This window comes from Scyliorhinus torazame, chromosome 24 (assembly GCF_047496885.1).
Source record: "Scyliorhinus torazame isolate Kashiwa2021f chromosome 24, sScyTor2.1, whole genome shotgun sequence".
Lineage (NCBI taxonomy): Eukaryota > Metazoa > Chordata > Chondrichthyes > Carcharhiniformes > Scyliorhinidae > Scyliorhinus > Scyliorhinus torazame.
The window spans coordinates 24,679,060-24,750,395 of record NC_092730.1 but is presented as its reverse complement, the minus strand read 5'-3'; the positions used below and the strand labels follow the sequence as shown (position 1 = coordinate 24,750,395).

The window sequence follows — 71,336 nt, the reverse complement described above, 5'->3', positions numbered from 1 at the left end:
GAGGAAAGAAATTCCTCCTCATCTCAGTCCCAAAATGGCCGAATCCTCCCCCGAGTGAAGAGATTTCAAATCTCAGACCACAAAATGTCCGACTCCTTCCCCGAGTGAAGAAATTCCTCCTCATCTCAGTCCCCAAAATGTCCGACTCCTTCCCCGAGGAAAGAAATTCCTCCTCATCTCAGTCCCAAAATGGCCGACTCCTCCCCCGAGTGAAGAGATTTCAAATCTCAGACCACAAAATGTCCGACTCCTTCCCCAAGTGAAGAAATTCCTCCTTATCTCAGTCCCCAAAATGTCCGACTCCTTCCCCGAGGGAAGAAATTTCTCCTCATCTCAGTCCCAAAATGGCCGACTCCTTCCCCGAGTGAAGAGATTTCTCCTCATGTCAGTCCCCAAAATATCCGACTCCTTCCCCGAGTGAAGAGATTTCACATCTCAGACCACAAAATGTCCGACTCCTTCCCCTGAGTGAAGAGGTTTCTCCTCATCTCAGTCCCCAAAATGTCCGACTCCTTCCCCGAGTGAAGACATTTCTCCTCATCTCAGTTCGAAAATGGCCGACTCCTTCCCCGAGTGAAATATCTGCTCATTTCAGCCCCCAAAATGGCCGACTCCTTCCCCGAGTGAAATATCTGCTCATTTCAGCCCCCAAAATGGCCGACTCCTTCCCCGAGTGAAATATCTGCTCATTTCAGCCCCCAAAATGGCCGACTCCTTCCCCAAGTGAAATATCTGCTCATTTCAGGCCCCAGAATGGCCGACTCCTTCCCTGAGTGAAGAAATTTCTCCTCATCTCAGTCCTAAATGATCAGCCCCCTCATCCTGAGGCCTTAGATTTCCCGACTAGCGGGGAACAATCTCTCAGCGTCGACCCCCTTCAGAATCCTGCAGGTTTTAATGAAATCGTCTTTCATTCTTTTAAACTCCAGAAATATAAACCCGTATTTACTCAGCCTCTCCTCATGGAACAACCTCCCTCACTCCAGGGACCAATCCAATGAACCGTCACTGTACCGCCTCCGATGCAAGTCTATCCTTTCCTTGAATGTGGAGACCAGAACTGCATACAGTCATTTCTGATGATGTCTGACAAAAAGTCTTGTCCTATTGTAGCAAGACTTCATAATTCTTGTACTAATCCCTTTGCATTAAAGACCAACATGCTATTTATCTTCCTGATTGCTTCTTGTATCTGCAAGCAAATGTTTTGTGTTCTAAGTCTCTCTGAAAAGTCCAAAGCCACTAATGCTCACCTCCCAAATTATGATAGTGAAAAACCGGCGAGGCATTTTTTCCCCGTGAATCTTAAACACACGCACTCATGTGCCTGTGCCGTTATTGCATCCACATATGTCCTAGAATCCCTGCAGGGCTGAAGGAGGCCATTCGGCCCATCGAGTCTGCACCGACCCTCTGAAAAAGCACGCTACCAAGACCCACCCCCCTGCCCTATCCCCGTAACCCCACCTAACCTGCACATCCCTGGACACTAAGGAGCAATTTAGCACGGCTAATTCACCTAAACTGCACATCTTTGGACTGTGGAAGTAAACCGGAGCACCCGGAGGAAACCCACGCAGACACGGGGAGAACGTGCAGACTCCGCACAGACAGTCACCCGAGGCCGGGAATCGAACCCGGAACCTGGCGCCGTGACTAATACCGCCGCCTCACAGCGCCAGGGACCCGGGTTCGATTCCCGGCTTGGGTCACTGTCTGTGCGGAGTCTGCACGTTCTCCCCGTGTCTGCGTGGGTTTCCTCTGGGTTCCCGTTTCCTCCCACAGTCCCGAAAGACGTGCTGTTTGATTGATTGGACATTCTGAATTCTCCCTCTGTGTACCCGAACAGGCGCCGGAATGTGGCGACAGGGGGATTTTCACAGTAACTTCATTGCAGTGTTGGTGTAAGCCTACTTGTGACAATAAAGATTATTATTAAGTTACTGTGAAAATCCCTGAGTTGCCACATTCCGGCGCCTGTTCGGGTACACGGAGGGAGAATTCAGAATGTCCAATTCACCTAACAGCATGGGCGGGATTCTCTGATCCTGAGGCTGAGTGTTGACGCCGTCGTAAACTTCGTTGCGTTTCCCGACGGCGTCAACACGGCCTCAGGATCAGCAATTTTGGCCCCTACAGGGGCCGGCGCGGAGGAAAGGAGGGCCCCAGCCAGAGAGGCCGGCCCGCCGATCGGTGGGCCCCGATCGCGGGCCCGGCCACATCGGAGGCCCCCCCCCCCGGGGGAAACCGGAGCACCCGGAGGATACCCACGCAGACACGGGGGAGAACGTGCAGACTCCGCACAGACAGTGACCCAGCGGGGAATCGAACCCGGGAGCTGTGAAGCCACAGTGCTAACCACTGTGCTACCGTGCGGTGCAGACTCAATGGGCCAATTGGCCCCCTTCTGCACTGCACGGATTCTACGTGTTTCAATGAATATGTGGCAATGTTCTTTGAGGGTGGGGAGGGGGGTGGAGGAGTCACCGCTCATTTTGACAGACAATAATGAGCTGGACCCGTGTATAGAGGGCCTAATTCGAAAGTCTGCAGATGACACAAAAGCTGGACATGCAGTGGAGAACGGGGAGGAGGGACAGGTTCCAGGGCGACATCGGCAGACTGCGGGAAATGGGCAGGCACACAGCAGATTAAATTCAACGCAGGGAAGTGTGAAGCCTTGCAGTTTGGCAGGGAGAGTTAGGGGAGGCAATATATCGATAGGCCCCGTGGCCCGTCTTCAAAGGGAATGCAGGAACAAAGGGATCTGGGGGGTGGGGTGTGTTCACACAAATCTTTGGAGGTGACAGGACAAGTTGTGAAATCTGGCTCAAAAGAAAGAAAGTAAACGGCATCTCGGGATTCCAAAAACAGAGGAATTGAAGTGACACCAATCCTAAAATGCAGCAACCCATCCTCCGATTAGGCACGATACAGCTCTCGGGCGCCTCAGCATTGAGTTCAATAACTTCAGAGTGCGATCTCTCTCCTCTATCTTAACCCCTTTTTTATTATATCCCACGCCTTTTTGTCTCTGTCACTCGTTCTTAAGGTTGCTACATCTGTGTCGCAATCTCTCCCAGTGCACGATCCACCATCTTCCCCCTCTCTTTACTTCTGAAGAAGAGCCGGATGGGCTCCGAATGAAAATATATTTATTAAAGTTTTTTAACACAATTTTTCTCCCTTACAAACAGTAACCCCCCCCCGCCACTCCCGAAACAAATAAAACCGAGAAATCGCGCAGAGCAAGATATATACATGGCAAAATGATATATTTACACAGCTTTGTACACTGGCCCTCACCCGTACGTGCCAGTTTCCCCAACCCTTCATGTTACCTCTTGCTCATCCACCCTCCCAGGCAGCCCCCCTCTCCACCCCCCCCAGGACGCCCCCCCCCCGCAAAGGTTGCTGCTGCTGCTGACCGACCTTCCTCTAACGCTCCGCGAGATAGTCTAGGAACGGTTGCCACCGCCTGTGGAACCCCTGCGCAGACCCTCTCAAGGTGAACTTAATCCTCTGCAGCTTTATGAACCCAGCCATATCATTCATCCAGGCCTCCAGGCTGGGGGGCTTCGCCTCCTTCCACATTAGCAAGATCCTTCGCCGGGCTACTAGGGACGCAAAGGCCAGAATGCCGGCCTCTTTCGCCTCCTGCACTCCCGGTTCGTCCACTCCTCCAAATATTGGGAGTGGGCTCGGGACGTTAACCGTTTGCCTCGCGCAGCCAGGCTGGCTGAGATTTTCCAGCGTTCCGTACGCTGCTTCGAAAGCACTGGTTCGGGTTGCGGCTGGAGTCTCGCGTTCGGTTCTGGGCCTGGGGGCTCTCGCAAGCGTTTCAGGGCCCTGGAGGAGGCAGGGGGAGCGGTTTTCCGGGATGGCGCTGTGGGCGTCAGCCAGGCGGGGAGGGCTGAACAAAGCAGGAAAGGCGAAGCGGGAACGTGACAGCGATTGTTCACGATCCCGAGAAGGGGTTTTGCGCGGGTGAACACGGGTCCTCGGGCAAGAGGGATACTGATTGAGGCAGATGAAACCCAATATTGATAAGTAATGATCATGGCTCTAATGAGAGGGTATGAATGGCTTTCTAGCTCGTTCCCATAATCAGCCACCGAGTTAGTGCAGCACTTATTCACAAGTGATCTTCCCCGCACTCCTGCAGAACCATAAGATGACTGACCATCTTATGCATTGATGCTTGCTCCCACCACAGTCAATCGCCCGACCCAACTCCTCACCTGGAACACATTGTGGTCTTCTGGCTAAGATGAACCTCCAGCAATCAACGCAGAGGCGAGCTTTATAAGAGATCTGATTGTCACTGCCCAGCTCGTTGGCGAAATCACGGATTCCGGGCTGCAGACTGTGCGTGGTTTACACGTCAACAGGCCAATCTCGGACTTGGCTCCTCCCTCTGCAACGGGATTCTCGACTTCCTGACCCAGAGACCACAATCAGTGAGAATAAACAACAACACCTCCTCCACAATAGTCCTCAATACTGGGGCCCCGCAAGGCTGCGTACTTAGCCCCCTACTCTACTCCCTGTACACACACGACTGCGTGGCAAAATGTGGTTCCAACTCCATCTACAAGTTTGCTGACGATACGACCATAGTGGGCCGGATCTCGAACAACGCTGAGTCAGAATACAGGAGGGAGATAGAGAACCTAGTGGAGTGGTGTAGCGACAACAATCTCTCCCTCAATGCCAGCAAAACCAAAGAGCTGGTCATTGACTTCAGGAAGCAAAGTACTGTACACACCCCTGTCAGCATCAACGGGGCCGAGGTGGAGATGGTTAGCAGTTTCAATTCCTAGGGGTGCACATCTCCAAAAATCTGTCCTGGTCCACCCACGTCGACGCTACCACCAAGAAAGCACAACAGCGCCTATACTTCCTCAGGAAACTAAGGAAATTCGGCATGTCCACATTGACTCTTACCAACTTTTACAGATGCACCATAGAAAGCATCCTATCGGGCTGCATCACAGCCTGGTATGGCAACTTCTCAGCCCAGGACCGCAAGAAACTACAGAGAGTCGTGAACACAGCCCAGTCCATTACACAAACCTGCCTCCCATCCATTGACTCCATCTACACCTCCCGCTGCCTGGGGAAAGCGGGCAGCAGAATCAAAGACCCCTCCCACCCGGCTTACTCACTCTTCCAACTTCTTCCATCGGGCGGGAGATACAGAAGTCTGAGAACACGCACGAACAGACTCAAAAACAGCTTCTTCCCCACTGTTACCAGACTCCTAAATGACCCTCTTATGGACTGACCTCATTAACACGACACCCTGTATGCTTCATCCGATGCCGGTGTCTATGTAGTTACATTGTGAACCTTGTGTTGCCCTATTATGTATTTTCTTTTCTTTTCTTCCCATGTACTTAATGATCTGTTGAGCTGCTTGCAGAAAAATACTTTTCACTGTACCTTGGTACACGTGACATTAAACAAATCCTACATTTATATCGTCCCTTTCACAATCGCAACACCTTAAACTATTCCGCAGTGAATGAGCTCTTTTTGATGTGCAGTTTCTGTTCACTATTTACTGGCCGTTGACCAAACGGAGCGCTACATTTGGTGTAAATACCTTCTCGCTTCCTCCCTTCGCCTTCCCACCCATGTTCCAGCTCCACAACTCCCCTTTCGTATCTACGTTTACTTCCTTTCGAATACAGGAGCAGGAGGAGGCCATTCGGCCCCTCGAGCTTGCTCCACCATTCAATAACATCAAGCCGGCTCATGAAGATTATGCAGCCTCGCTTTCGGTCCCTTCCGGAGATGCCGGCGTCACCGGCAGAGACGACGTTTATTGCCTGCCCGAGTAGCTTGCTGCGGTCATTACGGAAGACAGTTGAGGGGTCTGGAGACAGACGTGGACCAGGCCGGCTGGGAACAGCGAATATTCCTCACTGACGGACAGAGCGATCCAGACGGGGGTTTGATTTGACGACAATCGGGAAGCTTCGCGGAAGCTTCCAAGTTGCCGTGGCGACATTTGAACTCATGTCCCCGCGGGAAATTTAACCTCAAAGATAAAGCCGTAACTGCGGCCACAACGCTCGTGTGCCAGCCCGGGACCAAGAGGCATTCCCGGTCCGGATCTGGAACGGTATTCAAAAGGCTCGATAACTCGTCCCAGCTGGATGGGCCTCCGCCCGTTACCGTGGGAACTCGCGCTGCACGGGCCTCACAGGGAGATCAATGAGTGTTCCCTCGTGAGGGTTACCACAATCTCTGCTCTGACTAACCCTCAAACCCACATTCCCGTCCGCCCGGATAACCTCGTTAAACAAGAATCTATCCACCTCGGCCTTATAAATGTTCACGAACTTCGCTTCCTTTCCAGGAAGATTTCCAAAGTCTTCCCTCGTCGCCTAATTTTTAAACTGATTCCCCCACACGAGAGGAAACATCCTCCCCACATCCACCCTGACAATGCCCCTCAGGAGCGCAAAGGTTTTGGTCAAGTCCCTGCTCACTCCACCAAGTCACATAACCTGTCCCCGGCCCTGCGAGGCCCAAATACAGAGCAGCGCCGGCAGTGAGCCGGAGGGTAACTGCGTTCTCGCAGCCCATAGAATCCCTGCAGGGCCGAAGGAGGCCATTCGGCCCATTGAGTCTACACCGAAACTCCGAAAGCGCACTCTGCCCAAACTCACTCCCCCCTCCATCCCGCCCTCTCCCCGTAACGTAACCTGCACATCCCTGGACACTAAGGGACAATTTAGCACGGCGAATCCCCCTAACCTGCACATCTTTGAACACTAAGGGGCAATTTAGCACGGCCAATCCACCTAACCTGCACATCTTTGGACACTAAGGGGCAATTTAGCGCGGCCAATCCACCTAACCTGCACATCTTTGGACACTGAGGGACAATTTAGCACGGCCAATCCACCTAACTTGCACATCTTTGGACACTAAGGGACAATTTAGCACGGCCAATCCGCCTAACCTGCACATCTTTGGACACTGAGGGACAATTTAGCACGGCTAATCCATCTAACCAGCGCATCACAGAGAGTTTAGGACTATGGCTTCATAGCGCCAGGTTCCCGGGTTCGATTCCCGGCTTGGGTCACTGTCTGTGCGGAGTCTGCACGTTCTCCCCGTGTCTGCGTGGGTTTCCTCCGGGTGCTCCGGTTTCCTCTCACAAGTCCCGAAAGACGTGCTGTTAGGTGAATTGGACATTCTGAATTCTCCCTCTGTGTACCCGAACAGGCGCCGGAGTGTGGCGACTAGGGGATTGCCACAGTAAATTCATTGCAATGTTAATGTAAGCCTCCTTGTGACAATGAAGATTGTTATATTATTATTTGGACACCAAGGGACAATTTAGCACGGCCAATCCACCTAACCAGCACACCTTTGGACACTAAGGGGCAATTTAGCACGGCCAATCCACCTAAACTGCACATCTTTGGACTGTGGGAGGAAACCGGAGCACCCGGAGGAAACCCACGCAGACACGGGGAGAACGTGCAGACACGCAGAATCTAACCCGGCTCCCTGGCGCTGTGAGAGAGCGGTGCTAACCACTTTGTGTGAGTAATGGATGGAGTTGATTTGTGGATGGGGACTGAGACAGATCGGAAGTGAAAGGAGCAAAGTGACATTTATCAATGTATTCCAGCCACGGGCGATGAAATAAAAATGAGCCAGATGCAGCAGAATCCACAGATCTGACACAAGGTGCCAGCCCCATGGCCTTCAGCGAGTGAGAATTCAAATGCCTTGGATGATATACTGGAAGCTGGGCTGTCAAAGGTACCTGCCGAGGGACAGGCAATGTGCCTATGTCTGCTGCAGTTCACTGGGGAATGCCCCCACATCCCAGTGCAGCACTGACGGAGGTCCAGTCACTCATACGGGGCGGCCTGGAGGCACAGTGGTCAGCACTGCTGCCTGTCAGCGGCAGGGTCCCGGGTTCGATTCCGACCTCGGGTGACCACCTGTGTGGAGTCTGCACGTTCTTCCCGTGTCTGCGTGGGTTTCCTCCGGGTGCTCCGGTTTCCCCCCAAAGAGTCCAAAGAGTTAGGTGGATTGGCCATGCGAAATTGCCCCTTAGTGTCCAAAGATGTGCAGGTTAGGTGGATTGGCCGTGCTAAATTGTCCCTTAGTGTCCAAAGATGTGCAGGTTAGGTGGATTGGCCATGCGAAATTGCCCCTTAGTGTCCAAAGATGTGCAGGTTAGGTGGATTAGCCGTGCTAAATTGCCCCTTAGTGTCCAAAGATGTGCAGGTTAGGTGGATTGGCCATGCGAAATTGCCCCTTAGTGTCCAAAGATGTGCAGGTTAGGTGGATTGGCCGTGCTAAATTGTCCCTTAGTGTCCAAAGATGTGCAGGTTAGGTGGATTGGCCGTGCTAAATTGTCCCTTAGTGTCCAAAGATGTGCAGGTTAGGTGGATTGGCCGTACTAAATTGTTCCTTAGTGTCCAAAGATGTGCAGGTTAGGTGGATTGGCCGTGCGAAATTGCCCCTTAGTGTCCACAGCTGTGCAGGTTAGGTGGATTGGCCGTACTAAATTGCCCCTTAGTGTCCAAAGATGTGCAGGTTAGGTGGATTGGCCGTGCTAAATTGTCCCTTAGTGTCCAAAGATGTGCAGGTTGGGTGGATTGGCCGTGCTAAATTGCCCCTTAGTGTCCAAAGATGTGCAGGTTAGGTGGATTGGCCGTGCTAAATTGCCCCTTAGTGTCCAAAGATGTGCAGGTTAGGTGGATTGGCCGTGCTAAATCGCCCCTCAGTTTCCAAAGATGTGCAGGTTAGGTGGATTGGCCGTGATAAATACTTTTCACTGGTACCTCGGTACACGTGACAATAAATCAAATCAAAATGAAATTGCCCCTTTGTGTCCAGGGATGTCCAGGTTAAGTGGGGTTACAGGGATAGGGCAGGGGAGTGCGTTTCCTCCGGGTGCTCCGGTTTCCTCCCACAAGTCCCAAAAGACGTGCCTGTTGGGTGAATTGGACATTCTGAATTTTCCCTCTGTGTACCCGAACAGGCGCCGGAATGTGGCGACGAGGGGATTTTCACAGTAACTTCATTGCAGTGTTAATGTAAGCCTACTTGTGACACTAATAAAGATTATTCTTATTATAACAGGAACCCATGGCCGCCATTTTGAGGGGGTGGGGTGGCGAGGGTGGGGAGTGTTTCCCTTGTGTCCTGTGTGGTGATATGCATCACTATAAATGCACAAGGGGTTAATGCAGATACACTAAGACTAAATAAACACTAGAGGGAGCACCAGAGACATCATGACACACAGACATTCAACCAATAGGTCAGTAAGATAGGACACGACCAATGGGCAGTCAAGACACCCAGAGGTGACACTACCACAAGGGGGCTACCCATATAAAAGGACAGGGCACACGAGCTCTTTCCTTTTCCACAGGGGACACTCAGAGAGACACGGGCAGATCAGGAAGCATCACACCCACCGTATGGCTTAGAGCAGACTGGTTAGTTAGACTGAGTTACTATAGCAAGATCAGCAGGAGAGTCAAATTCAAGTCGGAGAATTGTTAACTGTTCAATAAATGTGTTAAACTTATCTCCAAGTCTGAACCTTCCTTTGTCAGAGCAGACAGCAAGGAAGCAGCATATGCTACATGAAGAAGCAGAACACAACATCCTGGTCAAAAGTGTTCCCTCAGTCAACAGCACTGAAAAGCACTACGTGGTCACTGTCGTGTTGTGGGATCCTGCTGTGCACAGAAGCACTAGCCCCGCCCCCGTTTCCGAAATTACAGAAACGACTGGACTTGGAAACATTCTTTCCTGACTGCGGGACATCGTGTTGTCATGAGAGGCGCTGAGCAGAGGCAGGCCTCATTTCGAAACACACTGCAGGAACTCATCTCCAACGATCAGCAGATTTAGCAACTAAACCTTCCTGTGCCAGGTTTAGTGCAGAGAATTAATTTTTACGTTCAGCGCTGTGAACTATAATGGCGAGCCCTGTGACGTTACACAAATGTGTCAGTGGCTATTTGTACGTCAGGGTTTGGATCAAAGCCATCAAACCTCCTCATTGGTAACCGACGACGACGTCGACTTAAGATGGCCACTGACCTCTGCACGATCAGCGAACAGTCACAAAATAGAGTGCGATGAGGCTCCAGACGACAATCTCACCTGACCCACCACAGGGTCCTTGCTTTTTCATTCCTTCAAGGGATATGGGTGTCACTGACCAACATTTATTACCCATCCCTAATTGCCCCTCGAGAAGGCGGCGGGTGAGCCGCCATCTTGAACCCGCTGCAGTCGCGTGTAGTGTAGGTACACCCGCCGTGCTGTTAGGGAGGGCGTTCCCAGGATTTTGACCCCAGCCACAGTGAAGGAGCGGCCGATATATTTCCGAGTCGGGATGGCGAGCGGCTCGGAGGGGGGGGAACACGCAGGCGGGGGTGTTCCCCGTGCGCCTGCTGCTGCCCTCGTCCCGCGAGATGGTAGAGGTGGCGGGTTTGGGAGGTGCTGCCTGAGGAGCCTTGGTGAGTTCCTGCAATGCCTGGTACCTCCTCGATGAGCATTAACTACCCTCTACCCAATTGTAATTGTACAAACCAAGGTTGTACGGTTGGGAGTTACTCACTGGAACATGACCTAAGCACACACAAAGACACACTTAGAAATAGTGGCTTTGTCGAGTTAGCGGCTGATAATTGGTTTGTAGAGTTTGGAGCTCTGGGGCAGGATTCTCCGTTTTTGGGACTATGCCCCCACGCCGTTGTGAAAACTGTTGCCGCGATTCTCTGGACCGGCGCCAAAACGGGAGTGCTTTACTCCGGCGCCGGTTCCGAGACCCGGTTCTCGGGTCCTGGGGGGGGGGGCCAGCATGGCGCTGGAGTGGCCCACGCCACTCCAGCTGCCGGTCCCGGCGCCGCGGGGTCCGTGCATGCGCAGGTGGGCCGCGCCAACTCGCGCATGCGCAGGGGCCTTCTTCCCCGCGCCGGCCCCGACGCCAAATGGCGCAGGGATCCAGGAGCCGGCGCGGAGGAAAGGAGGCCCCCCCGACAGAGAGGCCGGCCCTCCGATCGGTGGGCCCCGATCGAGGGTCAGGCCACTACGGAGGCCTCCCCCCCCCCCCGGGGTCGGACCCCCCCTCCCACCCCACAGGCCGCCCCGGACCCTTCAACCCCGAGGTCCCGCCGGCCCAGAGCATGTGAGAATGGCGCCGCCGGGACTCGGGATTTTTTCGGACGGCCACTGGGCCCACTTGGGCCGGAGGATTGCCGCTCCGGCCGTTTGCGGCCATTCTCCGTGCGGCCCGGCGCCTGTTTTTTTTGCGGGCGGGAGAATGGCGTTGGGGCGGCGTGGCGTGATTCGTGCGCCCCCCCCCCCCCGCCGATTCTCCGGCCCGGCGGGGGGGGGGGTCGGAGAATCGCGCCGTGGTCTTTTCCGCCAGGAAAACTGCCGTCAAAAGGCCACAGATTCCCCGTCTTGCAGGCAGCTGTCGTGGAGATCGCAGCTCCAGCTGCCGATACGGCCCCCCCCCCCACACAACCGGGTCAGAGGGTCATCGGTTCGCATCCGGAACCTCATTATCCCGGCCCACACTGCCGGTGCGGAGGATGGAATGCTACACCGTCGGAGGTGCCGTCAAACCGAGGCCCCGGCGGCCCTTGCCCTCGGCTGGAGGTAAATGGTCCCACGGCTCGACGCGGAGGGCGAATCTGTGCTGAGGTAGGATACACGCTTTGAAGTTGCTACTCAGCACCACCGCCTCCAATTGGGGAAGGGTTGGGGTATCACTGTAAGGATTTATAAACCAGTGCACTCTGGGAGGAACTGGGTGAGAAGCTGACTTCACCTATTTGCCCGACACGCAACTACCGGAAACAGCACCGTCAAAGAATTGTTTCTGAATCCATTCACAAGGGGCGCAATTCTCCCGTCGGGAGTCTAAGCGCCGACGCCGGAGTGAAAACCGGAGTGTTTCACTCCGTCGTCGGAGGCCGCTCCCAGCCCCCTATTCTCCCGCCCCCGGGGGGCTAGGAGCGGCGTCGCGTCATCTACGCGTGGCGGGCCTTGGTGCCGCGTAAAAGCGGCGCCGCGTGACTGACATGGCCGGCGCCGCGTAAATGACGTCACCGGCGCATGCGCGGTTGCCGTCCTCCCCGAGGAACCCGTCGTGTTGGGCAGCCCGCTCGGCACGCCCGGGCCGGAGAATCGGCGCTCGCCCGTTACAAACGGCGAGTGGCGATTCTCCCAGCGGCCAGCCGTGATTCTCGCCGCGCCGGTCTGGGGGGGGGGGGGGGGGGTAGAATCGCGTGCGGGCGTCGGGGCGGGACACGCGCGGCGCCCCGGCGATTCTCCCACCCGGCGTGGGGGGGGCGAGAATTCCGCCCAGGATGTGGCCAGGCCAGCATTGATTGCCCATCGTTATTTGGCTCGTGCTGGGCTGGTTCGGAGGGCGTCTGACAGTCAGGTGGGTTTTGGCAACAATCGACGACGGTTCTCGTTGGATTTTTAATTCCAGAATTTCTTTTTTTTTTTAATTTTTATTTCCAATTAAGGGGCAATTTAGCGTGTCCAATCCCACCTACCCTGCACATCTCTTGGGTTGTGTGCGTGATGGGGGGGGGGGGGGGGTGGAGACCAACGTGGACGCGGTGGAGAATGTGCAAACTCCGCTTGGCATTCGAACCCTGTGCCCCCCGGACGGGTCAGTCTGGGACTCTGGATGTTTTGACGATGCCACCATCGCCCCCCCCCCCCCCCGCGTGCGTGCCACCATTTCACACATCCAAAAACGTTGGCACATCGCTCTTCTCCCAAGTAGTTTCACCCAGGAGCTGTTCTTTGTTGCTGTAATGGGCGATAATTTATAGCAACATGATGGGCGATGTTACACAGGACGTCAGGCAATCTTGTTTCGCTGACACTCGCATCTGGTATTGCTGCATAAATTCTGCTGGGGAATTCGCTTAACACACGCAGGGAGGAAGGAATAGAGGGAACAGATAAATATATCCTCCAACGGCACGGCTGAAGCTGAAATCATTTATAAAACATCTCAACCCAGGATGAGACGCAGCCTTGAAATGTGTGTCTTTTTCTTTGTGTGTGTGTGTGCCTTGACAGATCGTTATGCTATGCACACCACCTATTAAAGCAGCAATAGCTTTCAGAAATGAGCTCCTTGGCAACGGTGCTGTACTCAAAAGAAACCACCGCAGCTGTCAGGCTCGCTGGAGGGACTGGGATCGCGGTGCGAGTGAGTCGCTGGCATCCGCCAGCCACCCTTCCACAAATCACTGCCCCCTCCGTACCGCACCCCCCCCCCCCTCAAACACCAAACCAACATCCCCGTCCCCCCCGCCAATCCCCATGCCACACGTAGAGCGGGCAGCGCCGGTCAATGTTTCTGGAGGGTATTTTCAATTTGGCAGAGAGGGTAAGACCCTCCCCATCTGTTCGTCCTGCCGGCACACAGGACATGTCGCGCTGACCCATGCCTGGGCGACACGAACAAACGCAGGGGAGGCGGCGGCATTGCCCGTGGGTTTCCTGGTGCCCGTGAAGGGGGGTGGGGGGGGGGAGGAGAGGTGAAGTGATCCGCTGACGGTAACGGGAGCTGAGCATCCTTCCCCCGGGGAACAGCCCCCCGCCCCCCCCACACTCCTGCAGCCGATAAACACGCAGCTGGCCGCTCGGAGAATCCTGCCCAATATGTCAGTGGGCTAGTAATCCAGGGGCCCAGACTGCTCGAGGGGGGGGAGAGAGAGAGAGAGAGTGGCTCACACCCACCACAGTAGCCGGTGGATTTAACTACAATTAATAAGTCTGGAGTCTGGAGTGGTCAAGCTAGTCTCAGTAACGGTGAGCGTACAATTTGCAGTGCAAAAGGAGGACATTCGGCCCATCAAGTCTGCGCCGGCCATTGGAAAGAGCACCTTACCCCAAGCCCAGGCCTCCACCCTATTTCCTCGGGTGGATGTAGCTGTTACAAGGGGGCATAACTATAAGGTTCAGGATGGGAGATATAGGAGGGATGTCCGAGGTAGGTTCTTTACTCAGAGAGTGGTTAGGGTGTGGAATGGACTGCCTGCTGTGATAGTGGAGTCGGACACTTTAGGAACTTTCAAGCGGTTATTGGATAGGCACACGGAGCACACCAGAATGACAGGGAGTGGGATAGCTTGATCTTGGTTTCAGACAAAGCTCGGCACAACATCGAGCGCGAAGGGCCTGTTCTGTGCTGTACTGCTCTATGTTCTATCTCCATAACCCAGTAACCCCACCCAACCTTTTTTGGACACTAAGGGGCAATTTAGCATGGCCAATCCACCTAACCTGCACATCTTTGGACACTAAGGGGCAATTTAGCACGGCCAATCCACCTAACCTGCACATCTTTGGACACTAAGGGACAATTTAGCACGACCAATCCACCTAACCTGCACATCTTTGGACACTAAGGGACAATTTAGCACGGCCAATCCACCTAACCTGCACATCTTTGGACACTAAGGGGCAATTTAGCACGGCCAATCCACCTAACCTGCACATCTTTGGACACTAAGGGACAATTTAGCACGGCCAATCCACCGAACATGCACATCTTTGGACACTAAGGGGCAATTTAGCACGGCCAATCCACCCAACCAGCACATCTTTGGACACTAAGGGGCAATTTAGCACGGCCAATCCACCTAACCTGCACATCTTTGGACACTAAGGGGCAATTTAGCACGGCCAATCCACCCAACCAGCACATCTTTAGACACTAAGGGACAATTTAGCACGGCCAATCCACCTAACCTGCACATCTTTGGACACTAAGGGGCAATTTAGCACGGCCAATCCACCCAACCAGCACATCTTTGGACACTAAGGGGCAATTTAGCACGGCCAATCCACCTAACCTGCACATCTTTGGACACTAAGGGGCAATTTAGCACGGCCAATCCACCCAACCAGCACATCTTTAGACACTAAGGGACAATTTAGAACGGCCAATCCACCTAACCTGCACATCTTTGGGCTGTGGGAGCAAACCGGAGGAAACCCACGCAGACACGGGGAGAACGTGCAGACTCCGCACAGACAGTCACCCAGCGGGGTATCGAACCTGGGACCCTGGAGCTGTGAAGCAACTGTGCTACCCACTGTGCTGGAACGTTTCGTCGATTGTCATAAAAACCCGTCTGGTTGGCCAGGGAGAAAATCTGCTGCCTTTACCGACCTGGCCTCCTGACTCCAACAACGTGGAGTTTTACTCTGAACCATCCTGTGAACTGTACAGCCCAGGGCACCAAATGCTGCCTTTGCCAGCTGCAGGCGCCTACATCCATTGAAAGAATGAAGGACAAAAACTCACATTTTCGATCTGGCAAGTTGTTTAGAAAAGGAGAAATGATCCTGGATCCGAAAGAGAAAAGGCCCCTCGGTCCATCGCATCTGCCCTGGTCACGAACAACCCGCTAACTATTCTAATCCCGTTTCCCAGCACGCGGCCCACAGCCTTGTAGGCCCCGACATCGCAGGCGCGCATCTCGATACTTCTGAAATGTTCTGAGGGTCTCTGCCTCCACCACCCTTTCAGGCTGCGAGTTCCAGACTCCCTCCCCCTCTGGGGGAAAAGGTTTTTCCTCACATCCCCTCCAAACCTCCTGCCCCTCACCTTAAATCGCTGCCCCCTGGTCATTGAGCCCTCCACCAAGATATCATAGAATTTACAGTGCAGAAGGAGGCCATTCGGCCCATCGAGTCTGCACCGGCTCTTGGAAAGAGCACCCTACCCAAGGTCAACACCTCCACCCTATCCCCATAACCCAGTAACCCCACCCAACACTCAGGCCAATTTTGGACACTAAGGGCAATTTAGCACGGCCAATCCATCTAACCTGCACGTCTTTGGAAACCGGAGCACCCGGAGGAAACCCACGCACACATGGGGTGCAGACTCCGCACAGACAGTGACCCAAGCCGGGAATCGAACCTGGGACCCTGGAGCTGTGAAGCAACAGTGCTATCCACAATGCTACCGTGCTGCCCTTCCTGTCTACCTGTTCTTCCTGTCTACTCTATCTGTGCCCCTCACCATTTTATACATCTCAATCCCGTCCCCCCTCAGTCTCCTCTGCTCCAAGGAAAACAACCCCAGTCTATCCAATCTCTCTTCATAACTAACACTCTCCAGCCCAGGCAACATCCTGGTAAATCTCCTCTGCCCCCTTTCCAGTGCGATCACATCCCTCCTATAATGTGGATTCCAGAACTGCCCACAATACTCTCGCTGTGGCCTAACCAACGTTTTTTACAGTTCCAGCATAACCTCCCTGCTCTCAAACTCCACGCCTCGGCTAATAAAGGCAAGTGTACCATAGGCCTTCTTAACCACTGTGTCCACCTGCTCTGCTACCTGAAGGGACGGGTGTACATGCACAGCAAGGTCCCTCTGATCCTCAGTGCTTCCCAGGGTCCTGCCGTTTGTCCTGTATTCCCTTGCCTTGTTTGTCCTGCCCAAGAGATGGAATCATGTCATGAGAAAAGTGAGGGATTCATCCAAAACCTTTACAAATCACTGATTAGACACTGGCCGGGGTATTGTGTCCAATTCTGGCCTTGGAGAACGACCCCAGCTTGTCCACATAAATTGAAGTTGCTCATGAAGGACAATCTGGGGTCGTTCTCCATCGAGAAGAAAGGGTTGAGGTGGAGATCGAATCGAGGTGTTTACCATCAGGCCCCATATTCCAGTTCAGGTGGGGCCGAAGGTGGCATCGTACTCAGACCACTGGGTTGATGAGCTAGAGGCCCAGGCAGAGGCTGCAGGGGGCACAGGGTTCAAATCCCACTGACGGGACGAATTTAAATTCAATCAATAAAGATGGCCTCAGTAATAGTGACTGGGAGGCGGCAGTGGAGGATTGAAAATGAAAATCGCTTATTGTCACAAGGAGGCTTCAAGTGAAGTTACTGTGAAAAGCCCCTAGTCGCCACATTCCGGCGCCTGTTCGGGGAGGCTGGTACAGGAATCGAACCGTGCTGCTGGCCTGCTTTCAAAGCCAGCGATTTAGCCCTGTGCTAAACAGGATTGAGGGGGCAGGGGGGAGAATGTGCTGCCCTTACCCGGCCTGGCCTACGTGAGACACCAGAGAGCCTGCGGTGTGGGCGTCTCTTAACCGCCCTCTCTGATAATGGCCGAGCCGGGCGCTGAGTTCAAGGGGGCAATTAGGGACGGGGCTGTTTAGCACACTGGGCTAAATCGCTGGCTTTGAAAGCAGACCAAGGCAGGCCAGCAGCACGGTTCGATTCCCGTTACAGCCTCCCCGAACAGGTGCCGGAATGTGGCGACTAGGGGCTTTTCACAGTAACTTCATTTGAAGCCGACTTGTGACAATAAGCGGTTTTCGTTCATGGACAACAAACGGGTGTTCTTGCCCAGGGGCGCCCGTGAAAGAAGATATGTAAAGAGGGCAGATCTCATTGGGGAAAAAGGTTCATTCTGCCACTCCTGCCTGCTCCTTCTGTCAAATATATTAAAAAAGACCGGAGTCTTTCGGTTTTCCCTGAGCTCCCGGCACGCTGGGTAAATAAAAAGCGAGAGACCTTATGCAACAAGCGCGAGACAGACCAAATATCAGTAACCCAGCCGCAAATCATCACCTGCATTTTACTTTCAATCAGAAGATTATTAAAGAAGCTGTGAAGGAAGGAACTCCGTGTATTAATAGATTGAATATTTAGTGCATGCAGCAGATCTGCAATCATCTCGACACCAGCATCTGCAATTATTGCTCATTCAGTCACTTGCAACCTTGTATTTCAGATCCCGTGCACAGAATTACTCAGCATTTCACCGCCTCCACCACCACTTCAAGGGGATGTGGGGGCGTCGCTGGGCCGGGCCCCGTACTTATCGCCCATCGAACGGAGAATCCCGCACGGCCGCTTCGGAGGGCCAGTTCAGAGACCGCCGCGCCGCTGTGCGCGAGGCCTGGAGTCACGCGCGGGCCCCAGGGGGTAAGGGACGCGGCGCGATTCGGGTGGGCGTTTGAGACAATTGACGGCGGTCACCGTCAGGGTAGATGAGGGTCCAGGTTCCCCCCCCCCCCCCCCCCCCAGACCAGGCCGGATGTTCAACGTTCCCGACTCTGTGAACCCTGACCTTTTGAAATGGCTGCTCGGGGACGGAGCCCTCATTCCGGGTTGGCGGGCTGGGTTAGGAGTTGGGTCCCCAGCCTCCCCCGCCCAGGGGAACGAGTGCAGAAGCTGCCGGGTTCGGAGTTCAGCTGCGTGTCAGGCCCGCCTCTGGACTCCAGCACTCTGACAATCGCAAGTGAATTAAACAATTGACCATAACACATCCCTCCCTCCAGCCCTCAGACACCTCCCCCCCGCACATACTCCCCCTTCCCATCCATGGAAACAAATGCTCCCCCCTCACCCACCTCCCATACCCCTCCATGCCCCCCCAGCCCCTATTCCAATTTAGCGTCCCTCATGCCAACCCATGCCCCTCCCACCATCACCCTTTGCCCTCCCCCCGCCCTTCATGTCGACTCACTCGAGGGTTGACAGTCCCTTCACTGTTAGCTCCAATGAGTCTGTGCACTTGTACGCACATTCATGTTTACTTTTAACAAGTCCTAAGGGTGCCTTACTGCTCCCAAAGGTGTCCCGAAACCCCACACAAGGGGGCACCTTTCTCCAAAGGGCTGTCCAAGTGAATCCAAGCAAGTTCAAGCCTAGCTTGCTTAGTGCGCAGCGAACTCAAGGGTTTCACACTCCTTGCCGAGCAAAATCCCACGTCAGCGGGGGAAGCTGGCGAGTTAAGTGGCCAGCACTTTCGTAAACCACGCGCGTGCGAGGCCCGGCCCGTCTCCAATCTTGCCTGCGCAAAAACAGGAAACGCCACGTTTCGGCCAGGACGGGGGGAGGGCTCTCCGCTGGGGCGAAAAACAGGGCCCAGGTTTTAATTCCGGATTTGATTGGCCCATTGGCGAACGAGGTGGCACCATAGAGACGCCTACTCCTCTCCCACACCCCCGTCCCTCGAACGGGTCACAGAGGTGTAGCCATCTGGGATGGCCACTTACAACGAGGGACAGAGAAACTCGCAAAGCCTAGCGGGTAAAACGGACAAGGCAAGGCTCAGAGCCTGAGATGTATATTTGCAAGTAAGAAGGCCAGACGGTATCTAAACCCCGACCAATTAGCATTTGATGGACCCATTAGCATTTGATGGCCCATCTCCACCAGACAAAGGACTGGTACTTGAGCGACCGGTACCGTCCCAGACATTTCGGCGCCACTCCCTGTTTTAGGGAAGTGTAAGCACCGGGGTCAGTGACCGCTTGGGACACGCCCAGCCATCCAGGCACCCGCCCATTTATTGGTTCGAATCGAACATCGTGATCAGGGATCTCCCAATTAGTGGGGTCCAAACCGAAGGACCGCCCAAAAGAGCCCGAAAATCCCCAAGCATAAGAGAGTCCGCCACGTGTTCGTGATCTTTTGGACCTGGCGCCCCGGCCACGACCATCTCCAATCGCAGCAACACCAGAAGCAAGTCCAAGTTCAACGCCCGCTACCAGACGGATGAGCCGAGCTGAGCAGCAGTTACTCCTACAGACTTGATAGATCCAGGATCGAACAACGGCCACTGTTCCTCTGACCTAAGCCGGGTGCCTGAAGTTAAGTACAGGTTGTCTTAGTCGATAGGTGTAGTTAACTCGTTCTGTTATGTTGCATGATAGCCTATCAGGGGAAAACAGCAGCAGCCAGAGCAGTGGCACCACGGCTGGCTCTGATGTTCAGAAGGGAGGGTCAAAGCGCAGAAGAGTAATAGTAATAGGGGACTCTATAGTCAGGGGCACAGATAGGCGCTTCTGTGGACGTGAGACTCCAGGATGGTATGTTGCCTCCCTGGTGCCAGGGTCCAGGATGTCTCCGAACGGGTAGAGGGAATCCTGAAGGGGGAGGGCAAACAGGCAGAGGTCGTTGTACATATTGGTACTAACGACATAGGCAGGAAGGGGCATGAGGTCCTGCAGCAGGAGTTCAGGGAGCTAGGCAGAAAGTTAAAAGACAGGACCTCGAGGGTTGTAATCTCGGGATTACTCCCTGTGCCACGTGCCAGTGAGGCTAGAAATAGGAAGATAGAGCAGATAAACACGTGGCTAAACAGCTGGTGTAGGAGGGAGGGTTTCCATTATCTGGACCACTGGGAGCTCTTCCGGGGCAGGTGTGACCTGTATAAGAAGGACGGGTTGCATCTAAACCGGAGAGGCATAAATATCCAGGCCGCGAGGTTTGCTAGTGTCACACGGGAGGGTTTAAACTAGTATGGCAGGGGGGTGGGCACGGGAGCAATAGGTCAGAAGGTGAGAGCATTGAGGGAGAACTAGGGAATAGGGACAATGTGGCTCTGAGGCAGAGCAGACGGGGAGAAGTTGCTGAACACAGCGGGTCTGGTGGCCTGAAGTGCATATGTTTTAATGCAAGGAGCATTACGGGTAAGGCAGATGAACTTAGAGCTTGGATTAGTACTTGGAACTATGATGTTGTTGCCATTACAGAGACCTGATTGAGGGAAGGGCAGGATTGGCAGCTAAACGTTCCAGGATTTAGATGTTTCAGGCGGGATAGAGGGGGATGTAAAAGGGGAGGCGGAGTTGCGCTACTTGTTCGGGAGAATATCACAGCTGTACTGCGAGAGGACACCTCAGAGGGCAGTGAGGCTATATGGGTAGAGATCAGGAATAAGAAGGGTGCAGTCACAATGTTGGGGGTATACTACAGGCCTCCCAACAGCCAGCGGGAGATAGAGGAGCAGATAGGTAGACAGATTTTGGAAAAGAGTACAAACAACAGGGTTGTGGTGATGGGAGACTTCAACTTCCCCAATATTGACTGGGACTCACTTAGTGCCAGGGGCTTAGACGGGGCGGAGTTTGTAAGGAGCATCCAGGAGGGCTTCTTGAAACAATATGTAGACAGTCCAACTAGGGAAGGGGCGGTACTGGACCTGGTATTGGGGAATGAGCCCGGCCAGGTGGTAGATGTTTCAGTAGGGGAGCATTTCGGTAACAGTGACCACAATTCAGTAAGTTTTAAAGTACTGGTGGACAAGGATAAGAGTGGTCCGAGGATGAATGTGCTAAATTGGGGGAAGGCTAATTATAACAATATTAGGCGGGAACTGAAGAACATAGATTGGGGGCGGATGTTTGAGGGCAAATCAACATCTGACATGTGGGAGGCTTTCAAGTGTCAGTTGAAAGGAATACAGGACCGGCATGTTCCTGTGAGGAAGAAAGATAAATACGGCAATTTTCGGGAACCTTGGATGACGAGTGATATTGTAGGCCTCGTCAAAAAGAAAAAGGAGGCATTTGTCAGGGCTAAAAGGCTGGGAACAGACGAAGCCTGCGTGGAATATAAGGAAAGTAGGAAGGAACTTAAGCAAGGAGTCAGGAGGGCTAGAAGGGGTCACGAAAAGTCATTGGCAAATAGGGTTAAGGAAAATCCCAAGGCTTTTTACACGTACATAAAAAGCAAGAGGGTAGCCAGGGAAAGGGTTGGCCCACTGAAGGATAGGCAAGGGAATCTATGTGTGGAGCCAGAGGAAATGGGCGAGGTACTAAATGAATACTTTGCATCAGTATTCACCAAAGAGAAAGAATTGGTAGATGTTGAGTCTGGAGAAGGGGGTGTAGATAGCCTGGGTCACATTGTGATCCAAAAAGACGAGGTATTGGGTGTCTTAAAAAATATTAAGGTAGATAAGTCCCCAGGGCCTGATGGGATCTACCCCAGAATACTGAAGGAGGCTGGAGAGGAAATTGCTGAGGCCTTGACAGAAATCTTCGGATCCTCGCTGTCTTCAGGGGATGTCCCGGAGGACTGGAGAATAGCCAATGTTGTTCCTCTGTTTAAGAAGGGTAACAAGGATAATCCCGGGAACTACAGACCGGTGAGCCTTACTTCAGTGGTAGGGAAATTACTGGAGAGAATTCTTCGAGACAGGATCTACTCCCATTTGGAAGCAAATGGACGTATTAGTGAGAGGCAGCACGGTTTTGTGAAGGGGAGGTCGTGTCTCACTAACTTGATAGATTTTTCGAGGAGGTCACTAAGATGATTGATGCAGGTAGGACAGTAGATGTTGTCTATATGGACTTCAGTAAGGCCTTTGACAAGGTCCCTCATGGTAGACTAGTACAAAAGGTGAAGTCACACGGGATCAGGGGTGAGCTGGCAAGGTGGATACAGAACTGGCTAGGCCATAGAAGGCAGAGAGTAGCAATGGAGGGATGCTTTTCTAATTGGAGGGCTGTGACCAGTGGTGTTCCACAGGGATCAGTGCTGGGACCGTTGCTCTTTGTAGTATATATAAATGATTTGGAGGAAAATGTAACTGGTCTGATTAGTAAGTTTGCAGACGACACAAAGGTTGGTGGAATTGCGGATAGCGATGAGGACTGTCGGAGGATACAGCAGGATTTAGATTGTCTGGAGACTTGGGCGGAGAGATGGCAGATGGAGTTTAATCCGGACAAATGTGAGGTAATGCATTTTGGAAGGTCTAATGCAGGTAGGGAATATACAGTGAATGGTAGAACCCTCAAGAGTATTGAAAGTCAAAGAGATCTAGGAGTACAGGTCATTGAAAGGGGCAACACAGGTGGAGAAGGTAGTCAAGAAGGCATACGGCATGCTTGCCTTCATTGGCCGGGGCATTGAGTTTAAGAATTGGCAAGTCATGTTGCAGCTGTATAGAACCTTAGTTAGGCCACACTTGGAGTATACTGTTCAATTCTGGTCGCCACACTACCAGAAGGATGTGGAGGCTTTAGAGAGGGTGCAGAAGAGATTTACCAGAATGTTGCCTGGTATGGAGGGCATTAGCTATGAGGAGCGATTGAATAAACTCAGTTTGTTCTCACTGGAACGAAGGAGGTTGAGGGGAGACCTGATAGAGGTATACAAAATTATGAGGGGCATAGACAGAGTGGATAGTCAGAGGCTTTTCCCCAGGGTAGAGGGGTCAATTACTAGGGGGCATAGGTTTAAGGTGAGAGGGGCAAGGTTTAGAGTAGATGTACGAGGCAAGTTTTTTACGCAGAGGGTAGTGGGTGCCTGGAACTCGCTACCGGAGGAGGTAGTGGAAGCAGGGACGATGGGGACATTTAAGGGGCATCTTGACAAATATATGAATAGGATGGGAATAGAAGGATACGGACCCAGGAAGTGTAGAAGATTATAGTTTAGTCGGGCAGCATGGTCGGCACGGGCTTGGAGGGCCGAAGGGCCTGTTCCTGTGCTGTACATTTCTTTGTTCTTTGTTGTTCTATGACTAATTGTGTGTAAATAAAGTACCCTTGACCTTGAACTAACTAACTGGTGTTTGGCTCTTTGATTGATAGCCGGTTGAACCTTGTGGTGGTATCATTCGATACTTGGCGACTCTGAGCATTAGAATGTAGATATCCAAAGGAACAGGGCAACCTCACCGACTGCCATAATTGGAACAGAGCCACAGAAAAGGCAGAGGAAAAGAAAGCATAACAGAGGATCCCCGATAAACAGCCGTGCAGGAGGGTTTCTGTGCGACTCCAATGACCTGCTTTCGACACGCTGGCGAGGGTAAGCCTGGATTACTAGGCCTCTGTGCCACAATCGCCCCAGTTACAACACACAAATGTGCCTTTTACCCCATCTGGTCTTTGCCAGTGTTTATGCTCCTGGTGAAGTTCCTCCACCTCCCGATTCACTTCCCGGTTCAACGTATTCTTATCTTAGTTCCTCCCTCATGCAATTAATGCTTTTGTTGAATTATTGAGTCCCAACATGGTGAGAGGTAGATTGCAGGTTGGAGAGCACACAATGTTCATTCAGAAATGCACTGTCAGAGGGTCAGTACTGAGGGAGTGCTGCACTGTCAGAGGGTCAGTGCTGAGGGAGTGCCGCACTGTCAGAGGGTCTGTACTGAGGGAGTGCTGCACTGTCAGGGGGTCAGTACTGAGGGAGTGCCGCACTGTCAGAGGGCCAGTACTGAGGGAGTGCCGCACTGTCAGAGGGTTAGTACTGAGGGAGCGCTGCACTGTTAGAGAGTCAGTACTGAGGGTGTGCAGCACTGTTAGAGAGTCAGTACTGAGGGAGTGCTGCACTGTCAGAGGGTCAGTACTGAGGGAGTGCTGCACTGTCAGAGGGTCAGTACTGAGGGAGTGCCGCACTGTCAGAGGGTCAGTACTGAGGGAGTGCGGCACTGTCAGAGGGTCAGTACTGAGGATGTGCTGCACTGTCAGAGGGTCAGTACTGAGGGAGTGCTGCACTGTCAGAGGGTCAGTACTGAGGGAGTGCTGCACTGTCAGAGGGTCAGTACTGAGGGAGTGCTGCACTGTCAGAGGGTCAGTACTGAGGGAGTGCTGCACTGTCAGAGGGTCAGTACTGAGGGAGTGCTGCACTGTCAGAGGGTCAGTACTGAGGGAGTGCTGCACTGTCAGAGGGTCAGTACTGAGGGAGTGCTGCACTGTGAGAGGGTCAGTACTGAGGGAGTGCCGCACTGCCAGAGGGTCAGTACTGAGGGAGTGCCGCACTGTCAGAGGGTCAGTACTGAGGGAGTGCCGCACTGTCAGAGGGTCAGTACTGAGGGAGCGCCGCACTGTCAGAGGGTCAGTACTGAGGGAGTGCTGCACTGTCAGAGGGTCAGTACTGAGGGAGTGCTGCACTGTCAGAGGGTCAGTACTGAGGGAGTGCTGCACAGTCGGCAGGTCAGTACTGAGGGAGTGCCGCACTGTCAGAGGGTCAGTACTGAGGGAGTGCCGAACTGTCAGAGGGTCAGTACTGAGGGAGTGCCGCACTGTCAGAGGGTCAGTACTGAGGGAGTGCCGCACTGTCAGAGGGTCTGTACTGAGGGAGTGCTGCACTGTCGGAGAGTCAGTACTGAGGGAGTGCTGCACTGTCAGAGGGTCAGTACTGAGGGAGTGCTGCACTGTCGGAGAGTCAGTACTGAGGGAGTGCTGCACTGTCAGAGAGGCAGTACTGAGGGAGTGCTGCACTGTCAGAGAGTCAGTACTGAGGGAGTGCTGCACTGTCAGAGGGTCAGTGCTGAGGGAGTGCCGCACTGTCAGAGGGTCAGTACTGAGGGAGTGCTGCACTGTCAGAGGGTCAGTACTGAGGGAGTGCCGCACTGTCAGAGGGTCAGTACTGAGGGAGTGCTGCACTGTCAGAGGGTCAGTACTGAGGGAGTGCTGCACTGTCAGAGGGTCAGTACTGAGGGAGTGCTGCACTGTCAGAGGGTCAGTACTGAGGGAGTGCCGCACTGTCAGAGGGTCAGTACTGAGGGAGTGCTGCACTGTCGGAGGGTCAGTACTGAGGGAGTGCTGCACTGTCAGAGGGTCAGTACTGAGGGAGTGCTGCACTGTCAGAGGGTCAGTACTGAGGGAGTGCCGCACTGTCGGAGGGTCAGTACTGAGGGAGTGCCGCACTGTCAGAATTTCTGATTGCTGGAGTGTTGGCGCAATCGCGAAAAGGCAATTTGAAAACTGTAACGTTTTGTTCCATGTGTTTGAAAAACAGATGCTGGGTTGGCAGAGCGGGATGGGAGGGGCCGACCCTCCTCAGCCTAAGTTGAGTTCATTTTAAAAAAAGGAAACTGGATTTGCCGAAATCGGACGAAATACTGGAGGTCATTTGAACGTCTGTGCCTGTTGGCACTGCGGGGTCGCACCGTCGGAGGTGTCATCTCTCCCATCAGGCGCTACGTCAATGCTCCGGCTGCTGACCAAGGAGGTTCCAAAAAATATTGAGGCGCTACATCAAAGAACGGCGAGAAGGGTCGGGGTCGCGGGGTCGGTAGCCAGTATTCACCGCTCGGCCAGGTTAGTCATTTTCAGGGGCGAAATTCTCCGGTATCGGCGCGATGTCCGCCGACTGGCGCCCAAAACGGCGCAATCGCGGGCCAGGCCACCGTGGGGGACCCCCCCAGGACCAGATAGCCCCCCCCCCCAAGGACCCCGCCCGCGCCGCCTTGTCCCGCCGGTAAGGTAGGTGGTTTAATCTACGCCGGCGGGACAGGCATTTTAGCGGCGGGACTTCGGCCCACCCGGGCCGGAGAATCGAGCGGGGGGGCCCGCCAACTGCGATTCCCGCCCCCGCCGAATATCCGGCCAAAGCACGGCCAATCCACCTAACCTGCACAGGGGCTGGTTTAGCACACTGGGCTAAATCGCTGGCTTTTAAAGCAGACCAAGGCAGGCCAGCAGCACGGTTCAATTCCCGTACCAGCCTCCCCGAACAGGCGGCGGAATGTGGCCACTAGGGGCTTTTCACAGTAACTTCATTTGAAGCCTACTCGTGACAATAAGCGATTTTCATTTCATCCTGGACACTAAGGGACAATTTATCACGGCCAATCCACCTAACCTGCACATCTTTGGACACTAAGGGACAATTTAGCACGGCCAATCCACCTAACCTGCACATCTTTGGACACTAAAGGGCAATTTAGCACGGCCAATCCACCCAACCTGCACATCTTTGGACACTAAGGGACAATTTAGCACGGCCAATCCACCTAACCTGCACATCTTTGGACACTATGGGGCAATTTAGCACGGCCAATCCACCCAACCTGCACATCTTTGGACACTAAGGGGTAATTTAGCACGGCCATTCCACCTAACCTGCACATCTTTGGATACTAAGGGACAATTTAGCATGGCCAATCCACCTAACCCGCACATCTTTGGACACTAAGGGGCAATTTAGCACGGCCAGTCCACCCAACCTGCACATCTTTGGACACTAAGGGACAATTTAGCACGGCCAATCCACCTAACCTGCACATCTTTGGACACTAAGGGACAATGTAGCACGGCCAATCCACCTAACCTGCACATCTTTGGACACTAAGGGGCAATTTAGCACGGCCAATCCACCCAACCTGCACATCTTTGGACACTAAGGGGCAATTTAGCACGGCCATTCCACCTAACCTGCACATCTTTGGATACTAAGGGGCAATTTAGCACGGCCAATCCACCTAACCCGCACATCTTTGGACACTAAGGGGCAAATTAGCACGGCCAGTCCACCTAACCTGCACATCTTTGGACACTAAGGGGCAATTTAGCACAGTCAATCCACCTAACCTGCACATCTTTGGACACTAAGGGGCAATTTAGCACGGCCAATCCACCTAACCTGCACATCTTTGGACACTAAGGGGCAATTTAGCACGGCCAATCCACCTAACCTGCACATCTTTGGACTGTGGGAGGAAACCGGAGCACCCGGAGGAAACCCACGCAGACACGGGGAGAACGTGCAGACTCCGCACAGACAGTGACCCGAGGCTGGGAATCGAACCTGGGACCCTGGAGCTGTGAAACGACAGTGATAACCACTATGCTACCGTGCTGCCCTTGGGGCATAGGGGATCGGATGGTGGCCTGGGTTTAAGTAGGGTGCAGACTCGATGGGCCGAACGGCCGCCTTCTGCACTGTAAGTTCTGTAAAATAACCTCAGGCGGGACGGGGAATTGAACCCCTCGCTCCGCATCACGATCCAGCAAACTGTTCCGTTTCGAGAGTTTATCCACATTCCACAGGGGGAGGTGGGTTCTGCTCTCCCGCGCTGAGCTCTCTCTCTCTCTCGCTCTCATCCTCCCTTCCCCCAGGTGAAGCAGAAAAGAACTACCCCCTTGTTCCCGAGCGTGGAGTGTAAATCTGCAGCATATCGTCGCTCCTTCCATGGGACGCAGTCAGGGCTGCAGGCTGCGCTTTCATCACACTGGCGTTAGTCTCCTGACAACAGGGCAAGCAGAGGGGGAGGGGGACAGCACCAGGAACAAGCTGGATGACTGGGGAGTGGGGGTGGGTTGTGTGTGTGTGGGGGGTGGGGTGGGTGGGGTGGGGGGGGGGGTTTGCAGAACGAAAGCCCAGCTGGTACCTCGGACTGAACGTTGCCGGAGTCACGGTGTGGGGAGTGACACAGGAGGAGGAGGAACCTGCGACTGCGGAGATGTGCCGGGTACTGAGGGGAGTGTGATCTGTCTGTGCTGTCCTCCAGCACTCTGCAAGTTCCCTTTATATTGAGGCAGCTGAACTACACGGAGAGAGAGAACGAGAGAGGGACAGAGACAGAGAAACAGACAGAGAGAGAGACAGAGAGAGAAACAGAGACAGAGAGAGGACAGAGAGAGACAGAGAGAGAGGAGAGAGTGACAGAGAGGGAGAAAGAGAGAGACAGACAGAGAAAGAGACAGAGAGAAACAGAGAGAGAGAGACAGAGAGAGGGACAGAGAGCGCGAGAAAGAGAGAAACAGAGAGAGAGAGACAGAGTGAGGGACAGAGAGCGCGAGAAAGAGAGAGAGACAGAGAGAGAGAAAGAGAAACAGAGAGAGGCAGAAAGGGAGAAAGAGACAGAGACAGAGAGAGAGACAGAGAGCGAAACAGAAAGACAGAATCAGAGAGAGGGACAGAGAGAGGGAGAGTCACAGAGAGAGGGAATCAGAGAGAGACAAACAGAGAGACAGAGACAGACAGGGAGTGAGAGAGACAGCGAGGGAATTTGAGAGAGACAGAGAGGGAGTGAGAGAGGCAGAGAGGGAGTGTGAGAGACAGAGAGGGAGTGAGGGAGACAGAGAGGGAGTGTGAGAGACAGAGAGGGAGTGAGGGAGACAGAGAGGGAGTGAGGGAGACAGAGAGGGAGTGAGGGAGACAGAGAGGGAGTGAGGGAGACAGAGAGGGAGTGTGAGAGACAGCAAGAGGAAGACAGAGGGAGAGAGAGGGAGGGAGAGAGAGAGAGAGAGAGGGGGAGAGAGACTGAAGGGGGGAGAGTGAGAGGGAGAGAGAGTCAGAGAGAGAGAATTGGATACCAGAGAGAGACAGAGAGGGGTAGACAGAGAGAGAGAGATGGAGACAGAGATGGAGACAGAGACATAGATCAAGGAAGGCAGGGAGAGAAAGACGGATAAAGACAGAGAGAAGAGAGGGACAGATTGATACAAAGATCAACACAGGGAAAGAAAGAGACATTGAGAGGGGCAGCGAGAGACAAATTGGCAGACAGACAGAGAGGGACTGATACAGAGTGCGATCCCAGAGAGAGAAAGACAGGGTGAGAGGGAGAAAGGCAATGAGTGAGAGGGGGAGGGTGGAGAATGAGCCAGGAATGAAGAGATAGTGTGTGCGAGGGAGAGAGAGAGGAACCATAAGCACTAGCATCGGAGAAATCAAAGGCAATGAGCAGGTTCCTCTGGAGTCTGTTTCCGTGTTTTACAACCACTGGCAGAGACAAATGAATCTCTGGAGCCTGACTATTAAATAGCTCGCTTCGAGCTGAGCGGCATTCCAGGGATCGCTGGAAAGAGGGGACAAAAAGAGGAGAAAAAACACACGACAAGCCCGCACCTTGCATCACTCCGGCAAGCAGCCGGAGATGTTATCACAAAGCTCCGGCAGGGAAGGCAGCAGGACAGACAGAGGCTGGCAGTGTGGAAGATAAAGACGCTCGCCGTCTGCTCAACACCCTCTGCGAAATAAAAGGTAAACTTGAAAAAGGGTGAAGCAGTGCAGAGGAACGGAACAAATAAAAGGGAAGGAGGGCTTTCCTGCGCAAGGGGCAAATAGATTGTCAAACAGGATGGTGTCTCGGGAGCGGCTCCATTAATATGTGAAGGTCATTTGGTAAAACAAGACAGTGGTCGGGTTTACGATCCAGTTGGTGTTTATTCTAGTGAAAGGAACGTGCGTGTTTGGGGCGTTTGTGCAGCGGTTTTAACCCCTTTTGCTGTTGCCAACTAACCAGGCTCACTCACACGCGCTAACCCTGCGCGCTGGGGACATCAGATAACAGGGCACTTTGAGTGGAGGCGTACGGAAGATTGCCCCCACGCCACTTTGGTCTTCGCACAATGACAAGCTACTTAGATCAATTTGTTTAACAATGTTTAAATAACGCAGGTCGCTGCTGCGTGTCACTCACAACGGAGACTCGGGGAGGGGGGCGGGGTGGGTGTGCTGTGTTAACTGAAATATATCTGCTTTCGAGTGATTTATTGCCGGGACTTTGGCGCTGGTGGGCGAAGCGGCTCGCTGCACGGTCGGGATTTTGTTGGTTTGGGTTTTTGTTTTGCTCCACTTTTCCCCCTCGCACCTGTCACCGTCCCCTCCCGCGGGCTCTCCAACCAGTCACAGGGTGAAGGAATGCCATCGATCGCTTCCTTTTGAGTGGAGGAGTGAGCAGATAAATTGCTCCCCCCACCCCACCCCCCCCGCTCGCCCAGTCCCTGCCTCTAATGTCTCCCACAGGATTACACACTGCAACAATCCAATTGTTCTCCGCAGACAGCGGAATCTCTGCTCATTGCTGGACCTGTGAATCTGTGACCCCCCCCCCCCCCCCCCCCCGTACTCGTGAGGGTTAATGTGAGGAAGGGGGTGGCTCAGATTCAATGCAAGGAGGGTCGTTTTTTTGTACCAAAATCTTTTGCTTAACCCTTTAAAGCGCTTGCTCCCTAGGAACATGTACACACACACACGTCAGGGGTGGACAGAGTCACTGGCAGGGATAATGGCACGTACCCACAAAGGCCGTTCCCGAATGTACCCACGGTGTACTCCCCCACACCACCAACAGATAGCCACAGTACACAAATTCAACCCCACACGGTGGTTAGCACCGCTGCCTCACAGCGCCAGAGACCCGGCCTTGGGCGACTGCCTGTGCGGAGTTCGCACATTCGGCACCCCCGCCCCCCGTGTGTCGTGGGTTTCCTCTGGACGCTCCAGTTTCCCTCACACAGTCCAAAGATGTGCAGGTTAGGTGGATTGGCCGTGCTAAATTGTCCCTTAGTGTCTAAAGATGTGCAGGTTAGGTGGATTGGCCGTGATAAATTGTCCCTTAGTGTCCAAAGATGTACAAGTTAGGTGGATTGGCCGTGCTAAACTGTCCCTTAGTGTCCAAAGATGTGCAGGTTAGGTGGATTGGCCGTGCTAAATTGCCCCTTAGTGTCCAAAGATGTGCAGGTTAGGTGGATTGGCCGTGCTAAATTGCCCCTTAGTGTCCAAAGATGTGCAGGTTAGGTGGATTCGCCGTGCTAAATTGCCCCTTAGTGTCCAAAGATGTGCAGGTTAGATGGATTGGCCGTGCTAAATTGTCCCTTAGTGTCCAAAGATGCGCAGGTTAGATGGATTGGCCGTGCTAAATTGTCCCTTAGTGTCCAATGATGCGCAGGTTAGATGGATTGGCCGTGCTAAATTGTCCCTTAGTGTCCAAAGATGTGCAGGTTAGGTGGATTGGCCGTGCTAAATTGTCCCTTAGTGTCCAAAGGTGTGCAGGTTGGGTGGATTGGCCGTGCTAAATTGCCCCTTAGTGTCCAAAGATGTGCAGGTTAGGTGGATTGGCCGTGCTAAATTGTCCCTTAGTGTCCAAAGGTGCGCAGGTTGGGTGGATTGGCCGTGCTAAATTGTCCCTTAGTGTCCAAAGATGTGCAGGTTGAGTGGGGTTACAGGGATAGGCCGGGGACGTGGGCCTTGGTATGTTAAGGAATGGGTTAAGAGACATTCCAATTAGATGTCTCCAATAAGTATCCAATAACTGTATGTAAAGAGTTTGCAGGTGGCACTTGTTTGGAGTGGTGTGGTGATAGAGTTTTGTATAGAATATCTTCAAGGAAAAGGAAGGTGGCTTGGGAAAGGAGCAGGACTCTTGAGTGAACAGAAACTAACAAGGTAGGCTGCTCTTTCGGAGGGCAGACGGGCCGAATAGGCTCTTACCGCCCTACGGGGATTCTCGAGTTACGTCCCAGGCTTTGTCCAGCCTCGGGGTGGTTTGAAATGCCGGCAAATCGATGCAAATTGGCACAGTTCACACTCATTTGCAGAGGAGCGACTTGAAGGTCAATATAGATTCTGACAAGGATGGTAAAGAAATTCCATTCAAACCCTTTTCATTCATGAAGTTACAAAGCAAATCCAACAGGAGAAATTGCCGCGTTCCGATAAGGAACAGAGCAATTAAGAAAGAGACAAATTTCGAGCTTCAAGCGCAACAGATGTTCATGATTGAACGCCAGCGACTCTGCAATTTCCCCAAACTAAGGCCTGCCGATGCCCTGCATAGATAGCAATTTATCGCAATTTCAGGACTACATTTAGACCGAGCCATTTAGCGTCATTAACATTTTAAGATTCCGGTACGCTTCCTGTAAAATTGTCCCAGCTGAGCACATGTGGCCACAGTTTCAAACCGGTCACACCGTCATGACACCCCCCCCCTACCCAGCAGAGACACCACTGGCCGGAGGGCGTCGTTACACCGTGACCGCTTCCTGGTTTACATAGGGAGCTTGCACTCGAAGCGCTTCCAGGCCAGACCGGAGAAACTGGGATTGATCTCCTCGGAGCAGAGATTTAATGGGGGTGTTGAAAATCGCAAGGAGGTTTTGGTGAAGTAAAAAAGGTCCGGAGCTGTTTCATAGAACATACAGTCGATCCCCTTAACCCAATAACCCCTCCTAACCTTTTTGGACACTGAGGGCAATTTAGCGCGGCCAATCCAGCTAACCATTTGCAATTGCATTTACAATAACCGTTTCCATTGGCAATCAGCGGATGTAGATTTAAGGGAGCTGGCACGGGACAGTGGGAGGGGGGGGGCAGCAGTGGGACGGCGGGGGGGACAGTGGGAGGGGGGGGGCAGTGGGACGGCGGGGGGGCAGTGGGAGGGGGGGGCAGTGGGACGGCGGGGGGGACAGTGGGACGGCGGGGGGGACAGTGGGAGGGGGGGGACAGTGACGTTTCCTGCGCGTGGTGAATTGTTGAGATCTGGGACTGGATTCTCCGGTCGCTGACGCTGAAATCGTGTTGGGCGACAGGCTGGAAAATCCAAAATTCCCGACGGATACAGGGGCGGCGCATCCGCTATGTTGCACGGCGCGGCCGCTGCAGACCGCCACTGTGCGAATGCGCGGCCACGAACCCGGCAATTCTACAGGCCGTATCGGCAGCTAGAGCCCGGTGCTCTACACTGCCTGGCTGCTATCCCACCCCCCCCCACCCCCGCCCCCGGAACGGAGAATCGGCGACTATTTCACGCCGAGTTTTCCGTCGTGGAACGCCACCGTTTTCACGCCGGCGTGGGGGACTCGGTCTCCAGAACGCAGAATCCAGCCCCTGCTGCCTGACAAGGGGGGGAAGAATGTTTGATAACTGCCCGGAGGGGTAAGTGTGCAGGAAGATGGAGAAAGACAAGAAGGGCAGGACGGGGGCTCTTTCAAAGAGCTGGCACGGGCACAGTGTGCTGTATGGCCTCGGGTGGTGCTGTAAGATTCCATAAGAACACATGCGCAAATGGAATACAAACCCTGACTGTTATGGTGCGGTTTTTGTCCCCCAACACCAACGGGCATGACCTTGCCCGCCGGGATCAGGGGCGGGACATTGCAGTCCAGGGCGTTAAAATGGGGCCTGAGCTACGTCTGTGCGGCATGGCTGCCGCACCATGCCAGGGTCCCAGGTTCGATTCCCCGCTGGGTCACTGTCTTGATAGAATTTATCATAGAATTTACAGTGCAGAAGGAGGCCATTCGGCCCATCGAGTCTGCACCGGCTCTTGGAAAGAGCACCCTACCCAGGCCCACATCTCCACCCTATCTCCATAACCCAGTAACCCCACCCAACACTAAGGGCAATCTTGGACACTAAGGGCAATTTATCATGGCCAATCCACCTACCCTGCACATCTTTGGGCTGTGGGAGGAAACCGGAGCACCCGGAGGAAACCCACGCACACACGGGGAGGACGTGCAGACTCCGCACAGACAGTGACCCAAGCCGGGAATCAAACTGGAACTGTGAAGCAATTGTGCTAACCACTGTGCTACCGTGCTGCCCCAACGTCTGTGTGGAGTTGGCCCGTCCCCCCCGTGTCTACGTGGGCTTCCTCCGGGTGCTCCGGTTTCCTCCCACATCCCAAAGATGTGCCGGTTAGGTGGATTGGCCGTGATAAATTACCCGTTCGTGTCCGACGGTGAGGTGGGGTTATGGGGTTACAGGGTCAGGATGGGGGAATGGGCCTAGGTAGCCTACTCTTTCAGAGGGTCGATTGGCTGAATGACCTCCTCATAAACGGTGACCCCGACAGCGATGCTCATGCCCGTGAAATAATTCAAAATTCTGTATTGCGGCACGTGGCGCAGTGGTTAGCACTTGGGCTGCGGCGCTGAGGAACCAGGTTCGAATCCCGGCCCGGGGGGTCACTGTCCACATACAAAAAAAAAATATATATATATATATATAGATGCAATACTTTACCGCGGGGAAAGTCCCCCATCCATCAATATTTTAAGAATTTGGGAAATGAGGGAATAAAAAACGGAGAAATAGCTGTCATAACGTTCAGCTGGGAGTGCGCACTGCCAGCGGGAATCCCGGCCCATCACACTCTCCCGTGTTGCCCGGGGCTGGAAGGCACTGTCCGAGAGTGCGGCGGAGGCGGGTTCGATTGAGGGTTTTCAAGTGGGAAACGGATTGTTGTCTGGGAAGGCAGGAAAGTGCAGGGACACGGGGAGAAGGCGGGTGGGGGGAAAGTGCAGGGACACGGGGAGAAGGCGGGTGGGGGGAAAGTGCAGGGACACGGGGAGAAGGCGGGTGGGGGGGTTGGTGAGTTGTTCCAGCAGAGAGCTAGCACAGGGACAAAGGGCCGAATGGTCTCCTCCTGTGGCTGTTGACCATTCGTTGTGAGGATGAGACCTAAGGAGCACTGAGAGTGGGAGAGCTTGTCAGAGATGTCATTGATCAGGTTATTGATCGCTCTGTGGGAGGCTGCGTGCATGTGGTCTGACCGTGTTGCTTTCTTCCTCGTCGATCTAACTTGAGTGTTCCGTTGCCCGCAGGTTTCCCCGCCGGATCCACGATGGAGAGGCTCCTCCTGGTGTTGCTGCTGTCAGGGGGCTTAGCAGCTGTGGCCGAGGCGTGCCCGTTTCACTGCACCTGCCAAAACCTCTCAGAGTCGCTCAGCACGCTGTGCGCCAACAAGGGCCTCCTGTTCATTCCGGTCAACATCGATCGCAGGACGGTGGAGCTGAGGCTGGCGGACAACTTCATCCGGACGGTGGAGCAGCAGGACTTCCTCAACATGTCCGGCCTGGTGGATCTCACCCTGTCCAGGAATACAATCCGTTTCATCCAGCCCTTTGCCTTCGGCGACCTGGAGAGCCTTCGCTCGCTGCACCTGGACAGTAACCGCTTGACCGCTATCCAGGACGACAATCTGAGCGGCATGGTCAACCTCCAGCACCTGATCATCAACAACAACCAGCTGATCAGCATCGTGGAGACGGCCTTTGACGACTTCGTGCTCACCCTGGAGGACCTCGATTTGTCCTTCAACAATCTCCAGACAGTCCCCTGGGAGGCCATCCAGAGTATGGTCAACCTACACATGCTGAACCTAGACCACAACCTCATTGACTATGTCATGGCCGGGACCTTTGCGGAGCTCTTCAAATTGGCGCGGTTGGACATGACGTCCAACAGGCTCCAGACGCTACCTCCGGACTCGTTGTTCGCTCGCTCACAGACTGGGGTTATCAGCCCCACGCCTTACACCTCTACCATCACGTTGAACTTTGGGGGGAACCCTCTCCACTGTAACTGCGAGCTGTTATGGCTCCGACGCCTCGTGAGGGAGGACGACATGGAGACCTGCGCGACGCCCTCCCACCTGGCCGGCAAGTACTTCTGGTACATCCCGGAGGAGGAGTTTATTTGCGAGCCCCCCCTTATCACGCGGCACACGCACAAAATCTGGATCCTCGAGGGTCAGAGGGCGACGCTCAAGTGCAGGGCCATAGGTGACCCGGAGCCCATCATCCACTGGGTGTCGCCAGAGGACAAAATCGTCTCGAACTCGTCCAGGATGACCTCTTACCGGAACGGCACGCTGGACATCCTGGTGGCTACGGTGAGGGACGACGGCTCCTACACCTGCTTCGCTACCAACGCAGCCGGGGAGTCGACGGCCCTGGCTGACCTGAAAATCATCCCGCTGCCCCACCGGGGGAACGGCACCGTCCGCGTCCTGCACCGCGACCCGGGCTCCTCGGACATCACCACCTCCAACAAGCCCGCCATCAACGGCACGGACGGCCGGCGGAGGCAGGAGAAGACGGTCACTGTGGTCGACGTCACCGCCACCACTGCCCTGGTGCGCTGGCCCTCCGCCAAGCCCCCGCACGGGGTGTGGATGTACCAGATCCAGTACAACTCCTCCGTGGACGAGACTCTGGTGTACAGGTAGGCCCCGCCGCTGTGCGTCCTGTCAGCTGTCGCCTCTCGGGGCGCCATTCGCCCGTCTTCCCCCCCCCCCCCCCACCTCTTGTATCTCGGCAACGCGCCGTTTGCCGGCGGCGGGATTCTCGACCCCCGCCACCTGTCCATGGGCTAGCCCATTGAAAGCCACCCCACGCCGTCGGGAATCCCGTGGGTGGGGGGGTTGGGGGGGTGCGCTGCAGGCGGGAACCGAGAGAATTTCATCACCCGCCGCCCCCCCCCCCCGTCTCCATAGTCTAATCCTTATTGCCCTCAACACAGAGCAGTGTAAAGACTGCGCCATGTCACCAGGGGGGAGATACACTGAGGGGCTGAGGCCTAGTCAGAAACCCAACAGCAACAACTATTGTTCTCGGAACCCAGAGATGTATTACACCCTTTGAATCTGTGCCAACCTCCATAATATACTCGTCAATCAATGTGTAACAAGCTCAAAGCATTGAGCAGTCTATCCCTGTCCCGATCACCTCCCTTGCTGCTGTACGCAGGAAGAATAGCCTTCAGATGAGGAGGGTCCACATCGTTATGATTTAGTCTCCATTTTAAAGAACTGCAATTGTTTATTTATATATATTCTAGGCCCAGCATTGGGTGCCCAATCCTAGTTGCCCCACGAGAAGGTGGTGGGTAAGCCTCCTCCTGGAGTCTCGTGTGGTGTAGGTACACCCACCATGCTGTTAGTGAGGGAGTTCCTGCATTCTGACCCCAGCCACAGTGAAGGAACGGCCGATATATTTCCGAGTGGGGATGGCGAGCGGCTCGGAGGGGGGGAACTTGCAGGCGGGGGTGTTCCCCGTGCGTCTGCTGCTGCCCTCGTCCTTCTAGCTGGTAGTGGGCGTGGGTTTGGAAGGTGCTGTCGAAGGATCCTTGGTGAGTTACTGCAGTGTATCTTGTAGACGGTACACACGGCTGCCGCTGTGCGTCGGGGGTGGAGGGAGCGAATGTTTGTGGTTAGCGTGTCGATCGAGCGGGGCTGCTTTGTCCTGGATGGTGTCGAGCTTCTCGAGTGTTGTTGGGAGCCGCACTCATCCAGGCGAGTGGAGAGTATTCCCTCACACTCCTGACTTGTGCCTTGTAGATGGTGGACAGGCTTCGGGGAGTCACTCCCACCCTCTGACCTGCTCTGGTAGCCACAGTATTGATATGGCTGGGTCCAGTTAAGTTTGTGGTCAATGGTATCCCCCAGGATGTTGATAGTGGATGATTGAGTGATGGCCGTGATATTTCCATTGTCAGTTCCTGTGTCCATATTAACAGAGGCACTACTGCTAGTGAGAGAGTGTGATTACAGCTTGATGTGTTTGCAAGGTTAATGTCTGTTCCAAATGCACTTGTAGGAATCAATGATGGCAAAGTGCAGACAGCTAAAAGCTTAAGTTGTGTTTAACTTTGGGCGCAGACAAGATGGAGATAGTGATCTCCATCACGATCTACTTCCATCTCCATTACATCGTCCTGCCTTCGCTCATCTGCAGTTGAACCCTCTTCAACGCACTTACACCTCCAGAACTGACCGTGTCGATGGACTCCCGGCCAGACTCCCACTATCCTCAGCGTGAGGTCAGCCAAGCCTCTGCTCTCCAATTTCAGAGCCACCCCTGGCCTTGTACCCCCTCCCTACCTCCGTAACCTCCAGCAGTCTTTCAGCCCTCTGAAACCAACTCTGGCCACTTGGGCGTCCCAGCGTTCATCGCTCCGCCATTGGTAAGACCAGAAGGTAGAGGAGCAGAATTAGGCCACGCGGCCCTCCGAGCCTGCTCCACCGTTCAATCAGACCGTGGCTGATCTCCTCCTGGTCTCTGACCCACTTCTCTATCTGTTCCCCATATCCCTTTAACACGTTTTTAAAATCAGAAACATATCTATTTCCTTCTTGAAACAATTCAAAAACTCAGATTCCACCGCACTATGGGGCAGCGACTTCCAAAGATTCACCTTCCTCTACGAGAAGTAGTTCCTCCTCGTCTCAGTTCTAAATCTACCGCCTCTCAACCTATACCTGTTGACATCTCACTCTAGATTGCCCCACAAGAGGGCGAACATTGCCCCACAATGGGAAATCACGGCTCATATGTTCCTCATCCCCATTAGAACATAGAACATAGAAAAATACAGCACAGAACAGGCCCTTCGGCCCACGATGTTGTGCCGAACCTTTGTCCTCGATTAAGCGTAGATTATCATTGAATTTACAGTGCAGAAGGAGGCCATTCGGCCCATTGAGTCTGCACCGGCTCTTGGAAAGAGCACCCTACCCAAAGTCAACACCTCCACCCAACACTAAGGGCAATTTTGGACACTAAGGGCAATTTATCACGGCCAGTCCACCTAACCTGCACATCTTTGGACTGTGGGAGTAAACCGGAGCACCCGGAGGAAACCCACGCACACACGGGGAGGATGTGCAGACTCCGCACAGACAGTGACCCAAGCTGGAATCGAACCTGGGACCCTGGAGCTGTGAAGCAATTGTGCTATCCACAATGCTACCATGCTGCCCTTAAGAACAAATAAATCTACACTATATCATTTTACTGTAATCCATGTACCTATCCGATAGCTGCTTGAAGGTCCCTAATGTTTCCGACTCAACTACTTCCACAGGCAGTGCATTCCATGCCCCCACTACTCTCTGGATAAAGAACCGACCTCTGATATCCCCCCTATATCTTCCACCTTTCATCTTAAATCTATGTCCCCTTGTAATGGTTTGTTCCACCATCTCTTGCCTTCTCCCCATAACCCCTTATTATTCAAGAAATCCCCTTATTAATCAAGAACACCAGATTTGTGCTCGATGTGCTGTTAGCTACAGGGCTTCAAACAAGAGCCGGGAGGTGGAATTAGACAGAATAGTTCTTTCTTAGAACATCAGAACTAGGAGCAGGAGTCGGCAATTTAACCTCCCGATCCTGCTCCACCATTCAGTACGATCGCGTCTGACCTCACCTAGGCCTAAACTCCACCGTCCTGCCCGTTCTCCGTAACCCTTCAACCCATTACCAATTAAAAATCTAACTCCTCCTTAAATTTACTCACTGTCCCAGCATGCACCGCACTCTGGGGTAGCGAATTCCACAGGTTCGCGACCCTTTGGGAGAAGTAGTTTCTCCTCAAATCTGCTTTAAATTTGCTCCCCCTTACCCTCAGACTATGACCTGTCGTTTTCGAATGCCCCACAAGAGGAAGCATCTGCTCCACGTCTACTTCACCCAGACCTTTCATCAGGGCGGCACAGTGGTTAGCACTGTTGCTTCACAACGCCAAGGACCCGGGTTCGATTCCCGGCTTGGGTGACAGTCTGTGCGGAGTCTGCACGTTTCCCCCCCCCCCCCCCCCCCCCGTGTCTGCGTGGGTTTCCTCCGGGCGCTCCGGTTTACTCCCACAAGTCCCGAAAGACGTGCTTGTTAGGTGAATTGGACATTCCTCCGTGTACCCGAACAGGCGCCGGAATGTGGCGACGAGGGGATTTTCACAGTAACTTCATTGCGGTGTCAATGTAAGCCTACTTAAAATTAAAATCACTTATTGTCACAAGTAGGCTTCAAATGAAGTTAGTGTGAAAAGCCCCTAGTCGCCACATTCCGGCGCCTGTTCAGGGAGGCTGGTACTTGTGACAATAATCAAGATTATCATTGTCATCTGATACACCTCAATTTGATCTCCCCTCATTCTTCTAAACTCGAGAGAGTATCGGCCTAAACTGCTCAATGTCTCCTCATACGACAAACCCCTCAACTCTGGAATCAACCTCGTGAACCTCCTCTGAACTGCCTTCAATGCCACTCCATCTTTCCTCAAATAAGGGGACCAAAACTGTGCACAGCACTCTGCTGCCTGGGCCTATAGCTCTGGATTGCGCTCACTTCTACCCCTCTCCCTCTCCCTCTTCTCCTTTAAGATGCCCCCCAGCTATGACCTTTTTGCTTTTGTTCATCTGCCCTCCTTGTGTGTCTCGTTGTTGTACTTTGATTGGTTAACATGCTTTCGAGGCGGCCCGAGAACGTTTTTGTTCCACTAAAACTGCCAGATTAAATATGAGAGGTTGTGCTGAGTCCAATCATGCGCAATTAGGATCGCTAACTCTGGGCGGCCATTTTGCTGCTGGTGTCACCACTTGCTGCCTCTGACTACCCTCCGCTACCACCATGTCGTGCCATTGACTACCCATCCTTTACATCCCCGCCACCCCTCAGCCAATCAGAAAGCGAGCCAGACTCTTATTGCTTGAATGGTCGACTGTCAGTCAAGCAGCCCCCATGGCGGTATAGATTTTCGGGTACTGCTGGAAAAAAAGACACGCGCCGTCGAAGATTTTCATCACGCACCCATCAGGTCGGAGGCGCAAGAACGCCAGATCTCGAAGGGGGGTTGTGGGGGGGGCGGCAATTTGGAATCCTTGCGAATCCATCCTGACGAGTGGGAGAGGAAAAGCTTCGACGGGTTGTCTCCTTTTCGTTCGGCAGCGCCCAAGCTCTGGGCTGCCAAACGAATAGTCGCACAGTGGTGCTTTTCGAAAAGGTCTTTGGGGCGGGATTTCTCGGGCGTTCCCGCCCGCCGGATCGCCCGGTCCCGCCGACAGCGACCCGCCCCTCCCCTCCACTTATTTTGTGGGTTTTCCAGCAGCAGATGACACAAACAGTTTGACTGCCATGATTGAATGGCGGGGGGGGGGGGGGTCGCTTCTCCCGGACCAGTGTCCCGGAGATTAACATTTAATCCTTGGAAACCCCAGGACGATGCCGGCAGGTTCGAATCTCTTTGTGCGAGGGGACAGTATCGAGTGACGCAGGGGCAGGCAGGTCTCCTGAAGACTGTCACCAATCTTGGCTCTTCTCTCACACTGTAGCGTCCCCAGTTGCTAATCCTCTGACCAGCCGCTCATCCTCTGTTGAACTCTGCCCCGGGGACGAACAGCCACACCTTACAGCCAGCCGATGGGGCCTAGCTGTCAGGCTTCTTCCAATCCTTGGGCACCTGAAAGTGTGCGGCACTGATTTTGCACACGTTCTGTGTTTTTCTTTCTTTCTTTGGGCGGATGGGTAAAAATGGCTCTTCTTTCTCGGCCTTGACCCTCGCGATCGTCTGTTCCCCCGCACTCATCTGCTGCTGTGTACATGGAACACGATCGCCATGGCAACAGGCACGACAGCTAAAGCTACGAATGCCACGCAGTATTTCACAACGTTTGTTAGCCCCCTCACAGCAGTGGGATTTGAAAAAAAAAGTTATTATTCGTTCCACTGCGGTGGGCGTCGCTGGCAAGGTTACCTTTTATTTCTGTTGTCCTGTTAGCTAGATGTGTAATGGTACTGGAGAAACAGAGAGGAACAGGCCGGTTAAGGACAGGCATCTTTCCTTCCTTAAAGACAGAGAGACGTTTGCCTCCGTGTCTTCAGCAGGCACCTCAGGACCAGTGAAGCCCTCTTCAATGGCCGTCACCGTGGAGCAGCCATTTTGAAGCCAACCTCCGCAAGCAACAGTGAGGCCATGAACCAGGGAATTCTGTTAGTTGAAGCATAATTGCTGGGGCTTTGCTCCTGGGCGTCGTCCTTGGCAGAGAGCTTGAATGGACTCGCCCAATGTTTCCTCCAGTTTAGCAGGTTGAAACATCTTAATTTCTACGGGTGGGAGCGGGTGAGGACAGTTTCCCCTGTCTGAGGGAAACACAAGTCTGCACTCTTTCGAGGGTGAGAAGTCGGCCATTTTGACTGCGATAAGGAGGGGTTCCTTCTCTTCGGGCATTGTGAATCTCTTCGATTCCCCGCCCGGAGTTCTGTGCGGATGCTGATCGTGTCCCAGACTGAGAGAATTATTTTGGGGGGGTGGGGGGAAGGTTCTAAGGGAATCACAGGATATGGGGCAGGGGAGCAGAGCTGAGGTAGAACCCCCCCCCCCCCCCCCCTCTCCCCCCACGATTTTGAATTAATGAATGGCCTACATATAGATGTCTTTCTGCAATTACACAGGGCCCCGGTGAGGCTGTACCTGGAGTATTGTGGGCTGTTTTGGTCTCCTTCTCTGAGGAAGGATGTTCTTGCTCTCGAGGGAGCGCAGCGAAGGTTTACCAGGCTGATTCCAGGGATGGCGGGACTGACGTATGAGGAGAAATTGAGTTGGTTAGGATTGTATTCGCTGGAGTTCAGAATGGGGACGGGGACGGGGGGGGGGGGGTGGTGAAATGTCATCCAGACCTCAAAAGTTTTAACAGGGTCGATGCAGGAAGGATGTCCCCGATGGTGGTGGGGGGGAGTCCAGAACCAGGGGTCACAGTCTGAGGATACGGGATTGACCATTTAGGACAGAGACGAGGAGGAATTTCTTCACCCGGAGAGTGGGCGGCCTGTGGAATTCGTCGCCACAGGAAGTAGTTGAGACCTAAACACTTGTGTGTTTTGAAGAAGTAGTGAGATATGGCACTTGGGGTGAAGGGGATCGAGTTGGATGGTCAGCCATGATCATAACGAATGGCGGAGCAGGCTCGAAGGACCGAATGACCCACTCCTGCTCCAATTTCTTTATGTTCTCATATATTCTGCCCAGGGCTCCAAGACGAACCCTCCTGCTCTCCCATGAAATAATGCCATGGTTCCTTTGATAATTGGGGCGGCAGGGGGCCACAGTGGTTAACACCGCCGCCTCACAGCGCCAGGGACCCGGGTTCGATTCCCGGCTGCGTCACTGTCTGTGCGGAGTCTGCACGTTCTCCCCCGTGTCTGCGTGGGTTTCCTCCCACAGCCCAAAGATGTGCAGGTTAGGTGGATTGGCCGTGCTAAATTGTCCTTTAGTGTCCAAAGATGTGCAGGTTAGGTGGACTGGCCGTGGTAAATTGTCCTTTAGTGTCCAAAGATGTGCAGGTTAGGTGGACTGGCCGTGGTAAATTGTCCCTTAGTGTCCAAAGATGTGCAGGTTGGGTGGATTGGCCGTGCTAAATTGTCCCTTAGTGTCCAAAGATGTGCAGGTTGGGTGGATTGGCCGTGCTAAATTGTCCCTTAGTGTCCAAAGATGTGCAGGTTGGGTGGATTGGCCGTGCTAAATTGTCCCTTAGTGTCCAAAGACGTGCAGGTTAGGTGGATTGGCCGTGCTAAATTGTCCTTTAGTGTCCAAAGATGTGCAGGTTAGGTGGACTGGCCGTGGTAAATTGTCCCTTAGTGTCCAAAGATGTGCAGGTTGGGTGGATTGGCCGTGCTAAATTGTCCCTTAGTGTCCAAAGACGTGCAGGTTGGGTGGATTGGCCGTGCTAAATTGTCCCTTAGTGTCCAAAGATGTGCAGGTTAGGTGGATTGGCCGTGCTAAATTGTCCCTTAGTGTCCAAAGATGTGCAGGTTATGTGGATTGGCCGTGCTAAATTGTCCCTTAGTGTCCAAAGATGTGCAGGTTGGGTGGATTGGCCGTGCTAAATTGTCCCTTAGTGTCCAAAGACGTGCAGGTTGGGTGGATTGGCCGTGCTAAATTGTCCCTTAGTGTCCAAAGATGTGCAGGTTAGGTGGATTGGCCGTGCTAAATTGTCCCTTAGTGTCCAAAGATGTGCAGGTTAGGTGGATTGGCCGTGCTAAATTGTCCCTTAGTGTCCAAAGATGTGCAGATTGGGTGGATTGGCCGTGCTAAATAGTCCCTTAGTGTCCAAAGATGTGCAGGTTGGGTGGATTGGCCGTGCTAAATTGCCCCTTAGTGTTCAAAGATGTGCAGGTTAGGTGGATTGGCGGTGCTAAATTGTCCCTTAGTGTCCAAAGGTTAGGTGGGGATATGGGGACAGGGCAGGGGGAGTGGACCTAGGTGGGGTGCTCTTTCGAAGAGGTCGAGTGGCCTCCTTCTGTACTGTCGGGGCTCTCTGATCGATGTAAGAGCGCAGTCAGGGCCTAAACTCAACCTTTCAGCACCTCAGACAGGGAAACATTCCTGCACTGTTGCACTGGAGAGCCAGACTGGATTATGAGCTCAGGTCTCGGAGGAGATTAGTGAGTCAGTTGATTTTGACCGCAATCCCTCTTATTTTCTGATCTATTTATTTTTACATCCTGAATTAAATTCCAAGCTCCCACAGTGGGATTTGAACTGCCAATCGGCGGGTTACTCGACCAGGCCTCTGGGCTACTCGACCAGCTCGGCAGCCCGCTCCTTGCTGTTGGCCTGCGCCAGCGAGATAATAAGGGAAATGGTACAGCGTCTTTTATAGGTCGTAAAGTAAATTGGAGCATTGTTAAACACATTACAAATCTCCAGTGCTGTTATCAGATATTGTACTCCAAGAACTCTGGCCTTATGTTAATATTAGATTTCAATATTTTTTTTTGCTTAATCGGAACTGAAGTGTGAAATTCCGGGTGTTTAGAAATGAGCGCTGATCCCGAGCATTCAGCCACGTCCAAGTCATTACCAGCGGCACCAACATCTGTTTGGATATCGAGTCTGCCGACATCCTTTCACTGTTGAGAGCGTTTTGAATGGTTTAATCAGCTCAGTCTTCAACTAGACATTGGGATGGGAAAAATTCAAATTCCATTCTTCAAACCGAGCTCGGTCGGCAAACACTGCCGTAGTTTTTCCAAGAAAATGTCCGGGGGGCGCGGCGATGGCCTTATTACTTAAGAGCGCTTTGATTAAATGGGAGGGGGCCGTTAGTGGGGGTATTCCTGCCGGTATGTTATCACGTAAATCACTGGGGAGTATTGCTGCAGTAGTTTCTGAGGATCATTATTGATTGTGATTCTGGAGGGCATTTCTTGATTAGAATTTTTAGAGGAGTATTTCCAGGGTGTATTTCTGAAGGGGTATTTCTGGGCGAGTATATTTGCGGGAGTATTTCTGGGTGTGGCACCTTGGGCTGACTAGCTACACAGCCGCTCTATCGAACGTCTGTGCGTTCACTGGCTACGTGCTAGTGGTTAGCCCAGGTTCAAACCCCACCAGGGCATTTTTTGAATTTAATTGTCCAAATCGGGTCATCTCTGGAACCGTGAACCCGCCAGATTGTCGTTAACCGCCCCCCCCCCCGCAACCGGTTCGATGATGCTGCTTCAGCCCCTGATCGAGTCTGTGGCGACTGCTAACTCCGATCCTGCACTGCACGTGCCTGACTCAATGCCCTTCGGGCAAGGTGGGCAATCTCTTGAAGGATACGCTGCTGAATGAGGTAGGGTGGCAAGGGGCCTTGTGCAGGGGGGGGGGGGGGGGGGGGGGTAGGGGGGGCGCATGAACAGGCGAGGGGCAGGTTGCCCGAATAGCTTGTTTCTATGCCGGAGGCTCAGTGCGCTCGCGTCCCGATAACCAGAACAGTCGCTGGAGTCACCGGCCGGCTGTCAACATTACTCACTGGCGAGGCTATCGTTCACTGACCTGATGGCCCAGTTATGTAGATCAGTCAGTCTGAAACGTGTTAATATTTTACACTCGGGCATCCTTCCTGTCTACGCTTCCCATTGTTTCAGATGGAAACAGTCACCATTAACAGCAGCAAACTGAGCCAATTGAGGGATAGGTGGTGGAAAGGTTTGCTACCTAAACTCCAACCAGTACAGACCCAGAGTCCTCAAACGTTCCTCAAACGACAAGCTCTTCATTCCAGGGATCATTCTTGTGAACCCCCTCTGGACCCTCGCCAAGGCCAGCACATCCTTCCTGAGATACAGGGCCCAAAACTGCTCACAATACTCCAAATGGGGGTCTGACCAGAGCCTTATACAGCTTCAGAAATACATCCCTTCTCTTGTATTCTAGCCCTGTCGACATGAACGCTCACATTGCATTTGTCTTCCTAACTGCCGACTGAACCTGCACGTTAACCTTAAGAGAATCGTGAACAAGGACTCCCAAGTCCCTTTGTGCTTCTGATTTCCGAAGCATCTCCCCATTTAGAAAATAGTCTGTGCTTCCATTGGCGAACCGGTTTTATTTGAATTTGGCACAGGGCCGAATGTTGGTCAGTATTACGATCCTGGACCAGACCCCAATAGTGACTAGGACACGGGACAGAAAACCCAATATTTGAAGTTCGTAAGGCGGTGAGGGAAGTATACCTCTCTCCAGGAGTGATTTCACACAAAATAGGGATTTGGTAAATTGGAACAAACTTTATTACGAACACAGTATTAGATTCTTTAACATCACACCAGAAAATAACTTACAATTACCCCTACAATACTATTCAATACAGTGAATGCAATATCCTTAACTGCTATCTTTATTACCACTCTAACAACAAGAAAAAAAAAATCTCAACTCTCAATTTACTGGCACTCAGGAATTCTTGCTCACAGAGGTGTTCTTTGAGATAGAGAGCTCTCTTGAGGCCGTTTTTAAAAAGAAGATCTGACTCCTGCCAGACCCATGCAGAAAGTCTAGCTGCATTTCTTTCAAAGCTGTTTCAGCTGGTTTGTTCACCTTTCCAACCACACTGCTCTTCCGTCTGCAGACACATCTTTTATCTGAACTGCAGAGCGCAAACATGTGATCACAGCTTCACCTGCTTTTCTTACAAATTGCCCGATACCTTAGGTAGGTCTACCCAGTAACGGCATCACCTCACCAAGCTGAAATCTTAATAACTCCACAGGGAATCCCCTCAATCAAAACAAAACTGCTTTAGCCCAAGCTTTTTAGGGTGCTTTAATTGCACCCCTGGCATCCAAAAGCTTTGTTCTTTCAAACGAGGATTTCTTTGAAAGCATGGTTGCAGCAGTCAAACGCACTCTAACCCAGGCTTTTCAACCCTTACTACACCAAATACCGATGATACATCTGAAATTCCTGCACTCATCACAGTCGGGGGACTCGTCATTTAAAAGGGGAGGACGCATGAAGGGTGTGGTATGCCTTTTAAATAAATAAGTAACCTTTATTGTCACAAGTAGGCTTACATTAACACTGCAATGAAGTTACTGTGAAAATCCCCTCGTCGCCACATTCCGGCGCCTGTTCGGGTACACTGAGGGAGAATTCAGAATTCTAAGCTGGTTCGGGAATTGGAACCCGCGCTGCTGGCCTTGTTCTGCATCGCAAACCAGCAGTCCAACCCACTGAGCTAAACCAGCCCTAAGATGAATATCTTCAAGAGGCGGCTAGATACAGCACTTGGGGAGAATGGGATCAAAGGCTCTGGGGAGAAAGCAGGATTAGGCTATTGAGTTGGATGATCAGCCATGATGGTGATGAATGGCGGAGCGGGCTCGGAGGGCCAGAAGGCCTCCTCTTGCTCCTGTCTTCTATGTATCCATGCGAGACATCAAAATCCGTGCGGCTAGTTAGGTCATCCCACTCCCTCTAACCTGCACTCAGCCGTAACTCTACACATGTAACCGTGTGTGTGTGTGTGGGGGGGGGGGGGGGGGGGGCGTGAAACCACCAGAATAAAATAGCTTGCCTTGTCACATGAAGTTCTGCATTTGGGCAGGGGAGTTTCCAGAAAGTGACTCTGTATTTTCTATCGGAATGCAAGATTGAGCCCACCCTCGCACAGTCTCTCCCTACAGCAGTTACAGAATAAGAATTGGAGAGCGCGTCAGTTCCCCCTCTCCTGAAACACGTTGGGACTCTACTCATTGGAATTGTCACGGAACCGTCACAGGAGACAAAAGGGTAGCAGCAGAAGGGTGTTTTTCTGAATGGAAGGTTGCGACCAGTGGTGTTCCACAGGGATCGGTGCTGGGGCCTCTGTTGTTTGTAGGATACATCAACGATTTGGAGGAAATTGTAGCCGGTCTGTAATTGCAAGTTCGGGGATGACACCAAGGTTGGTCGAGTGGCAGCCAGTGTTGAGGATTGTCAGAGGATACAGCAGGACACAGAGAGGTTGGAGACTTGGGCAGGGAAATGGCAAATGGAGTTTAATCCGGACAAATGTGAGGTAATGCGTTTTGGTAGGTTTAACATAGAGGGGAAATATACCGTAAATGGCAAAACTCTTAGGGATATAGAAAGTCGGAGCGATCTGGGCGTGCAGGTCCACAGATCTTTGAAGGTGGCAACACCAGCGGACAAGGTAGTCAAGAAAGTATACAGAATGCTTGCCTTCATCGGACGGGGCATCGAGTGTAAAAACTGGCAAGTTATGCTGCCTTGCAAGTTATAGAACCTTGGTAAGGCCGCACTTGGAATATTGCGCACAATTCTGGTCGCCACACTCCCAGAAGGATGTGGAGGCTTTGGAGAGGATGCAGAGGAGGTTTACCAGGAGGTTGCCTGGTCTGGAGGGTGTTAGCTATGCGGAGAGGCTGAATAGATTTGGACTGTTTTCTTTAGAAAGACGGAGGTTGAGGGGTGATCTGATAGAGGTCTACAAGATTATGAGGGGCATGGATAGAGTGGATGGGCAGGCACTCTTTCCCAGGGCGGAGGGGTCAGTTACCAGGGGGCAGAGGTTTAAGGTCCGTGGGGCACAGTTTAGAGGAGATGTGCGAGGCAGGTTTTTTACACAGAGGGTGGTGAGTGCCTGGAACGCGTTGCCAGGGGAGGCTGTGGAAGCAGATACATTAACGCCGTTCAAAAGGCATCTCGACAAACACATGGATAGGACGGGGATAGAGGGACACGGCACAAGGAAGTGCCGAGGGTTTTGGCCAAGGTTGGTATCCTGACCGGCTTGGAGGGCCGAAGGGCCTGTTCCTGTGCTGTATTCTTTGTTGTGAATCTATGTAACTCCTTGCCACAGATAGCTGGGTGGGGGGGCGGCTGCAGAGTCCTTGTGTATATTTAAGGTTGAGATAGACATTTAGACAGATTGATAGATAGACAGATCGATGGATAGGTAGATAATTTTTTACAATTTGTTCATTGGACGCAGGCTGTGCCAGCATTTATTGCCCTTCCCTAATTGCCCTTGAGGGGGCAGTTAAGAGTCAGCCGCATTGCTGTGGGTGGATCTGGAGTCACATGTAGGCCGGGGGGGGGATCACTGGATTACGAGCCCAGTGACAATACCCTTACGCCGCTGCCTCCCTCTTGATCAGGATGGGAACCGAGGGTTAAGGGGGGGAGAAAGGACCGAAAAGTGGACGTGAGGAATTCCGGATCAGCCATGGTTCGAATGATCGACGGAGCAAGTTCGGGGGCCGAACGGCCTCCGCCTGCTTCTATTTCTTATGGTCTTGTTCACAGAGCTGCCACTCCCTCTAAGTCAGGGATAACCCCAGCACACAGGAGGGAGCCTCACACCAAAAGACAGCAACAGTCACGGGAAAGTTGTGACGTTTCATATCCTTGGACAACAGCATCTTGATCGAACGCGCGTGGCGCAGAATGACACAGCTATAAGAAGCATTTGGCCTATCCCAATCGGTCCCACTCCTCCACTCCGACTCTGCATCCCTGCGAATTTCCTCTTCAAATATTTACCCACTACCCCATTTGAAAGTTCCTGTTGAATCCGGGCAGCGCGGTGGCACAGTGGTCAGCACAATTGCTTCACAGTTCCAGGGTCCCAGGTTCGACTCCCGGCGTGGGTCACTGTCTGTGCGGAGTCTGCACGTCCTTCCCGTGTCTGCGTGGGTTTCCTCCGGGTGCTCCGGTTTCCTCCCCCAGTCCAAAGATGTGCAGGTTAGGTGGATTGCCCGTGATAAATCGCCCCTGAGTGTCCAAAAAAAAAAGGTTAGGTGGGGTTACTGGGTTACGGGCAGAGGTGCGGGCTTAAGCAGGGTGCTCTTTCCAAGGGCTGGTGCAGACTTGTTGGGCCGAATGGCCTCCTTCTGCACTGTACATTCCATATGACCTTCCCAGCCACGGAAACGGACGTAGTCTGCCTTCCTGCAATGTTAGTTGCGGGAAGAGAATTTTACTTGGGCAGCGGGGTACCGAAGGTGAAGGGGTCAGCATAGGCACCGGGTGGGGTTTTGGTCAGTCGCACTCTCACGTCTTTCTTCAATCCTTTCAGGATCATCGCCTCGACGAGCAAAGCTTTCGTCCTGAAGAACCTCATCTCGGGAGCGGATTATGACCTGTGCATTCTGGCGATTTACGGAGACACCGTGACGCAGCTGGCCGCCACCAAGGTCGTCGGGTGTGCCCAGTTCGGCACCAAGGAGGAGTACCCGCACTGCCACCTGCTGCACGCCCACTTTCTGGGCGGCACGCTGACTGTGATCGTGGGCGGGATCATCGTGGTCACCCTGCTGGTCTTCACTGTCGCCATGATGGTCAAGTACAAGATCTGTGGCAGCGCCCATTCGCCCAAGGTCAGCGACGTGTATTCGCAAACCAACGGCAGCCAGTCCATCGCCAACGGGATGCTGTCGCGCAGACGGGTGATGGTGCTCCATTCGGCGGGGCAGCCGGCGGACAAGGCGATGCCGCCCCCTCCCCCACCGTCCTCCTGCGCGCCGCCGCCTCCCAGCCGGGTCAAGCCGCCGAGGAAGAGGTTCCGGTCCAGGCCGAGGGGCGAGGGCGGCGAGCGCCCCCCGGCCGGCGGCCACGCCAGGCAGGGCCCGGGGCCGAGGGCCGGGGTTCCGCCGCCCGGCGATACGCCCACCTCCACCAGCCCGGCCTCCGACCAGCTCAGCCCGGCGGCCGCCGCCACGTCCAGGGCCAAGCGCAGCTGCTCGTTCGACATGGGCGACATCGCCGCCACCACTTGTTACAGTTACGCCAAGCGCTTCAGCGTCATCTGGACTAAGCGCAGCCAGTCCGTGCACGGGATGCTGTTGCAGTACGCCGAGACCGAGGTGACTGGCAAGAAGGGGGCCTTCTACAGCTCTGAGGAACTCGAGGAGAGCATTGTCTAGACGCAGAACCGGTTTTTTTTTAAGAAGGGAATTTTTTTAAAAAGGAAGGCCGAACGGGAGGGGAAAATAAAAGCCCATCCCGTGGAACGCCAAGTGGAGAAGAGAGGGGGCGAGGGGGACGTCCAGCCCACCACCCCTGCCCGCCTCCTCTCGGGGTGGCATCATTTACTTTCCTGATCGGCCGTTTGGCGACTCTTGCGGGTCAAACTCACCGTCATCGGATTCGGGAACATTCCGGCATCAAAAACTTCCGCAGGGGCTTCAGCTGCGAGGGTGGTAGGTTGTGGGACAGGAGGCGGGCACCGGGGGAAATGCAACGCAATGTAACCACCCCGCAAAAATTAAAGGCTGGTGACAATTTCACATCGCTCGTACGTTCCTTATCGAGTGAGGTTGGGCGGATCACTAGCCCAGAAACAGTCGAGGTTGATGGGGGCGGAAAAGGCAGTGTCCGACTGCTCGTTGCAATGTAATACCTGTTAATACACACTGAAATACCGGGCTCCGGAAACGATATGAAACTGTCTTTGTTCTCTGAATGTTGATTCTGATGTGTTGCTTTCATATTAATCCAACCAATTTGGTTTTCTTCAATTGCCAAAGTTACCGATGTACAAATTGGAAATAACACCCGTGCAGACGTAAATATAATAATGATGTCCGAATACATTCTTCCGTCTGGGACATGCTCCATTCCGCTGAGGGTGGGGGTGGGCTAGTAATCCAGAGGGGCCACAGCCTAACGCTCTGGAGAAATTCGGTTCGAATCCCACCACGGCAGCTGGTGGAGTTAAAATTCAATTCATAAAATCAAGATGCTAAAAGGTCTGGGCGAAGTAGACGTGGAGCAGATGCTTCCTCTTGTGGGGCATTCGAAAACGACAGGTCATAGTCTGAGGGTGAGGGGGAGCAAATTTAAAGCAGATTTGAGGAGAAACTACTTCTCCCAAAGGGTCGCGAACCTGTGGAATTCGCTACCCCAGAGTGCGGTGCATGCTGGGACAGTGAGTAAATTTAAGGAGGAGTTAGATTTTTAATTGGTAATGGGTTGAAGGGTTACGGAGAACGGGCAGGACGGTGGAGTTTAGGCCTAGGTGAGGTCAGACACGATCGTACTGAATGGTGGAGCAGGATCGGGAGGTTAAATTGCCGACTCCTGCTCCTAGTTCTGATGTTCTAAGAAAGAACTATTCTGTCTAATTCCACCTTCCGGCTCTTGGCCTGTAGCCCTGTAGGTAGCACAGTGGATAGCACAATTGCTTCACAGTTCCAGGGTCCCGGGTTCGATCCCGGCTTGGGTCACTGTCTGTGCGGAGTATGCACATCCTCCCCGTGTGTGCGTGGGTTTCCTCCGGGCGCTCCGGTTTCCTCCCACAGTCCAAAGACGTGCAGGTTGGGTGGATTGGCCATGATAAATTGCCCTTAGTGTCCAAAAAGGTGAGGTGGGGTTACAGGGATAGGGTAGAGGCGTGGACTTAAGTAGGGTGCTCTTTCCAAGAGCCGGTGCGGACTCGATGGGCCGAATGGCCTCCTTCTGCACTGTAAATTCTATGATCTGTGTAACAGCACCTCAAGTACAAATCTGGTGTTCTTGATCAATGAAGAGGATCGGGGTTACGTGGAGAAGGCAGGAGAATGGGGATGAGGAACATATCAGCCAGGATTGAATGGCGGAGCAGACTCAATGGGCCGAATGGCCTACTTCTGCTCCTATATCTTATAGTCTCAGGAACTTCGGTCATCGATTGTCGTAAAAAGCCACCTGGTTCACTAACGTCCCCTTTCGGGAAAGGGGGAAATCTGCCCTCCTTGCCCCGGTCTGGCCTACACGTGGTCTGGTGTCAACACAGGAACAGGAGGAGGCCATTCAGCTCCTCGAGCCTCTCCCACCGCCATTCAATGGGATCATGACTGATTTGTGGCCTAGCCTTGTATATCCGCCCTTTGCCCCAAACCCCTTACAAAACTTATTTATGTAGTGTTAATAAATCAGCGTTGTTAGGTGGCGCAGTGGGATAGCCCTGTTGCCTCAGGGTCTGGCCCTCATTTGTAGATCTGCTGAGCAAAGATGTGGAGGGATATGGTCCAAAGGCAGGTATATGGAGTTAGGTCACAGATCAGCCATTGAAAGGCGAGACAGGCTCGAGGGGCTGAATTGCCTCCTCCTGTTCCTATGTTTCTCTACCCTGTCTTTCCCTGTTAATATCTTGAATATTTCGATCAGGTGACCCTTTAACCGTCTAAATTCAAGCGAAGTCTAGTTTGAGTAATCTCTCTTTGTTACTCGACCCCTGTAATCCATTTTTGTTGACCTACGTTGCTGTCCCTCCAAGGCCCAAATATCCTTCCTAAGGTGTGGTGCCCACAACGGCTCACAATGACTCCAAGTGGGGTCTAACCAGGGTTTGTATCTCTGCAGCATAACCCCTGATCCCATTCTCCAATCCTCTAGATATGAAGGCCAGCATTGCATTCGCCTTTTTGATTATTTTCTGCATTTGTTCCTGGCATTGTAAGGATCTCGGCATCCACCTCCAACGGGCAGAGTTTACCACCCCTCCCCTCCCCGCTTTGCGGTGGCGGAAGTTTAGACCTACGCAAGTTTTTTTCCCCGGAGATTTTTCTCTCTCTCTCTCTCTGAACCTTACTGTACTACTTTAGGAACCACCCCTGGTACCATGTGATGTTCTATGTTTTGTTTGTCAGGATGTCTTGAATACGCAGTGTTGAACAAAGAACATCGAACTAAGTAAATTAACAATGCTGATTTTTTAAATATAAATTTAGAGTACCCAATTCATTTTTTCCAATTAAGGGGCAATTTAGCGTGGCCAATCCACCTACCCTGCACATCTCTGGGCTGTGGGGGCGAAACCCACGCAAACACGGGGGGGAATGTGCAAACTCCACACGGACAGTGACCCAGAGCCGGGATCGAACCTGGCACCTCGGCGCCGTGAGGCAACAGGGCTAACCCACTGCGCCACCTAACGCTGATTTATTAACACTACATAAATAAGATTCGAACAAATTCCTAGGTAAAAAGTTACCAACTAAACTATGTGACATCTCGAACCATAGAACTCTCAACTATACAACTTATCTCTTTCACGCCTAAACACCTGCTCCCAGAATCCCAGGAGTCACATGATATTTATATGCCGCTCTTTATCCCCATCTGCTAGTGAGAAGTATTAACATGAAATTTTTAACCCTTTCCCTCCTTTACGATGTATATATTGTTACAGAGCTGGCCTGCTATTGGCTGGCAGCGGGATTGACTGGCCGCTGTCAACAGGGGTTCCCCCTCTGTTCGCACTCGCTCTCCGCCACCGGGTCAGGGCCGGATGATTCCCCCCCCCGCTGGCGGGGACAGCTGGACAATCCCGTCCGCGATTGTCACACAGAATTCACCGCACAGGGATTGGCCGTTTCCCCCCCGGACGCTGGGGTTAATGTTCCAAATGAGCCCCCCCCCCCAACCTCCTGCTTCATCTCAGCATGCCAGCATGTCCTTCCGCTCCGTTACCCCTCCCCAGCTCCCTGTTAAATGCACGAGCATTGTCGTAACTCTGCCAGAAGCCACCAGGAGGGCTAAGGGGATACCGACCATGACCGTTCATGAGCCAGGGTGCGGGGACGGGGGGGAAAGCAATTGTCAATGTCTATTACAATGCAGAAGAACGCACTACCTACAGGAAAGCAACGGGGTCATTGCACCGAACCAGTCACTGCTCCAACCTCCTCCCACACCTACTCCGCCTCGCCATATCACCGTAACTCTCCCATTCCTTCGCTTGAAGGTATCTGCACCATTCCCCTCAACCACTGCCTGGGCGGGATTCTCCCGTCCCCCTCAGCCGCGTGTTGCTCGGCCGCGCGCCGCTGGCTGTCGGCAGGGTTCCCCACTCCCGCCGCTTGTCAATGGGAGCGAGTTCCACATTCTCGGCAGTCTCGGAGGAAGGAGGTTTCTCCTGAATTCCCCAGTTGGTTTTGTGAGTGACCGTCGCATATTATTTCTCCAATTAAGGGGGAGTTTAGTGTGGCCAATCCGCCTATCCAGCACACCATTGGGTTGTGGGGGTGCGACCAGGCAGACACCAGGAGAATGTGCAAACTTCACAGGGACAGTGAGCCGGAGCCGGGATCGAACCGGGGTCCTCGGCACCGTGAGGCAGCAGTGCTAACCACTGCGCCACCGTGCCGCTCCCTTCACCGTCACATATTGATGGCTCGTTCATTCTCCTGCCCAAATGGATATATCTTCCTTGCGTATTGTAAACCTTTTTGACATCTATCAAAGAGATGTGCAGGTTAGGTGGATTACCGTGCTTAATGGTCCTTCAGTGTCCAAAGATGTGCAGGTCAGGTGGATTGGCCGTGCTAAATTGCCCCTTAGTGTCCAAAGATGTGCAGGTTGGGTGGATTGGCCGTGCTAAATTGTCCCTTAGTGTCCAAAGATGTGCAGGTTAGGTGGATTGGCCGTGCTAAATTGTCCCTTAGTGTCCCAAGATGTGCAGGTCAGGTGGATTGGCAGTGCTAAATTGTCCCTTAGTGTCCCAAGATGTGCAGGTCAGGTGGATTGGCCGTGTTAAATGGCCCCTTAGTGTCCAAAGATGAGCAGGTTAGGTGGATTGGCCGTGCTAAATGGCCCCTTAGTGTCCAAAGATGTGCAGGTTAGGTGGATTGGCCGTGCTAAATTGTCCCTTAGTGTCCAAAGATGTGCAGGTTAGGTGGACTGGCAGTGCTAAATTGTCCCTTAGTGTCCCAAGATGTGCAGGTCAGGTGGATTGGCCGTGCTAAATGGCCCCTTAGTGTCCAAAGATGTGCAGGTTAGGTGGATTGGCCGTGCTAAATTGCCCCTTAGTGTCCAAAGATGTGCAGGTTAGGTGGATTGGCCGTGCTAAATTGCCTCTTAGTGTCCAAAGATGTGCAGGTTAGGTGGATTGGCCGTGCTAAATTGTCCTTCAGTGTCCAAAGATGTGCAGGTTAGGTGGATTGGCCGTGCTAAATTGCCTCTTAGTGTCCAAAGATGTGCAGGTTAGGTGGATTGGCCGTGCTAAATTGTCCTTCAGTGTCCAAAGATGTGCAGGTTAGGTGGATTGGCCGTGCTAAATTGTCCTTCAGTGTCCAAAGATGTGCAGGTTAGGTGGATTGGCTGTGCTAAATTGTCCTTCAGTGTCCAAAGATGTGCAGGTTAGGTGGATTGGCCGTGCTAAATTGCCTCTTAGTGTGCAAAGATGTGTAAGTTAGGTGGATTGGCCGTGCTAAATTGTCCCTTAGTGTCCAAAGATGTGCAGGTTAGGTGGATTGGCTGTGCTAAATTGCCCCTTAGTGTCCAAAGATGTGCAGATTAGGTGGATTGGCCGTGCTAAATTGTCCCTTACTGTCCAAAGATGTGCAGGTTAGGTGGATTGGCCGTGCTAAATTGTCCCTTACTGTCCAAAGATGTGCAGGTTAGGTGGGGTTATGGGGATAGGCGGGGGAGTGGGCCTGCGTGGGTGCTCAGTAGATGGGCCTCCTTCTGCACTGCAGGGATTCAATGATATTAGACCACCCCCCCCCCCCCCTCCCCCCCGGATCTCCCCTCGGGGCTTCTCTCTCTCTCGCTCCGCAAGGGAGGAGCCCACGGCCTGTTCAACCTTCCCCGGCAGTTCCAGCCTCTCAGTTCTGGCATCAGAGCCACACTCGCGTATGAGGGAATGTTAATTTGGTTCTGTGGTGGATCTGAAGACGTGGGGTTTCGTCCGCAATCAAATTAATCTGCGAGCGCGGAAATTAAAATCGGCCAGGTGCGGCTGCCTTGGTCGAAGCGTTGCGGATGAATCCCCCCCCCCCCCCCCGCGATGCAGCCGTGGCTATGTTAATTGCTGTAATCTGCGCGACCAGTTTGGATTCATCAGGGCTGCTGCGAATCTTGGGCTGTGGCCAGTTCCGAGGCTACAATGTGCTCTCCTCGTGATTCCCAAACTGTTCCCACTAATTGAGTTCAATCGTAAGCCCCTCACGGTTCGGCAGTCCAGAAAATCCCCTCACGGTGAACAATTCGACAAACTGATGATCAAGACACAATAGCAGCCAACAAGCGCAGAAGGGCGACATTTGAGAGAGTTATCTAATTCCCGATTCTCTTCACTCAGTGTCCCTGTTATGGGCCAGGATGTAGAGAATCCCAAAGTATAATTACGGAGTTCACCTGACCTGTGACATAGATACAAAGATACATAGAAGATAGGAGCGGGAGGAGGCCTTTTGGCCCTTCGAGCCCGCTCCGCCATTCATCACCATCATGGCTGATCATCCAACTCAATAGCCTAATCCTGCTTTCTCCCCATAGCCTTTGATCCCATTCTCCCCGAGTGCTATATCCAGCCGCCTCTTGAATATATTCAATGTTTTAGCATCAACTACTTCCTGTGGTAATGAATTCCACAGGCTCACCCCTCTCTGTGTGAAGAAATGTCTCCTTATCTCTGTCCGAAATGGTTCACCCTGAATCATAGAACAGAACATACAGAGCAGAAGGAGGCCATTCGGCCCATTTAGTCTGCACCGACCCACTTAAGCCCTCACTTCCACCCTATCCCCGTAACCCAATAACCCCTCCTAAGCTTTTTGGACACTAAGGGACAATTCAGCATGGCCAATCCACCTAACCTGCACGTCTTTGGACTGTGGGAGGAAACCGGAGCACCCGGGGGAAACCCACGCAGACACGGGGAGAACGTGCAGACTCCGCACAGTGACCCAGCGCGCAATCGAAGCTGGGACCCTGGCCGTGAAGCCACAGTGCTAACCACTGTGCTACCGTGCTGCCCACCAATCCTCAGACTGTGACCCCTGGACACACCCATCATTGGTAACATCTTCCCTGCATCTACCCTGTCTCGTCTTGTTAGAATTTTATAAGTCTCTGTGAGATCTCCCAGTTCAGCACGGTTTCAGCTGCAGCACGGTTCAATTCCCGTACCAGCCTCCCCGAACAGGCGCCGGAATTTGGCGACTAGGAGCTTTTCACAGCAACATCATTGAAGCCTACTTGTGACAATAAGCGATTTTCATTTTATTGATTTTGGTTTCGATGAGCACACGAGCCTGCCTTTCAGGTATTATTCAACCGAGTGCTTCGGCAATTTTAATCAAACAAGCTTTATTCTAAGAATTTAGTTAACATTTGTATAAACACACAGAGTAAGAATTTTAACAACTACAAACATAAAGAACAAAGAACAAAGAAATGTACAGCACAGGAACAGGCCCTTCGGCCCTCCAAGCCCGTGCCGACCATGCTGCCCGACTAAACTACAATCTTCTACACTTTCTGTGTCCGTATCCTTCTATTCCCATCCTATTCATGTATTTGTCAAGATGCCCCTTAAATGTCACTATCGTCCCTGCTTCCACCACCTCCTCCGGCAGTGAGTTCCAGGCACCCACTACCCTCTGCGTAAAAAACTTGCCTCGTACATCTACTCTAAACCTTGCCCCTCTCACCTTAAACCTATGCCCCCTAGTAATTGACCCCTCTACCCTGGGGAAAAGCCTCTGACTATCCACTCTGTCTATGCCCCTCATAATTTTGTATACCTCTATCAGGTCTCCCCTCAACCTCCTTCGTTCCAGTGAGAACAAAACGAGTTTATTCAACCGCTCCTCATAGCTAATGCCCTCCATACCAGGCAACATTCTGGTAAATCTCTTTTGCACCCTCTCTAAAGCCTCCACATCCTTCTGGTAGTGTGGTGACCAGAATTGAACACTATACTCCAAGTGTGGCCTAACTAAAGTTCTATACAGCTGCAACATGACTTGCCAATTCTTATACTCAATACCCCGGCCAATGAAGGCAAGCATGCCGTATGCCTTCTTGACTACCTTCTCCACCTGTGTTGCCCCTTTCAATGACCTGTGGACCTGTACTCCTAGATCTCTTTGACTTTCAATACTCTTGAGGGTTCTACCATTCACTGTATATTCCCTACCTGCATTAGACCTTCCAAAAAGACCCCACACCGCTACAATAATCCATGTATAACCCTTAATGAATTCCCCCTTAACTGTTCCAATTCAATAACAAGATCCCTCTTTTTACCAAAACAGTCGGCAACTATAACCATTGGGTTTCTTCCTTGGAATAACTCTTTAAAATTTAAACTAGAGAAACAGATCTTATAAGGAAAGGCTGAGGGACTTGAGGCTGTTTTCGTTAGAGAAAAGAAGGTTAAGAGGTGACTTAATAGAGGCATATAAGATGATCAGAGGATTGGATAGGGTGGACTATTCCACGTGATAGTGAGATGAGGAATAGGGAGAGAGAGCATTTAAACACGTGGCTACAGGGATGGTGCAGGCGGGAGGGATTCAGATTTTTGGATAACTGGGGCTCTTTCTGGGGAAGGTGGGACCTCTACAGACAGGATGGTCTACATCTGAACCTGAGGGGCACAAATATCCTGGGGGGGAGATTTGTTAGTGCTCTTTGGGGGGGTTTAAACTAATGCAGCAGGGGCATGGGAACCTGGATTGTAGTTTTAGGGTAAGGGGGAATGAGAGTATAGAGGTCAGGAGCACAGATTTGACGTCGCAGGAGGGGGCCAGCGTTCAGGTAGGTGGTTTGAAGTGTGTCTACTTCAATGCCAGGAGTATACGAAACAAGGTAGGGGAACTGGCAGCGTGGGTTGGTACCTGGGACTTCGATGTTGTGGCCATTTCGGAGACATGGATAGAGCAGGGACAGGAATGGATGTTGTAGGTTCCGGGGTTTAGGTGTTTTAGTAAGCTCAGAGAAGGAGGCAAAAGAGGGGGAGGTGTGGCGCTGCTAGTCAAGAGCAGTATTACGGTGGCGGAGAGGATGCTAGATGGGGACTCTTCTTCCGAGGTAGTATTGGCTGAAGTTAGAAACAGGAAAGGAGAGGTCACCCTGTTGGGAGTTTTTTATAGGCCTCCTAATAGTTCTAGGGATGTAGAGGAAAGGATGGCGAAGATGATTCTGGATATGAGCGAAAGTAACAGGGTAGTTATTATGGGAGACTTTAACTTTCCAAATATTGACTGGAAAAGATATAGTTCGAGTACAATAGATGGGTCGTTTTTTGTACAGTGTGTGCAGGAGGGTTTCCTGAAACAATATGTTGACAGGCCAACAAGAGGCGAGGCCACGTTGGATTTGGTTTTGGGTAATGAACCAGGCCAGGTGTTGGATTTGGAGGTAGGAGAGCACTTTGGGGACAGTGACCACAATTCGGTGACGTTTACGTTAATGATGGAAAGGGATAAGTATACACCGCAGGGCAAGAGTTATAGCTGGGGGAAGGGCAATTATGATGCCATTAGACGTGACTTGGGGGGGATAAGGTGGAGAAGTAGGCTGCAAGTGTTGGGCACACTGGATAAGTGGGGCTTGTTCAAGGATCAGCTACTGCGTGTTCTTGATAAGTATGTACCGGTCAGACAGGGAGGAAGGCGTCGAGCGAGGGAACCGTGGTTTACCAAGGAAGTGGAATCTCTTGTTAAGAGGAAGAAGAAGGCCTATGTGAAGATGAAGTGTGAAGTTTCGGTTGGGGCGATGGATAGTTACAAGGTAGCGAGGAAGGATCTAAAGAGAGAGCTAAGACGAGCAAGGAGGGGACATGAGAAGTATTTGGCAGGAAGGATCAAGGAAAACCCAAAAGCTTTCTATAGGTATGTCAGGAATAAGCGAATGACTAGGGAAAGAGTAGGACCAGTCAAGGACAGGGATGGGAAATTGTGTGTGGAGTCTGAAGAGATAGGCGAGATACTAAATGAATATTTTTCGTCAGTGTTCACTCAGGAAAAAGATAATGTTGTGGAGGAGAATGCTGAGCCCCAGGCTAATAGAATAGATGGCATTGAGGTACGTAGGGAAGAGGTGTTGGCAATTCTGGACAGGCTGAAAATAGATAAGTCCCCGGGACCTGATGGGATTTATCCTAGGATTCTATGGGAGGCCAGGGAAGAGATTGCTGGACCTTTGACTTTGATTTTTATGTCATCATTGGCTACAGGAATAGTGCCAGAGGACTGGAGGACAGCAAATGTGGTCCCTTTGTTCAAAAAGGGGAGCAGAGACAACCCCGGCAACTATAGACCGGTGAGCCTCACGTCTGTAGTGGGTAAAGTCTTGGAGGGGATTATACGGGACAAGATTTATAATCATCTAGATAGGAATAATATGATCAGGGATAGTCAGCATGGCTTTGTGAAGGGTAGGTCATGCCTCACAAACCTTATTGAGTTCTTTGATAAGGTGACTGAACAGGTAGACGAGGGTAGAGCAGTTGATGTGGTGTATATGGATTTCAGCAAAGCGTTTGATAAGGTTCCCCACGGTAGGCTATTGCAAAAAATACGGAGGCTGGGGATTGAGGGTGATTTAGAGATGTGGATCAGAAATTGGCTAGCTGAAAGAAGACAGAGGGTGGTGGTTGATGGGAAATGTTCAGAATGGAGTACAGTCACAAGTGGAGTACCACAAGGATCTGTTCTGGGGCCGTTGCTGTTTGTCATTTTTATCAATGACCTAGAGGAAGGCGCAGAAGGGTGGGTGAGTAAATTTGCAGACGATACTAAAGTCGGTGGTGTTGTCGATAGTGTGGAAGGATGTAGCAGGTTACAGAGGGATATAGATAAGCTGCAGAGCTGGGCTGAGAGGTGGCAAATGGAGTTTAATGTAGAGAAGTGTGAGGTGATTCACTTTGGAAGGAATAACAGGAATGCGGAATATTTGGCTAATGGTAAAGTTCTTGAAAGTGTGGATGAGCAGAGGGATCTAGGTGTCCATGTACATAGATCCCTGAAAGTTGCCACCCAGGTTGATAGGGTTGTGAAGAAGGCCTATGGAGTGTTGGCCTTTATTGGTAGAGGGATTGAGTTCCGGAGTCGGGAGGTCATGTTGCAGCTGTACAGAACTCTGGTCCGGCCGCATTTGGAGTATTGCGTACAGTTCTGGTCACCGCATTATAGGAAGGACGTGGAGGCTTTGGAGCGGGTGCAGAGGAGATTTACCAGGATGTTGCCTGGTATGGAGGGAAAATCTTATGAGGAAAGGCTGACGGACTTGAGGTTGTTTTCGTTGGAGAGAAGAAGGTTAAGAGGAGACTTAATAGAGGCATACAAAATGATCAGGGGGTTGGATAGGGTGGACAGTGAGAGCCTTCTCCCGCGGATGGATATGGCTGGCACGAGGGGACATAACTTTAAACTGAGGGGTAATAGATATAGGACAGAGGTCAGAGGTAGGTTCTTTACGCAAAGAGTAGTGAGGCCGTGGAATGCCCTACCTGCTACAGTAGTGAACTCGCCAACATTGAGGGCATTTAAAAGTTTATTGGATAAACATATGGATGATAATGGCATAGTGTAGGTTAGATGGCTTTTGTTTCGGTGCAACATCGTGGGCCGAAGGGCCTGTACTGCGCTGTATTGTTCTATGTTCTATGTTCTATATGGACAGTGAGAGCCTTTTTCCTCGGATGGTGATGTCTAGCACAAGGTGACACAGCTTTAAATTGAGGGGAGATAGATATAGGACAGATGTCAGAGGTAGGTTCTTTACTCAGAGAGTAGTAAGGGCGTGGAATGCCCTGCCTGCAACAGTAGTGGACTCGCCAACACTAAGGGCATTTAAATGGTCATTGGATAGACATATGGACGATAGGGGAATAGTGTAGATGGGCTTTAGAGTGGTTTCACAGGTCGGCGCAACAACGAGGGCCGAAGGGCCTGTACTGCGCTGTAATGTTCTATCTATCTAAGAAGGCCAAAATACTTCTCTGTCTGAGTCTACAGCAGCCAAATGTGAAAACAAAAGTAAAAACGCAGAGCCACAAACCAGCTCCAAAACTCAAAGCGAAAGTAAAAAAACTCAGAGCCACAGCCCAGCTCCACCCACACAGTGACATCACTGAAGCCATGTGATAAGACAAAAACCTTTCTTAAAGGGACAGTCCCATGACAGTCCTGACTCGCTCGAGCCAAACCCCTCGTTAATTTTCCCGCAATCCTCTCTGCTCAGAGGAGAACGATTCAAGCCTCTCCAGCCCTTGCTTGTTCTCGCTGTGGAGGGAGTGCAGCGAAGGTTTACCCGGGTGATTTCTGGGATGGCGAGACTGACGTACGAGGAGAGGTTGAATCGGTTTGGGCTGTATTTGCTGGAGTTCAGGAGAGTGAGGGGGGGGGGGGGGGGGTAAATGTCATAGAAACCGATAAAATTGAGACAGGACTGGACAGGGTAGATGCAGGAAGGGTGTCCCCGATGGTGGGGGGGACTGGACAGGGTCGATACAGGAAGGGTGTCCCCGATGGTGGGGGGGGGGACTGGACAGGGTAGATGCAGGAAGGGTGTCCCCAATGGTGGGGGGGACTGGACAGGGTAGATGCAGGAAGGGTGTCCCCAATGGTGGGGGGGACTGGACAGGGTAGATGCAGGAAGGGTGTCCCCGAATGGTGGGGGGGGGGGGGGGGACTGGACAGGGTAGATGCAGGAAGGGTGTCCCCAATGGTGGGGGGGACTGGACAGGGTAGATGCAGGAAGGGTGTCCCCGAATGGTGGGGGGGGGGGGGGGGGGGGACTGGACAGGGTAGATGCAGGAAGGGTGTCCCCGAATGGTGGGGGGGGGGGGGGGGGGGGACTGGACAGGGTAGATGCAGGAAGGGTGTCCCCGATGGTGGGGGGGGGACTGGACAGGGTCGATGCAGGAAGGGTGTCCCCGAATGGTGGGGGGGACTGGACAGGGTAGATGCAGGAAGGGTGTCCCCGATGGTGGGGGGGACTGGACAGGGTAGATGCAGGAATGGTATCCCCGATAGTGGGGGGGACTGGACAGGGTAGATGCAGGAAGGGTGTCCCCGATGGTGGGGGGGACTGGACAGGGTAGATGCAGGAATGGTATCCCCGATAGTGGGGGGGACTGGACAGGGTAGATGCAGGAAGGGTGTCCCCAATGGTGGGGGGGGGGACTGGACAGGGTAGATGCAGGAATGGTATCCCCGATAGTGGGGGGGACTGGACAGGGTAGATGCAGGAAGGGTGTCCCCGATGGTGGGGGGTATCCAGAACGCAGGGGTCACAGTCTGAGGATACGGGGGAGACCATTTCGAACCGAGATGAGATGTTTCTGCACCCAGAGAATGGTCGACCTGTGGAATTTGCTACCACAGGAAACAATTGAGGCCAAAACATTATGTATTCAAGAAACAGTTAGATATAGCACTTGGGGGGGGATCAATGGATATGGGGGGAAGGCGGAATTAGGCTACTGAGCTAGACGATCAGCCATGATCATAATGAATGGCGGAGGGCAGCATGGTGGCACAGTGGTTAGCACTGCCCATGGCGTCGAGTTCGATCCCGGCCCTGGGTCACTGTCCGTGTGGAGTTTGCACATTCTTCCCGTGCTTGCGTGGGGAGCACGGTAGCATTGTGGATAGCACAATTGCTTCACAGCTCCAGGCTCCCAGGTTCGATTCCGGCTTGGGTCACTGTCTGCGCGGAGTCTGCACGTTCTCCCCCGTGTGTGCGTGGGTTTCCTCCGGGTGCTCCGGTTTCCTCCCACAGTCCAAAGATGTGCAGGTTAGGTGGATTGGCCATGATAAATTGCCCTTAGTGTTGGGTGGGGTTACTGGGTTATGGGGATAGGGTGGAGGTGTTGACCTTGGGTAGGGTGCTCTTTCCAAGAGCCGGTGCAGACTCGATGGGCCGAATGGCCTCTTCTGCACTGTACATTCTATGATTCAACCCAAAGATGTGCAGGGTAGGTGGATTGGCCAACGCTAAACTGGCCCTTAATTGGAAACAAATTGGGTACTCCAAATTGAAAGGAAAAAAAAAGAATGAATGGTGGAGCAGGCTCGAGGGGCCGAATGGCCTCCTGCTCCTATTTTCTACGTTAAAACTCTGGTAGACCTCGCCTCTAATCTCTCCAATGCCCTCAGCGGTTTAGCGTAGAATTGGACTCAATACGAACGTTTCACACTGCCAGTGATCCTGCACTCTTTCCCTCACAGCTTGGCGTAGGCACAGAGGACGCGACTGAAGCTGAAATGGCCTCTAGTTGGCACAAGAGATGCCCTCACCGGCATTGTGTAATTAAGGGCAGACCAAAGAAAACAAACCATAAGACGACGGACCCTTCGGGATGGGACTCTCAATGGCCCATCTTCTGCCCGTTGAGATGCTGTCAATTAAGACGGAGAACGCAGAGTGAATTAACGATGGCTTGAATTGACTTACAACAGAGCTGGCAGCGAGCCCCAGAATGAGGCAGTGTGAGAGGTCGGCAGCTTATATACCCAGACCCTAGGGGGAGGAGCCACGGGTAGAGCCAAAACCGTACAACATGTAATATTGTGGCAATACTGTACACGTAATACTGTGGCAGCACAGTACAACACAGTGGTTTCACCACACCCGCCTCGCCCTCCCCTCAATCAAGGCTTTTGCCCACCTCAGTCCAGCGTTGGAAGGGAATGGAGAAGTGTGGGGTGATGTTCTCTGGGCCCTCAGCCACGCTGTCCCCATTGAAGACGGGCGGGTAGGTGCGGCCGCTGGGAACAGAAGTGACTGACGGCTGCAGTTTACCGTGTCTACCCTAGCGGCACGTGACCCGGGCAAGGAAGACACCAGTGCCGTGTCGAATATCCTCGTCTCCTACCTCCTCCCCGAGCGCGTTGAGCACTGCTGAGGCCTTGCTTTTCTTTGCCCCCCCCCCAGCCTTTCCAATCCCACCAATCCCTTCCATTCCACTCCGACGCTCGCCCCTCCCTTTGCCCCCAACGATCGAGACTTCAGGCTCTCGGCTGGCACAGTGTCCCTCATCCCCGCCACCCTGTCACGTCCCTCTCGTTTTTGAGGGCCCCTGTCTTTGGGCCAACTCTCCGAACCGTTGTCGTTAAGTCTTGCCGAAGTGGCTGAGGGCGAGGGAGGTTTTTTTTTCTACCTTAACGGTACCGGCTCTTGTAGCTGAATTGCCTTCTTCACAGCTTAGTGCAGTCAGTGGGATTTTCCCAAGGTTTCCCCCCCCCCTAGGTTGGCTGAGGACCTTTATTGCAGTTGCTGAGAGCCTGATTGGTTGCTTGCTGGGGGGTTCATGGACAGCACTGGGTGCGGTGCGCCCCACCCTGGTGGCAGGCTAGATGGGCATCTACCAGTTTTGTGTTTGCCCGTTCACTCGGGAGGTGCCCGCCCCTCACTCGCCTCGGCGAATCCTAATGAAGCACGGGAGGGGGGTCTTCAGCTCATTGTGGAGTGCTGTCGATCCTAAAACATCTCTGAGAAAGCAGCTCGGCAGGTGATTGGCTTGTGGCCGTCCGCTTCACACCAACTGGGAGATCACATTGGCTGATTTGTTCGTGACTACAAACAAATCCTTTTCCGTTGCAAGTGGGTGGTCAGTTGTTGTGCATCTCAGTCGGTGTAAAGGAAGAGCTCGCGGTTACGTGTCCCCTTCCACCACCTTAGGGCGCCCCCAAGCGCCTCACATTGCCGGCACTGTTGGAATTAAGTGTTAGGTTAGGTGGATTGGCCGTGCTAAATTGCCCCTTAAGTGTCCAGGGATGTGTAAGTTAGGTGGGGTTACGGAGTTACGGGATGGGGGGGGGGGGCTGGGCCTGGGGTGGGTGCTCTATCAGAGGGTCGGTGTGGACTCGATGGGCCGAGTGGCTTCCTTCTGCAGGGCAGGGATTCTGTGCTCTCTGTTCTTGTCCTCTTTGCCTAGGATGGTGTAGCATTAATCAGCTGCTCTCGTAACCTGGCCTGCCATCTTCAATAATTCATGCATATATACACTCAGGTCTCTCTGCTCCTACATAAGATATAGGAGCAGAATTAGGCCACTCGGCCCATCGAGTCTGCTCCGCCATTCAATCAGGGCTGATATTTTTCTCATCCCCATAACCCCTGATTAATCAAGAACCTATCTGTCTCTGTCTTAAAGACACTCAGTGATTTGGCCTCCACAGCCTTCTGCGGCAAAGAGTTCCACAGATTCACCCCCTTCTGGCTGAAGAAATTTCTCCTCAGCTCTGTTTTAAAGGATCGTCCCTTTAGTCTGAGATTGTGTCCTCTGCTTCTAGTTTTTCCTACAAGTGGAAACATCCTCTCCACGCCCACTCTATCCAGGCCTCGCAGTATCCTGTAAGTTTCAATAAGATCCCCCCTCATCCTTCTAAACTCCAACGAGCACAGACCCAGAATCCTCAACCGTTCCTCATACGACAAGCTCTTCATTCCAGGGATCATTCTTGTGAACCTCCTCTGGATCCTTTCCAAGGGCAGCACATCCTTCCTTAGATACGGGGCCCAAAACTGCTCACAATACTCCAAATGGGGTCTGACCAGAGCCTTATACAGCCTCAGAAGTACATCCCTGCTCTTGTATTCTAGCCCTCTCGACATGAATGCGAACATTGCATTTGCCTTCCGAACTGCCGACTCACCTTAAGGGAAGCGTGAACACGGACTCCCAAGTCCCTTCCAGTTTCAGATTTCCAAAGCCTTTCCCCATTTAGAAAATAGTCTCAGCCTCCATTCCTCCTTCCAAAGTGCACAACTTCACACTTTTCCACACTGTATTCCATCTGCCACTTCATTGCCCGCTCTCCTAGCCTGTCCAAGTCCTTCTGCAGCCCCCCTGCTTCCTCAACACTCCCAGTCTCTATATATCTTTGTATCATCTGCACATTTTTCATCCATTCAGAGCTGCATCCCCTAATTTTTACTGGCTAGAATTCGTCGGCCTTTGGGATTCTTTGCTTTCCCGACGACGTGGGGTGGTTTCAATGGGAATTCCCATTGACAGTGACGGAGGGAGGGGGGGGAGGGAGGGGGGGGGGGGGGGGGAGATCCCGGCGGGGGGAGGGCGGATCCCGGCGAGAGCCAGGCGGCTGGAAAGCTCCCGTCCACTGTCTCCACACGTTCTTTCCACCGAAGTGAAACACTTCACATTCCTTTGCGTTGAACTGCATCTGCCGCTTGCCCGCCCATTCCAGCGACGCTCCTGCATCCTTCTGAGGTTCTAGGCTATCCTCCGCACGTACTTCGCAGTGCGTCCGCGCTTCGCATCGCCTGCACTACTTAAAACTTTGCTTTTAACCCCTGTGTGTCTCGGAGGCGCCGCTCGCTGGAGGCGTGACGTGTATTTTTACTCCCGCCGCTTGTCGACGGGATTCCCCACCGGAACCGCCGCCGACGGACAAAAGAAAATCCTGACGGCCAGAGAATTCCTTCCCACTAACAATGAAAAGGGAATTACGGCGCCGGGGTCCCAGGTTCGATCCCGGCCCTGGGTCACTGTCCGTGTGGAGTTTGCACATTCTCCCCGTGTTTGCTTGGTTTCGCCCCCACAACCCAAAAGGATGTGCAGGGTTGGTGGATTGGCCACGCTAAATTGCTCCTTAATTGGAAAAAAAATGAATTGGCTGCTCTAAATTTATTTAAAAAAAGAAAGAGAAGGGAATTAAATAAGTAATTGAATATCTGTGAGGGGGCGGAGTGGGACTAATTGGGACAGCACCATCAGAGAGCTGGCCCAGGCTGAATGGCCTCCAGCTGCGCGCCCACATTCCGTGGAGCTGCCTCCGCAACTGGCTAAATGTGACTCGGCCTGAACATACCACGTTCAACGCTGCCCCCAGAATAATCCAAGCAACTCACGTTTGAAAAGCTGCCCCCAGTGGCTCTGAATAATTTACTCAGCCCCCAGTGCACGTGGACGTGCTAAAATCTCAAAGCCTACAGTCCTTCCAAAACGCTCTCTAAATGCTTGACATTTTTGCCGCTGCAGATAAGGAAAATCAGCCCTTAATTGCCTGTGAATGAGCGGCAGAATTCCACTGACGTTATTCCCAGGTTAATACGAGTGCATCAATACATTTGTTTCTGGTTGAAGGGGGTGCTGTGTGTGCCATAGATATGAGGCAATGCTTTTCCCACCTCGCCCCCTCCCCCCTCAGACAGGAGTGTTTTTGTTTGGTGTGTGTGTAATAATGATTCACCTGAGGAAGGAGCAGCGCTCCGAAAGCTAGTGATTCGAAACAAACCTGTTGGAGTTTAACCTGGCGTTGTAAGACTTCTGACTGTGCTCACCCCAGTCCAACGCCGGCATCTCCACATCATGTGTAATAATGAGAATCTTGTCACAAGTAGGCTTACATTAACACTGCAATGAAGTTACCGTGAAAATCCCCTCGCCGCCTGTTCGGGTACCACGGAGGGAGAATTCAGAATGTCCAATTGCTTCAAGCTTTCCATCCCCAACCTGTCTGTCATCGCCAGAGGGATAGCCTATTTTACTAGGCCTCTGCCTCAATACTGCGGGCCTTGATAAATGTTTAACGGGGACCGACTGGATTAGGTCAAGCCAATATAAATCAGCAGAGCGGGGGACAAAGACAAGGGGCGGGATTCTTCGGCGACCGGAGAATCGGCACCAATCGCACCCACACGGTTGCCGCGGCGCCCGTCGGTGCCTGCTGAAAGAAGCACCCGCGGCGATTCCCCGCCAAGCTCCGCTGGCGTGGTTCCAACCTGGCACCACCCAGCGGGAGCTCGGACCCGCGGTGGGCGTCCTTGGTCCAGGCCCCCGATCGGGGACTTTCGATCGGCGGGCGCCCGCGATCTGGAGGGGGGCCCCACCGCCTTCCAGGCGGGCCCGCATGTGCCCTGAAGACGGCTGAATTGCTGGGCCAGAGGCCCATCGAGGCCCGCGTACACCACTCCCGGGGGGGGGGGGGGGGGGGGGGGGGGCAGGGGCCCTCTCTTTCCACCGGGCATCCGAGCAAATCGATCGACTGACAGGGCCGCTGAATATTTCACGGCCCATCGCCTGTGTGTGTGGGCAACAGGAAAGAGCTGCCCAACCGATTCCCTGACTCCTTCTCTCCCCTCTCCACTCCTGTAAAGGTCTCTATTTCAGGCATTTATTCAATCCTGCTCTGAAAGTTATTATCGAATCAGCTTCCATTATCCCCTCAGGCGACACATTCCCAAACACTGTGTTCAAACCCAAAAATAAATCTCCCCATCTCCTCGCTGCGTTCTTTTGTCAATTATTTTAAATCCGTTAATCCCCCGATAACTGACCCCTCTCCTGCCGTGGTCGAAGCCCTCCATCATTTTCAATGCCTTTATTAAATCTTCCCTCAACCGTACCAGGCTTAGAGGGGAAACTCCAAAGAGGAACTTTAGCTCAATTAAAATCGGAGCTCCTTGTTTCAACGAGTGAAGATATTTCTCTTCACAAGAATACCCTGCAGGCAGCAGAGGGAGCTTGGCAGAGGTAGGCAGGTAGTGGCTTCCTGACTTACACTTTTAAACAAAATTCATTGACGGGATATGGACGACGCTGGCTAGAGGCCCAGCGTTTATTGTCCATCCCTAATTGCCCCTCGAGAAGGCGGTGGGTGAGCCGCCATCTTGAACCCGCCGCAGTCCCGTGTGGTGTCGGTACACCCACTGTGCTGTTAGGAAGGGAGTTCCCAGGATTCTGACCCACAGTGAAGGAACGGCCGATATATTTCCGAGTCGGGATGGCGAGCGGCTCGGAGGGGGGGAACTTGCAGGCGGGGGTGTTCCCCGTGCGTCTGCTGCTGCCCTCGTCCTTCTAGACGGTAGAGGTGGCGGGTTTGGAAGGTGCTGTCGAAGGAGCGAGTGGCTGCGGCGCGTCTTGTAGACGGTGCACACGGCTGCCGCTGTGCGTCGGGGGGTGGAGGGACACGAGCTGATGGTGAGCGCCTTTGAATGGGAAGAACCTAACGTTGGGTCTCGAGGATTCCCAGTGATGGGGATGTGACCGTCTCCTTGCGGGACTGTCCTGCCGGGGAGTGATTGTTGACAAGGTGGCCTTTGTAGTTGCTGTGGATGGCGACCTCGTGTTCTGGCATTGCTGGGGAGGGAGGGTACTTATTTCCCATCAGTCCGCTCCATGGGCGGGATTCTCCTGGCTGCGAGTCTCTTGGCGTTCACCAGAGGCGGAATTCCCTCCTCCCAATGGGAATTCCCATTGAAGCCGCCCCACGGCGCCGGGGAAGCCCCGGGCAGGGGCACGCAGCGTGGATCAGGAAATGGGATCAGGAAATCCCGACGGCCAGAGAATTCCGGCCCCGATTCTACTTTTAAGGCTGGGAGAGATTCCCGTTCCAAATGTTTGATCTAGGGTGTGACACTGGTACATGTCCCGCAGTGATTCATACTGAGCCACAGAGCAGGTCTTGGGATGACATCAGCCTTATTTCTCTATCTCTGTCACACACAATTCGCATACTCCAGAACGGGACGAAGAAATG

General features: G+C 52.9%; 1 protein-coding gene across 1 annotated transcript; it reads left to right on the top strand.

The window, feature by feature from the left end:
• Positions 1 to 27,926: 27,926 nt before the first annotated feature.
• lrfn4a (leucine rich repeat and fibronectin type III domain containing 4a) lies at positions 27,927 to 51,398 on the top strand. Its single transcript, XM_072489466.1, has 3 exons — positions 27,927 to 29,535; positions 34,887 to 36,288; positions 50,189 to 51,398. Exons 2-3 carry the CDS (start codon positions 34,907 to 34,909, stop codon positions 51,033 to 51,035), a joined length of 2,229 nt encoding a protein of 742 aa, XP_072345567.1. The 5' UTR covers positions 27,927 to 29,535; positions 34,887 to 34,906; the 3' UTR covers positions 51,036 to 51,398.
• The last annotated feature ends 19,938 nt before the right edge of the window (positions 51,399 to 71,336 follow it).

Bases quoted from the DNA above. Each gene is read 5' to 3' on its own strand.
- lrfn4a (XM_072489466.1), top strand. From the start codon at position 34,907: ATGGAGAGGCTCCTCCTGGTGTTGCTGCTGTCAGGGGGCTTAGCAGCT. The intron at 36,289-50,188 runs GTAGGCCCCGCC...CAATCCTTTCAG, and splicing joins GACGAGACTCTGGTGTACAG to GATCATCGCCTCGACGAGCA.